Source organism: Cryptomeria japonica, chromosome 6, assembly GCF_030272615.1.
Source record: "Cryptomeria japonica chromosome 6, Sugi_1.0, whole genome shotgun sequence".
Lineage (NCBI taxonomy): Eukaryota > Viridiplantae > Streptophyta > Pinopsida > Cupressales > Cupressaceae > Cryptomeria > Cryptomeria japonica.
In genome coordinates, this window is record NC_081410.1 from 337,877,466 (window position 1) to 337,949,554 (window position 72,089).

A 72,089-nucleotide genomic window follows, 5' to 3' on the forward strand; every position below is an offset into this window, starting at 1 on the left:
AATTGAGTGTCCCCTGCAGGTACCTAAAAATTCTGCTGACTGCATTCATATGTGACTGCTTAGGTGCTTCTTGAAATCTAGCCACCATGTATATTGTTTGCACTATATCCGATCTAGAGGCAGTTAGATACAATAAACTGCCAATCATGGATCTATACAAGGTATAATCCATTATCAGTGACTCATCATTCTTTCTCAGTTTGCTTCCAGTCACCATGGGGGTACTCACCGGTTTGCAGTCCTCCATCTGAAACTTCTTTAGCATGTCCTTTGCATACTTGGTTTGTGAGATAAAGATTCCCTTATCTAGCTGTGAAAGAATATTGATTCCTCAAGTGACAACATGCCACAATATTTGTGATAATTGGACAATCATGGTGTGCTCAAACTTATATGCCTTGAATGCAATTAAACCTCAGCAAAGAAAAGTCTACACATAGTCAGTATGAGGACAATGTACAAACTCAGTGCCAACACCAATTGAAAATTGTCCATAGGAGCATAGCATTGATGAGGTGATAGCCCATGGAAAATCTTGTGTGAGGTATAGGGATTTTGTCATAGCCAAGACTGTCATTGTATAAATAAAACTTATTACATCATAAAAATACAGTCATTGATATTCTTTGATACAACAAGCAGTCATCAAACAAAAGAACAATTCATGCATGAAATGAATGAGTAAATACTTTTAGAGAAGCATATCAATACAAAAAGGGGCCATTCATAGTTTAAGGACTTATATCAGAACTCAGGGTCAATGATGTAGAGGTATGGTTCCAACAACTTGAAAATGCTCCAAGTTGCTCACTTGCTCAATTGGCAACTCAATCCCTTTCAAAAGAGATTGTCCCAACCATACCTCACACCTTAACAAGAAATAAATAAATGTCTCATTTTAATTTTTTTCATCCCCATAACCCCCCACTAAGACATCTTACAAAGGCTATCAACTTTGGTTTGTCAACCCCACAAGCAAAGTGCTCAAAAGTTGCTCAAATGGTTCACACCCCTCCAAAATGGTTATACAAGTCCAAAAAGACTCAAATAAAGTTTATTAGGATCTAATAATCTCCAATGATGGTAAAAAAACCCTCAGATTGGGTTTATCAAGTCTCAAAGGGGTCAAAGTGCAAAATGGCTATTCTAGCCAACTAGCCCTCAAAAGTGGATTTTTGGTTTCTCTCCCAAAAACTACAAAGGAAAAAGCTATTTTATTTTATATTAACCATTAAAAAACTATCACAACACTCTTTCCAAAATGGTTTGATCTGGAACCTCCTACAAATACCATTTCTAGTAAACCCTCAACTAGGCTAAATGGGGCTAAATGAGCACTTTAACAAAGGAACTACCCTTCCAATTGCAAGTTTCTCAAGGGAAGAAATTGGAACACCTTGGGGAACTCAAAAAATCACCAAATCCAAATTTAAAAGTCTTGGTTTGCATCTGATCAAAAATTATGGGGAAAGGTCAAAGTCTTCTTCACCACTGTATGCCAGTCACATGGGGATGCCTAGCTTCAAACTTGAAGAAAATATTCTCCAACCACATTATCCTGGTCTGAAACCTCTTGAATATCATATTAAACTCCCAAATCTTCCATCCAAACAAGTTTTAGACTTTTTCCATGATTAAATTGGAAGAAAAGGGAAAGAAAAGGTGAAACCCTTGGTTTATGCCCTTTCACAGGTTGTTTTGGACTGTTACACAATAACTCACTCAAAAATCCACCTCATAAGCTCTGATTAGACTCAAAAGAAATTTATTTCACCCCTATAACTACCCACAAAATAATTTTTCAGTTTGGAGGTCGTGAAATTCCGTACCAACTGAAAGAACAACAAATTTGCAGGAAAATGCAGTATTTTTTTATTGCTTCAAAATGTCAAATTACAAATGCCCACACACAACAACCTCAAAAGAGTTTTTTGAGGAATTATATAGCCATCTCAACATTTTCCAACTGAAAAAAAGTGGTTGTGAACATTGGGAACTGATTTTAACAACTTTTCAAAAAGTTGTTCACCAAGTTGGCAACATTTTGGCAATTTTTGACAATTTTGCAATTTGCCAACAAATTAACTTCAAACATAGACCTAGGAGCCTAAAAATATTATCTTGGACCTAAATAGACCAAAATACACATAACTCGCTAAATCTGCCCATCCCAAGTCCCTTTGACCATAGTTGACCATAGGGTTTATAATGCACCCTAGGCCACTAGGTCTTACAAAATGGACTATTAGGACTTTATTTTCAAAATAAAACATGAACATAGGATTATAATATCCTTTAAAACACCTTGAAACCAAAACATGAAATAATGAAAGAGGAAATGGTGAATTCTTAGGCTTGTGCCCCTGCACCATACTCCCGGGGTGGGCTGATCTCATTTCCACATGAGATATGTTGGTCCAATGAAGTACCATGCTTCAGAATTTCTGCCTCATCCATCCATACTGCCTCTTCTATAGGGTGTCCTACCCATTTCACAAGATATTGTTTGTATTCTTTATTTTTGGTCTTCTTGATGACCCTTTCATCAATGATCTTTTCAGGCTTCTTTGGTGCATGAGGAGGTATATCGGCAATGTCCTCTTGAATCTCCTCCACATGAAAGTCTGTACCTACAGCAACATGCCCTTTAGAGGGTGTTAGATCACATACATTAAAGATAGGAGAAATACCAAGGTTAGAGGGAAGAGATATCTCATAGGCATTCAACCCATGTTTCTTCAAAACCTTGCAAGGACCCACTTTCTTCATGAGTAACTTTGTATGCTTCCCCTTTGGTAATCTTTCTTTCCTCAGGTTCACCCACACCATATCACCAATCTGAAATTTTACATCCATCCTCTTCTTATCAGAAATTTCCTTGTACTTTTGTGAACTCTTTTGGAGGGCTATCCTTACTTGATCATGCACTTCCTTCATGCTATCAGCAAATTGTTCACCATGAGCACTTGTTTTCCCATCATGTGGAAGGTATCTCAACTCCAAGATGCCTCTTGGATTCTACCCATGCACAATTTGAAATGGAATCCTTCCTGTACTCCTATTCACAGAATCATTGAATGCAAATTCAGCTTGTGGAAGTACAACATCCCACTTCTCTCCATATTGCTTTGTCAAGCATCTCAATAGGTTTCCCAAGGACCTATTCACAACTTCAGTTTGCCCATCTGTTTGTGGATGGTAAGCTGAACTAAAGTTCAATTTTGTTCCCAACCTCTTCCATAAGGTTCTCCAAAAATGGCCAATGAATTTCACATCCCTATCAGACACAATTGTTAGAGGAAGCCCATGTATCCTTACAATCTCTTTGAAAACCAAATTTGCTACATAGGTTGCATCACTTGTACTCTTACATGGAAATGTGCCATCTTGTTGAACCTATCTACAACAAAAAAGATGCTATCAAAGCCTTTTTGAGTCCTAGGCAATCCCATTACAAAATCCATACTACAACTTTCCCAAGGCCTTGTAGGTATGGGTAATGGTTGATACAAACCCGCATTAGTGGAAGTGCCTTTGGCTTTCTAACAAATAGTGCATGTTTCAACAATTTTCCTCACATCACTTTGCATCTTGGGCCAAAAATAATGTCTTCTTACCTGCTCAAGGGTTTTATCCAACCCAAAATGTCCACTCATGCTTCCACAATGCTTTTCTTTCACAATATTCTCCCTCATTGAACACCTAGGAATGCATAGTTGATGTCCTTTGAACAATAAACCATCTTGGATCAAGTAATCAGCATATTCAACATGGTATGCTTCAGAAAAATCAAAACAAACTTTATAAATTTCATGAAAGTCTTCATCACCTTCATACATACCTTTCAAGGAGTCAATCCCCACACCTTGCAACTTCACCTATTGCATTGTCAAGGATCTTCTAATCAAGGCATCTGCCACTTTGTTCGCAACTCCCTTTTTGTGTTTAATTGTAAAGGTATATGCTTGGATAGATTCTACCCATTTCATATGCTTGTGACTCAACTTCTCCTGGCTATTCAAGAAGCTAAGTGCCTGATTGTCAGTAAAAACAAAAAATTATTTTGGAAGGGGATAATGCCTCCACTTTTTCAAAGCTTGAACTAAGGCATACATTTCCAAATCATATGAGGAATACTTCCTCTTTTCCTCAATGAGTTTCTCACTAAAAAATGCAATGGGCCTACCCTCTTGGCTCAAAACAACCCCTATAGCAACATTGGATGCATCACACTCAATTGTAAAAACCTTTTGGAAATCTAGAAAAGAAAGTACAGGTTGCTTTGCTGCCTTTTGTTTGAGACTTTGAAAAGCCTCCTCAGCCTCCTTGGTCCATACAAACTTGTACTTCTGCCCCCCTATGATTGTTTCTAGGATAGGTGCACAAACTTGGCTAAAACCTCTTATAAACTTCCTGTAAAAGGAATCCAAGCCATGAAAGCTTCTAACTTCATTCATTGACCTTGGAGAAGGCCAATTCAAGATGCTTTCCACCTTCTCATGATCCATCTTGATGCTTCCACTTGAAAGTATGAAACCAAGATACACTAATTCTTCCTGCATAAAAAGACACTTGTCCACATTGATTAGGAGCTTTTCTTCCTGCAATCTTTTAAGGACCAAATTCAAATGTTGCATATGTTCATCTCTATTCTTACTGAAAATAAGAATATCATCCAATTAAACAATAACAAATTTACCAAGGAAAGGTTTTAGAACTTCATTCATGAGTCTCATGAATGTACTAGGTGCATTGGACAAGCCAAATGGCATCACTCTCCACTCATAAAGGCCTTCATTAGTCTTAAAGGTTGTCTTCCATTCATCTCCAGCCTTTATTCTGATTTGATGGTACCCACTCTTCAAATCCACCTTTGAATACCACCTTGCACTCCCTAGATGATCCAACAAGTCCTCAATCCTAGGCATAGGGAACCTATACCTAATAGTGATCCTGTTGATGACCCTTGAGTTTGTACATAACCTCCATGTACCTTCTTTCTTAGGTGCTAGCATGGCTGGAACAACACATGGACTCAAACTTTTAGAAATCAAACCCTTATCTAAGAGTTCCTGGATTTGTCTTGCCATTTCCTCATTTTGTTGAGGTGTTAACTTATAGGCAACCTTATTTGGGAGTGTAGCCCCTAGGATTAGATCAATATTATGGCTAGGCTCTTTGATTAGAGGTAGGGTATCAGGCAATTCTTTGGTTACAATGTCCTTATAGGTCTCAAGAAAATCTGCCACCTCTTTTGGTCCTACCCTCCTAGGTTCTTCCTTTTTCTTGTGCACCTTTCTCTCTTCCTGTTTTGGCAATACCACCAAAGCATAACAAGGAGTATCCTCCTTCAAACACTCTAAAACTCTTTCTCTCCAACAAACAAAAACTTAGAGTCTTTTGCTTCTTCACCATTATCAGGGAGGGGTAGTAGTGTTACCTTCTCACCTTTATACCAAATGGTGTATGTGTTCTTCTCACCATCATGTTTTGACTTCATGTCATATTTCCATGGCTTCCAAGCAGAAAATGACATGCATCCATGGGTACAATATCACAAAGTACCTTGTCCTTGTACTTGCCAATAGAAAACTCCACCCATGCTTGTTCTTCAATGATGGTTTGTTGCCCCTTTGTAAGCCATGATACCTTGTAGGGTCTTGGATGCTTAATCCTCTTCAATTTCAATTTCTCTACTACCTCAATGGACAACAAATTATCAGTAGAACCTAAATTAATCACCACACTACATACTTTGTCACCACTTCTACAAGTAGTTCTAAAAAGTGCCTTCCTTTGGGGTGGCTCTGGTGGAGTAGGTGCTTTGATCAATGTCCTTCTCATCATCATGATCTCTCCTTGTTCAGGCAGCACAAAGGATCCATGAGAGTGAACACTATGTGTATCCTCATCTCTCACCAAATTTTCTCTCCTTTCACCTTGTTTTTTTGCCTTCTTTGGACATTTGGATGCAACATGGCCCATTTGATGACACCTATAGCATTTTATGCCTTCTAGGCCTCTTCCACCACCTCTTCCTCTAAAGTTTCCTCTCTTTCCTCTGAAAGATCCTCTAGAACTGCCTTCTTATTCATTCCCTTGACTTGATTCACCAAGGTCTTCGGAACCTTGTCCTCTTCCTTGAGATATATTTCTGCCCCTATTTCCAAAGTCTTTTTGCCCTCTCCCTCTTCCACCTTAATCACTCTTCCTCTTGAGTTTTTCTTCAACCTTCAAAGCAAGTTGAAAACATTTTTGGACTATGGGAGGGATGCTTAGACTAAGTTCATCTTGAATGGTAACTCTCAACCCTTGCAAGTATCTTGCAAGCTTCACACATTCAAGCTCCACTACATTGGACTTCATCACCAATTTATGGAACTCTTGAGTATAATCTGAGACACTCGTCTCCTTTTGTCTCAAAATCATTCTCCTCTTATGAATTTGGACTTCATAATCATCAGGAACATATGCATCCCTGATCAATGCAACCATCTTCTTCCAAGTGGTTACTGGATTCTTCTTCTCCTTCACCCTATCATCTTGAGTGAAATTCCACCATGTAAGGGTTGATCCCTTCAACTTGGACTTAGAAATCTTAACTCTTTGACTTTTAGGTGTGTCTTCACATTAAAAGAAGCTTGTGAGGGCATCAATCCAATCCACAACAACATCTGGATTCAAGTTTCCATCAGAGGAAGGTAGGTCCAACCTAACATCCATGGTCCTTCTCTCCATGGCCTTCAGGGTCTTCACAAGTAGTCTTTGATCAGCAGGAACTTCTTCTTCATCACTCTACCCAAGGGGTTCCTCATCAATCCCCTCTTCAACAACATTAGAGTTTCCACCACTTTTCCTATGAAGTTCCTCATTAAGTATATCAACCTCTTTCTACAATGAATCAATCTTGTGAACCAAGTTTTGATCCTTCAAAAAATTCACTATCTATGCATTAGTCATCCTTGAGGAAAAATCACCCTCTTCTTCCCCTAAAATGGTTAAACTAAAACACTCCTTCTCCTAAGGATCACACTTGCTCTGATACCAATTGATGTAGAGGTATGGTTCCAACAACTTGAAAATGCTCCAAGTTGCTCACTTGCTCAACTGGCAACTCAATCCCTTTCAAAAGAGATTTTCCCAACCAGACCTCACACCTTAATAAGAAACAAATCAATGTCTCATTTCAATTTTTTTCATCCCCATAACCCCCCACTGAGACATTTTATAAAGGCTATCAACTTTGGTTTGTCAACCCCACAAGCAAAGTGCTCAAAAGTTGCTCAAATGGCTCACACCCCTCGAAAATGGTTCTACAAGTCCACAAAGACTCAAATAAAGTTTATTAGGATCCAAAAACCTCCAATTATGGTAAACAACCCTCAAATTGGGTTGATCAAGTCTCAAAGGGGTCAAAGTGCAAAATGGCTATTCTAGCCAACTAGCCCTCAAAAGTGGATTTTTGGTTTCTCTCCCAAAAAATACAAAGGACCAAGTTATTTTATTTTATATTCACCATTAAAAAACTATGAAATCACTTTTTCTAAAAGGGTTTGATTTGGAACCTCCTACAAATACCATTTCTAGTAAACCCTCAACTAGGCTAAATGGGGCTAAATGAGCACTTTAACAAAGGAACTACCCTTCCAATTGGAAATTTCTCAAGGGAAGAAATTTTAACACCTTAGGGAACTCAAAATATCACCAAATCCAAAGTTACAAGTCTTGGTTTGCATCTGATTAAAAATTATGGGGAAAGGTCAAAGTCTTCTTCACCACCGTATGCCAGTCACATGGGGATGTCTGGCTTCAAACTTGAAGAAAATATTATCCAACCACATTCTCCTAGTATGAAACCTCTTGAATATAATATTAAACTCCAAAATATTCCATCAAACCAAGTTTTAGACTTTTGCCATGATTAAATTGGAAGAAAAGGGAAAGAAAAGGTGAAACCCTTAGTTTATGCCCTTTCACGGGCTGTTTTGGACTGTTACACAATAACTCACTCAAAACTCCACCTCAAAAGCTCTGGTTGGACTCAAAATAAATTTATTTCACCCCTCTAACTCCCCATGAAATAATTTTTCAGTTTGGAGGTGGTTAAATTCCGTACCAACCGAAAGAACAGCAAATTTGTAGGAAAATGCAGTATTTTTTTATTGCTTCAAAATGTCAAATTACAAATGCCCACACACAACAACCTCAAAAGAGTTTTTTGAGGAATTATATAGCCATCTCAACATTTTCCAACCAAAAAAAATTGGTTGTGAACATTGGGAACTGATTTTAACAACTTTTCAAAAAGTTGTTCACCAAGTTGGCAACATTTTGGCAATTTTTGGCAATTTTGCAATTTGCCAACAAATTAACTTCAAACATAGACCTAGGAGCCTAAACATATTATATTGGACATAAATAGACCAAAATACACATAACTCACTAAATCTACCCATCCCAAGTCCCTTTGACCATAGTTGACCATATAGGGTTTATAATGCACCCTAGGCCACTAGGTCTTACAAAATGGACTATTAGGACTTTATTTTCAAAACAAAACATGAACATAGGATTCTAAGATCCTTTACAACACCTTGAAACCAAAACATGAAATAATGAAAGAGGAAATTATGAATTCTTAGGCTTGTGCCCCTGTACCAGTCAATAAGGCACAACTATAAATAAATCATTCATAAAAACAATGATAAAAGGTAAGACACAGTGATCCCATCACTGCCAACAGTAAAGACAACTTTTGATAGTAAAAGGAGGAAATGAGTATAATTTTTCCAAAAATGGTGATCAAATACAAGGTTAAGAAGTAATCAACATAGTCATTATAGAGCTACAATTACATGGAATATGAAGAGAAACTATCAAGCATAGTGAGCATGAAGATCAAACCAAGTCAAGAGAGTTGTTGTTATTGTGCAACACAGAAGGTAAAGAACAATCATCTCATGAATATCATTCAAAGTTTGTAGTCCTTAACAATCTATAAGCATGTCACATTCAGTACTACATGTAGCAGTCAATAAGGCAATCCATTGACGAAGGTTTGAATTCATATCATACTTGTTGACTCATATCTAGTCAAGGAATATCAAGAAAAGATCGACAGTCTTGAAGCCAAATCAAAGTTAGAGAGACAGTGACTATCAAAATCTCAAAAGAATCTTAATAACTTAACCAACATGCATACAAAGGGGCAATATTCATCAATGTAAGAGCAGTAGCAACACTTCTTCATGGATGTACTATAAAGCAGTCATACTCAGTGAAATAACAGTCAAATCTGCCAAAGGAATATAGTCATTTAAAACAGTATTGCAAACCTGTGGATATCAAAAGGGCATAGTCTAAGGAAAAGGTATAATATTTTATGATTTTCAGTCCTCAAGCCAAAAAATCCAGTAAAAAACAATCACAATCTTAGAGGGCAGCAAGTTTGTTCTTATAAACAGTGCCTAAGAGAAAATATCATGACCATTAGAGCAGTCCATCTCAATCTTTTAGACTTGGAGCAACCATGAATATACAAAATACAAAATCTCATGAAACCTTTAGCAAACACATCCATACATTTTGAGTCATGAAAATGAATCAACACATTGAATGAACATGTGATTAGCATGAACAACCATTTAGAGTTTCCAGGAATCATGATTGGGCATTGTTATCAAAGGTATAGTCATAAATCATCAAGGCAGAGTTTTAGTACTTTGTAGAAAAGGAATCAATATGGTAGGCCTTTTGATAAAGATTACAAACCTAAAATGAAAATTTCCAACCAATACACAGTAAGATCAGATTTCAGGGGCAGTGAATGGGGTCATGAGTTCATCAAAAAGTCATTCGGCACTGTCACATAGCCAATTTGCAACATTGAGGAATCCTTCAGCAAGACTTTTAGGTGCAAGCAGACCTTGTCAAATTTTAGTACAGACATGAGTAATCACAGAGTATCCAATGTTCTTAAATAACAAAAAATCATACACAGTCCCTACTTGGCTTTGAAAGATAATGAAAATAACAGAAAATGCATTGCAATGAAGAATCAGTCATCCGAAAGGACATAGAACCCAAAAGATAGAGGTACAGTTCAGATAAATAAAAGACATATCATTGATAAAATATAATCAAAAGAAACATTATTATTAGTCTTGTACATAGGGGCAAGCCATCACAAATAGTGACAAAGAAAAAACAACTCAAAAAAAACAAAAAATAGTCAACAAATGTTATGTCCTTGTAAATATATGGCACAAATAAGGACCAAACATCAAAGAAGAAGCCATTATTTAGCAATGATTTCTATCACCTTCAAAAGAAAACTTAATCACAAAGGACGTAAAGAACAATCATGAATGATAGTTATCTACAAGATCCAAAGTGCAGAGAAGAGTTTCAAGATCAATCATAATAGCCCAAGGGTTAATGGTAGTGGTCATCAATGGTCAAGAATATAGTCACAATGGTCCATCAAAAGACTACAACAAGCTTTCAAAGCCATGACTAAAAGTTGATTCTAAAAGCACAGGGCAGTCATAGTACCTCATTCTGCAGTCAAACTGTCGTTCATATCATTATGAAATTCTTTACTACAACAAAAGATAATGGGGAACCCAAATACTATGGACTTCATCATTTTTTAGAGTAGAAGTGTAACACTATAAGAAAAGAATGCTTACCATGCACATTTCCCTGAAGAAGCCCTCTGCAGATCATCGATAACAACAACAAATGGAGGATTCCAAACTAGTTGAAACCCTAAGTTTTTTCCTCATGGCGGTAGCAGGGATGGATCAAAAAAGAAGAGTGAATTAAAGATGTAATGTTATCTTTCATCTTTTGTGTTTCTTTAGGGTTGAAACCCTAAAAATGCCAACAAGTAAAAGGCTTTTTGCCTTTATTTCAAATAGCTTTGTTTTGTTTATTAGGTCATTGCATCTTTTTTGTAAATCTTTATAAGTGTTTGATAAACACTTATTTAGGATTTGATCTAATAAACCTTTTACGGGTTTTGAAGAGTTACTCAACTTTGCATAAATAAAACTTGTTAATCTTTTATTTTGAAAGTGGTGTTAATAAACCACTTTAAGTGAAAGATATTTTTCAAAATGCAAAGAAAGAGTTTGAGTTGCTTTTGAGTTCTTGTTTGTATCATGGAGTTGATTTAAGTTGTGTCAGAACATGGGAGAAAAATTAGGAGTTTTGGCCACCTAATCAGCAATTTCACTTCAGTTAGAGTGTCCTCATGGATTGAGTTTGAGTCAAAGAGGCTTTTCAAGCTCTTAACTCATTATTTCACTCAGTTTCATCCCTGGTTTGAAGGGATTTTTAGTTACATTTGAGTCAAGGAGATGGATTTCATTTTGACTTATCTTTTGTAGTTTGAAGGGAGTTATCTTTTAGTTAGGTCCTTATTTTGAGGAGCAGCTTGGAGTTCATCCATTTTGTGAGCCAAAATTCAAATTTGAATTTGGCAAGCTTGTTGTATAAGTGACTGTTTGTCACTCTTTTTTCTCTAGTTTTGAAGTTTGTACCTGTTCAGTAGTAGAGATCTTTGCTCTTGCAACTCATTACTTATGTGAGTATTTTCAGATTTTCATGAGGATCATTTAGATTTTGTAATGAGAAATATTCCTTGTTTTCAATAAACAATTGGTTCCTTCTCTTAGTTTTTTGTGTTCTAAATTTTGTTGTGAATGTTTTTGGATGAATTAGTTGTGATTATTATGAAAAAATCCTTCATTTTTTATCTCTTTTCCTTCAATGTTTAATTCATGGTTAAGCATGTTGTAGTTCAGTTCAGTGATTGAGTTATATTATCTTGTAAATGGAGTTGTGAAAACTATCTTTGTTTTCCTTCATAAAAATATCAGAAAATTTGAACCTTTCACATGAGGTGTTTATGCAATGTATGAAGTCTTGAGTTGTGAGCATTTTAGTTTCATTATTGGATTCTTGTGAGTTCCTTGTCATAGAAAAAAGTCATTTTCAGTCATTGGTGGATCACCTTAGTAGTCAATTTTTCATTTTTTTGCATATCTTCATATCCCTTTTCCAGTCATATTTCATTTAAGTTTTAGGTGATCAAATAGGAAGCCAGCCTATAATCCGGAGGTCTTCCCTCATAATAGGATACCCACAGCCTCAAAGTAGTCTAATGTGTCATGAGATTGCAGGACATTAAACCTTGCCTCAGGTTCAAATCCACGTGACAACAAGAATGAGGGAAAGTGAGTGTGATGGAGGGATGTTGTTAGGACCAACATTGGCACATGTGGGGGATGGGGGATAAGTGGAGGAGAGATGGATGTAGAACATGGATGGGATGGAGGAATTACAATAGGAAGCTTTGGGACATAGTGACCCAAAAGAGATTTAAGAGATGGAGGAGGAGAATGTTTAGTTGATGTACTAGCAACTTTAGATGTTGTTGGAAATTTTTATTTTGGATGCACTGCTTCTTTTTTCTTTGGTATCCACATTGTTTTTGCTTTTTCTTTAGTGGGCCTTTGCAGTCTATGGGATTCATTGCATTTTTGTATTAGCTTTTGCACTATTGGAACATGTCTGTATGAGTGGACATGGTCATCTTCAAATTGTTGTGGATGTTTATCTTTATTAATTTTTTATTTGGCATCCAAATTGTTGAGAGTAGTAGTGGAAGGAGCATGCGAAGGTGTAGGAGATGGAGGGAATCTGGATGGAGTGATGGTGGCAGGATGTCAGATGGAATGTGGGGATATGTGTATTTGTTGATCCTGATTAGGAATGAAAGGAGTATGAGTAGGAGGTTTATGATGGGTGATGGAGATTTTGGATTTGTGTATGAAGGGATGAGTGGGATAAGATGGAGAATGGGATTTTGGGATATAAGGAGCCAATATGGATTTAGCATGTGGGAGATATTGTAGGTCCCGGGGACAACTGAGAGGGGGGGGTGAATCAGTTGTCTAATAAATTCAAACCAAAATCTTATTTACCAACTTAATGCTTAATACCGGTAAGATAGTTAAATGTGTCGGTAAACAGTGTTAACAGGAAATGTTGTACCAGTAAGAATTAATGCATGAAACATAAGCACAAAGTCAACCATAACACATGACACAAATATTTGTACATGGAAACCCTGTAAGGGGAAAAACCACGGTGGGAAACCTTACCCACAATCAGATGATACTACTGCAGATAGTAAGTGTACAAAGAGGGGTCTGCACATGCAGAAAGGCCAACAGCCTAGAGCTCACTGCTCAAACACAAATGGGAGTCACACTGACTACAGTTGGATGGTTAAATCCAATGAGAATGTACTGCACAAAATAACATCTTCATATGCTGGATTCAGTACCGGTGTAATGCTGATATGCTTCTACAAAAACCTAGCTTCACCTTCAAATGATGTCTTCGTGTATACCTCTGCTTAATATCACATATACCTTCTTACAATTCTTTTTTGCATTCCACACTTGATCTTACAAATAAGATCTTACATTTATACCATACCCTAAGACCAATTTTAGTAGGTCGGCTCTACAAGATATTACAATAAAACATTTTACAAATAATACAATATCCGATGCAATAAATGATTGAACATGTCGGCTTAATGCTTTTATAAAAATAATAAATCATCTCCATAGCGTGCCATGCTGATCTGGAAAAGATAAACCTGTCGGTGTAACCCTAGATAACCTGGACCTATTTGCCGGTAAAAGCAAATATGCAAATAAGAATATACCAATGATATTACTTCAAGGAAAAGTGTCCATATGATTTCTTCGACATTACCAAGTGTCTTCCATGTCATTGCAGGTACCGGTGAACATTATATCCTGCCGGTTAACCATATACCGGTGATTGTTTGAACAGTTTACTAATTGTCGATGAATGTTGTTGGATCTCCAAAGTAGGTGTATTTAGCAGGTGTTGACATCAATGACAAAACCATACCAAAATACCAACAATCTCCCCCTTTGGCATTGATGGCAACACAAGATGGAAAAACCATCAAAGTTCCAAAATAGAAATGCCAAGTACAAAAACCAATTCTCCCCCTAGGAGTAATATGTGTTTATACAAAGATTTATTTACAATACCAATCTCTCCTAAAAAAGATAATGCATTTTTCCATATTTTTCCTTAATGTTTTTCCATATATCTCTCCCCCTCTGACATCAAATGCCAAAGTCACAAAAAGGTCAAGTTCATACAAAATACCAACCAATTCAATATACCAACTACTCCCCCTGAGAAGTAGCTCCCTCATCAAATACCGGAATAAAAGATTTGTCCATTTAATTCTGTCGGTTGATGACAATCATCAACTGTCTAAGTATCTACCGATGGAGGTAAGACTCCGAGCTAATCTCTGAGATACTCAAAAGTTTCCTTAGGCAAAGGTTTTGTAAAAATATCTGCAAGTTGTTCTTTAGTATTCACATAAACCAGTTTTATTTCCTTTTCTTAAACTTTTTCCCTTAGAAATTTCAGTTTGATAGAAACATGTTTTGTTTTAGAATGTAATACTAGATTCTTAGATATATCAATTGTTGCAGTGTTATCACAATATATAGTAATAGGTTCCTTGCATTTTACCTTTATGTCTTTCAACATTTGCTTAAGCCAAAGTACCTGTGTATAGTTTGTTGCTGCTGCAACATATTCTGATTCTGCTGTTGATAAAGATGTACAACTCTGTTTCTTACTTAACCAAGAAACTAATCTCTTTCCAAGAAAGAATGCTCCTCCAGTGGTGCTCTTTCTATCATCCACATCTCCTGCCCAATTTGCATCTGTGTATGCATATAGATCAAAATTTTCATCTTTAGGATACCATAATCCAAGATTTGTTGTGCCTTGTAAGTACCGGAAAATCCTTTTTACTGCTGATTCATGATTTTCCTTGGGATTACTCTAAAATCTAGAAACTATACATACTGCATTCATAATATCAGGTCTGGTTTGTGTCAAATACAGTAAACCTCCTATCATAGATTTGTATCTAGTTGGATTAACAGGTGTAGATTCATCCCTTTGAGATAATTTGTCATTTGTAATCATAGGTGTGCTTACCGGTTTAGAGTTCTCCATCCCAAATTTGTCATTTGTAATCATAGGTGTGCTTACCGGTTTAGAATTTTATTTCTCCAATCATAGACATTTCAAATTCATGCTGCATTTTAAGAGAAAATTCTTTGCATAATTCATCTTCTCCTCCAAAGATTATATCATCAACAAATACTTCCATAATCAAAATGTCATCATTAGTTACTTTGTAATATAAATTGCTATCTACATTTCCTTTAGTAAAACCAATTTTTAAAAGATACTTATCCAATCTTGCATACCAGGCTCTTGGAGCTTGTTTTAGTCCATACAGAGCTTTTCTTAATCTGCAAACCATATCATTGTTATCTGTCAAAGAAAATCCATCAGGTTGTTCAATATAGACTTCCTCTTCAAGATCTCCATTCAAAATTGCACATTTAATGTCCATTTGATAAACTTTGTAATCCTTGTGAGCTGCAAAGGCCAAGAATAATCTAACTGCCTCAATTCTGGCTATTAGTGCAAAGGTTTCATTGTAATCAACTCCTTCTTTCTGAGAATATCCCTTACACACTAGTCTTGCTTTATTCCTGACAACCTTACCATCTTCATTGAGTTTGTTTCTAAATACCCATTTGATTCCAATTACATTTTTATTTTCAGGCCGGGGAACTAATGTCCAAGTATTATTTTTCTCAATTTGTCCTAATTCTTCTTCCATAGCTTTAATCCAAAATTTATCTTCACATGCCTCATTGATAGATAGTGGTTAAATTTGAGAAATAAGACATACCTCTTCATTTGCCAATCTTCCTCTTGTCATGACTCCTTTAAATTTGCTTCCAATTATCTTATCTTCAGAATGATTCAGTCTTACATATTGGGGTGTCTTAGTCTGTTGTTGTTCTTCAATTACTATGGCATCCTCTGATGATACCGGAGTAACTGGATCATCATTCTGTACCGGTGGATTTACTGTTGGTTCATTTGTCATAATTTCTGTTACCAGTTCAGAGTCTATATACCTTGAAGTTCCTCTGAATTGTTCATCAATCTTTACAGTTGTACTCTCAACAATTTTCTGTAATCTTTTATTAAAGCATCTATAAGCTTTACTCTTAGATGAATAACCAAGAAATATTCCTTCATCACTTCTAGGATCAAACTTGCCAATATACTCATCTCTTCTAATATAACATTTACTTCCAAAAATTCTGAAATACTTAAGAGTAGGAGTATTACCAAACCATAGTTCATGAGGGGTCTTACCGGTTTCACCTTTGATGTGAACTTTGTTGAATGTATAGACAGCAGTGCTTACTGCCTCTCTCCAATACACATGTGGTAGATTTTCTTCTGATAACATACTTCTTGCTGCATCCAAAATAGTTCTATTTTTCCTTTCAACAACTCCATTCTATTGTGGTGTCCGAGGTGCTGATAACTGTCTTTTGATTCCATTTACTTCACATAATGTATTAAAATCTCTAGATGTGAATTCTCCTCCTTGATCTGATCTTAAACATTTAATTTTCTTACCGGTTTCATTTTCAACCATTGCTTTGAATAGTTTGAACTTCCCAAGTGCTTTTGATTTTTCCCTGAGAAAAGTAACCCAACACATTCTAGAATAATCATCAATAATTAGCATGAAATATCTATCACCTTGTAAGCTTTTAGTTCTAGCCGGACCACATAAATCAATGTGAATTAAATCAAGAGCATTATTGGATTTTTCTGGAATACTTTTGAAACTAGTTCTAACTTGTTTTCCAAATTGACATTCCTTGCAAATTGTATTATGAGGTTTCATAATTTTAGGTAGATCTCTAACTGCCTTAGAAGTACTGATTTTTACCATGCAATCAAAATTTACATGACATAGTCTTTTATGCCATAGCCAAATTTCATCTATATGTACAATTAAGAATGCCTTTTCACTGTTATTCAAATGAAAGATATTACCTCTAGTCTGATTACCGGTTGCAATTTCCAAACCAGTTCTATTCATGATTTTGCATTTTCCATTTTTAAATTGTAACTGAAAACCTTTCTCAACTAATTGACCAACACTTAAAAGATTATGTTTTAATCCTTCAACATAGTAAACATTGTCAGTGTTATGTTTACCATCAAGAGATATTGAACCCTTACCTTTGATTGAATAGGCTTTGTCATCTCTGAATCTTACTAAACCTCCATTGTATTCTTGAAAGTTAAACAATTTGTCTTTGTCTCCAGTCATGGGATGTGAGCATCTTGAGTCAATAATCCATTCATCCTTTGATTCAACTTTAGCTGCTAGGGCTTGTTCTACCGGTTGGGCAATAGGTACCGGTTGATCTTCTGTTATAGCAACAAAGACCCATCCGTTGTCTGCTGGATCCTCATCAGAATCATCAGTCACACCTTCATCAACAATGTATGTCTGATATTCAAGATTAGGTTTGTATGTCCTTCTAGCTTCTTCTCTTAGTCTAGCATGTCTATCAGGGCATCTTGAAGCCATATGACCAATCTTATTGCAGTTGAAACATTTAAAGGGTGCTTTACCTTCATACTTACTTCCAATTGGACCTTTTGGCATTTTTCTTGCAAATAGTGCTTCAAGTTCTTCAAGCTCTTCATTCTCCTTCCTGGTGTCTTCAAGTTCTCTTGCATAAAAGGATCTCCAGTCTGATTTGTCAAAAGATGGAGCAGATGATGTTGATGCTTTGAAGGCCAAATCAGTTTTTATAGTAGCAACAGGACCAAATTCCTCAATTTCAAAAGCTGAAAGTTTTCCAATCAATGTATCCCTAGTTACTGATGCATTAGGCATTGTTCTCAACTCATTAATAGCAGTAACCTTCATTTTATATGTCGATGGCAAACCTCTTAAGATTTTTGCAACAATCTCATCTTCACTCAAGGTTCCTCCACAACATTTGATACCTAAGACAATTTCATTTACTCTTTCCATAAAAGCAGAAATTCTTTCATCTTCTTCCATTTTCAGATGTTCATACCTGACTCGGAAGCTTTCAAGTTTTGCAATTTTGATTGTGGAATCCCCTTCATTCAGTGTTTCCAAATGATTCCAAATAGCTTTTGCAGTAGATCTATCTGATAATCCCATGATTTGTTGATCTGATAATGCGCTCAAAAGTGCTTCTCTTGCTTTGCAATCATTTTCTTCATCTTTACCTAAAGTAATAGGAGTAGGCTGACCAGCTGCAGCAGCAGTATAACCATTCTTAGTAACTTCCTAGATGTCTTTACCAATGCAATTCAGATGTGTCTCCATTCTGATTTTCCATATTCCATAGTTGGTTCCATCAAGTTTAGGACTATCCTTTCTGAAATAATTAGTAGACATTGGATCTCCTCAAGTTGTTAAACTTCTGCAAAAAAAAGAGGACTAGGCTCTGATACCAATTGTAGGTCTCGGGGACAACTGAGAGGGGGGGGGGGTGAATCAGTTGTCTAATAAATTCAAACCAAAATCTTATTTACCAACTTAATGCTTAATATCGGTAAGACAGTTAAATGTGTCGGTAAACAATGTTAATAGGAAATGATGTACTGGTAAGAATTAATGCATGAAACATAAGCACAAAGTCAACCATAACACATGACACAAATATTTGTACGTGGAAACCCTGTAAGGGGAAAAACCACAGTGGGAAACCTTACCCACAATCAGATGATACTACTGCAGATAGTAAGTGTACAAAGAGGGGTCTGCACATGTAGAAAGGCCAACAGCCTAGAGCTCACTGCTCAAACACAAATGGGAGTCACACTGACTACAGTTGGATGGTTAAATCCAATGAGAATGTACTGCATAAAATAGCATCTTTTCAAATGATGTCTTTGTGTATACCTCTACTTAATCTCACATATACCTTCTTACAATTCTTTTTCGCATTCCACACTTGATCTTACAAATAAGATCTTACATTTATACCATACCCTAAGACCAATTTTAGTAGGTCGGCTCTACAAGATATTACAAAAAAACATTTTACAAATAATACAATATCTGATGCAATAACCGATTGAGCATGTCGGCTTAATGCTTTTATAACAATAATAAATCATCTCCATAGCGTGCCATGCTGATCTAGAAAAGATAAACCTGCCGGTGTAACCCTAGATAACCTGGACCTATTTGTCGGTAAAAGCAAATATGCAAATAAGAATATACCAATGATATTACTTCAAGGAAAAGTGTCCATATGATGTCTTCGACATTACCAAGTGTCTTCCATGTCATTGTAGGTAACTATGAACATTATATCCTGTCAGTTAACCATATACCGGTGATTGTTTGAACAGTTTATTGATTGCCGGTGAATGTTGCTGGATCTCCAAAGTAGGTGTATTTAGCAGGTGTTGACATCAATGACAAAACCATACCAAAATACCAATAGATATGTGATGGTGGAATTTGGGATTTAGGGACCCAAAATGGATTTAAAGGATGAAGGGGGAAGATGGATGGTTGTTTTGGCTTTATATGATGGAGGAGGGGGGATGTCAATAAATGATTTGGAGGAATGATGGGGAGATGCAATGGTGTGTTTGAAAGAATACTTGGATTTCACATTAGTTGTACCAACTTTTTTGGATGAAGTGCCTTGTGATATGTAACCGAGACCATGAGATCATGGATGTTCTTTAACATGGATGGGATCAAAAGTACCTTGCTCATGTAGGCCTAAGCCTTTACCTTGATAGTTCATTTTTTTGAGCATTTTATCTAAAGTAGGATACTTGTTCTCTGGGTAATAAGATACAAGTCCTTTATCAGATGGAGGAGAATGGGTGGTGTATATGAGATGTTCTTTTGCTACAAGTGAATTGCCATGGATGAATGTAAGTGAACCAAGGGGATAGAGTGAAGGTGGTGGGATGATTTGGATAGGAGGTAATGGAGAATCAAGACATAGAGTAGATGGGATGGAAGGATCTTGACTTCGAAGAGGGGATGATAAGGGCTCTTGAGATGGAGAAGATGGGATGGTAGGATATTTATTTGGATGGAGGGATGATAAGGGATCTTGAGATGGAGGAGGCAGAATGGTAGGATCTTGATTTGGATCAATAAACTTTTCAACATGCTCCAGAACAATATCTTGGAATTATGGGATTAGTGTGGATGGTGTGATAAGGGGTGAGTGAGTAGACTCTTCAGATGGAATGATGGAAGGTTCAATGACTTGGGTGGATGGACTGGATGGAAGGATGAGAGGTTCTTCAATTGGGATAGATGGAGTAGATGGAATGACGAGAGGTTCTTTAGCTAAGATGGATAGAGTGGATGGAAGGATGCGAGGTTCATTAGATTGAGTAGATGAAGTGGATGGAAGGATGGAGGATTCATCGGATTGAGTTTGAATGATGGTAGGAGTAGGTGATGGGGATTGCAGTTGGATGATCTCAATGGAAGAGAGGTTTTCAATCGTGTTAGGATGTGGGAGAGGAATGATAGTTGTGGGAGTTGGAAGTGAAGTTGGTGGATTGAGATAAGATGGAGCGAACAAAGTTGGACTAAGGTAGGATGAAGTGGATGATGGAGGATTGCGGTAGGATGAAGTGGATGGTGGTGGATCAAGGTAGGATGAGGTGGATGAAGGTGGACTAAGGTAGGATGGAGTGGATGAAGGTGTTTTGGTGCACGATGGGGTGGAATATGGTGGATTGAGATAGGATGAAGGATTAGTATTAGATGGAGGAGTGAGATATGATGGATGATTAGGATTGGATGGAGGAATGAGGTAGGATGGACGATTAGGATTGGATGGAGGAGTGAAATAGGATGGAGGATTAGAATTGGATGGAGGTGTGAGATAAGATGGAAGATTAAGATTGGATGGAGGCTTGAGTTAGGATGGAGGATTTTGATTGGATGGAGGAGTGAGATAGGAGGAGGGATTAGGATTGAGGTAGGATGGGGGATTAAGATTGGATGGAGGAGTGAGATAGGATGGAGGATTAGGATTGGATGGGGGATTAGGATTGGATGGAGGAATTGGATAACGAATGTAAGTGTCAGGGTTTCTATGAAAAGATGGGAGTTTAGATAGGACCATGGGAGAAGATGGAGGTATGGATGTTGCATATGAGGGACACATGGAAGTGATATTGAGGGAGTTGTAGGTGGAAGACTTGATAGATTTTCCTTGTCAAAGATGTGATAAGGATTATGAGAGGATGTTCATGGAGAAATGGTAGGGTAGCTAGGATGAAAAGTTGGATTTTGGTATCTAACACTTGGTGAAAGCTTTCTAAGGATGAGGGCATCAAGATTTTTAATTCTATATTCCTCTCAATCAACCATACTCTCCTCATCATCAGAATGGGATGCAGTGAAAGAAAATGAAGGAAAACCAAAATCATCATAATAAAAATGTGACATTGATGATTAGTTGATGAGTTGGAGAGATGCAAGATGAAAGACGATGACAAACTAAAGCTCAGAATAGGACAAATGACAGGCTTAGACTAGGATGGGGACTAACTTTGAGGAAGTTGGAAAGAGGATGAAGTTTGATGTTCGATTTTGGATGTTTGATGTTCAATCTCTGACTCAGGAAGAAGGCAATGATGACATGAATTAGGGGAAGAGAGGTGATGATGGATGATAGTGACAATGCAAGATTGAAAGGATGACCAAGATCTGATTAGTGACTAGGAGGATCAAATGCAATGAGATAAACCAAACACTGCATAGACGATAATAATGACATCAGGTTTGAAATAATTACAACCGAGGTTATGACTAGCAAATGAGATGATAAAAGTGGCCATGCAAGTCAAGACCCTATTAGATGATAATGATGTTGAACACAATATATCACTAAGAGGGGGGGTGAATCAATGGTTTCCAAACTTTACCCTTTTAATCCTATGTTTGTATACCAGTTAGTAGATCTAACATAAACAAAGCATATCGGTGAGATAAGAGGAGATATCAAAATGCAACCACACAAAAGAACATCACATAACACCGGTATATATGAGGAAAAACCAAGATGGGAAAAACCTGGGTGAGAAATGCTACTAGAGTCTATTGCTCCAATCCAGCCTCACAAAAAAAATGTTGGTTACAACATTTAGGGCACCACTCCTATTGATTTAAAGCACCAACCCAAGAGACACCAAGCCCTACTGATTTATGGGGACCAACCCAAAGGAGCACCAACCCCTACATCGAGCTCCAACTCAGTGATTTCAATGAATTATATCAAATAATATAATAGTTATAATCTAGTCACACATGTGTTTTGTAACCTCAGCTAATGACTTCTCTCTCTATTGATTTCACTCCTCCTCAGTCTCACTGCTCCTTTCTACCACCGGTAATCTGCTTTTTCTTTCTGATTCCTCCTCCACTTTGCCTCTACCCAGTCTGACCTCTTCTTCATCTTTCTGCTCTCCTCTACATGATGCTATTGCCTTATTGGTTCATGCGCTACTAGTTTTCTAACCTGCCATACTCTACACTTCATCACCGGTTACTCAGCTCATGGGTTTAACCCTGCTCTATTCTTTGCCTGTCAGTTCTTCCCAAATATTCACTTTGCATCAGTTCACTCTATGCTGCCTTCCTCTCTCTTCCTTCTTGTCGAAACTCACACACAACTTATTCACACTACTATCATATACAGTGACAGTTCACCAATTAACTTGACCTCACCGGTTAAGCCTCTATAAAACCCTGTCACCGATTGTATCTTCACTCAATCAATCACTTCGATAACCTTTGATGACACTTAGGATGATTGACTCCAGATGCACACTCACACTTCAATCTTCTATATCCGACACCTCACCTTTTGGAAGCATCAATCAATCCTTGTCTTTGGTCCGCATACTTATAGCCAAACTTTCTCGTCAAATGGTAGATTCAAATTTGGCACGTTAGGGTTTCTTCACCGACCAACGAGGCATACCATATCCAATCAAATCTCATCAAATCATGTCTCAGATATGATTGCCTATACATCATCGCCAACATCATGCCTTCTAGTGCATGCCTTCCATCTTTAGTTATCTGCATTCAATCTGTCGGTTCATCTCTTGGTCAATCACCATAAATGGTTCGGCGGTTTGCTTCACCTACTTCAATTTGTACCTAGACATCCTGCATCGATTAGTGCATGCCATGGATCACCTCGGTTCGTCCTGCCTCGAGCTGCAACCCCTCTACAACTCGACCCCTAATAGTCACAGTCAACATTAAATGTTGGACCAACTGCCAACTACCTCACCGACACACTACACCGACCTGTGCATGCTCTCCACTTCAACTCCTCGTGGCATCTATATCAGTATCCATCTCAACTTAGACTGCTATGTCAGTTCGGACAGGATCACCGACCAAACACTCAATCGATAGAACTCACCCTACCGACCTGACCTAAACTTACCAGTACATCTCGCCTTACCAGTTAAACCTAACTGGTTAACCTTCATGCCTTCGCCTTCTCTGTCTTGACGGTGAATCACATTTGCCCAGTCATCAAGTATATTGGTCCTCAACAGTTATCTATGGTGACTCACCATGTGCTTCTTCATTTGATTGAGAGCACTTCACTTTTGTCTCTCAGTTCACTTAGCTACATGTCGGTATCCTTGTTTACCGGTTGGGACTCTTTATGACTTCATGCTATCAACCTCCAACTACTATGCACTCGAGTCAACACCTTTCTCCAACTGCATCCCAGTAGCTCCATGTGTGCAACTCTAGAGACTCATCTTCATCTAACCGGTTCTCCACTCAACAAGTTTGCCAAGATGGAAAACACATCGTCTCAACTCTTCCTTGTTTATCCCTGTAGCACATCATGCCTTCTCTACTGATCCAGTGCTAATATCTAATCTCAAACTCTAGAGGCTTCCTCATCATCCACATTAGTCATCTGGTCTATGCATCCAATCACCTGCCTTTGCTTACTCTGACTATCTTATCCCAAAGAGTCATGATGTATGCCATGTATGCTGTGGGATAAGCAAGGTATTACCACTTACCGGTGGGAAGAATAGACAATTGCACTTCAACTACCAAACATCGGTGGAGGAGGATCTATGTTACCTGTCGGTAATAATGTCATCTTTTCTCGCTGAAGCAACACACTCTCTGTCAACCTTCTCTTCGTCCGACGGGAGTCCTGCTAGTTGACAACATACTAGCGTACCGGTTGCACTTTTGACCCTTCATTAGTTCATACTGTAGCAAGCTCTACTGGTCACACGCTTGCTGATTCACATCACTCATCGATCTCTTCTCTACCATGCTTGTTCAACATCAACATGCATACTCACTAGCCAGTTCCTTCTTTCCCAACACTGACATGTAAACCGGTGACTCTAACTTGGTTACCGGTTGGCTTCACTATCCACACTATCGGTTGACATCCTCTTCTTACCGATGACAAGATATACCGATTGACATCAATGACAACCCAATGCCATCAAATGATGATGCAAGATTTGAGATGATGACAACCAAGGTGATGACTTGAAAATTGGGATGATAAAAGTGATAATACAAATCGAGACCTTGGGAATAAGGCAAGCCTGCTAGACTCTGAAACAAAATTGCTGGGCAAATTTTGGCAGCATAACTAGACAATAAGGATCAAACTCATTGAAGGAAGAGGCAAACCCGCCATAATAAGGATCAAAACTACTAGACCGAGGTGCAAACCTGCTATAGTATCAAAGAAAGAAATGACAAGTGAGAATGACGACGAACCCACTGGATCAGGGTGCAAACCCACTAGACCTAAGTGCAAACCTGCTATAATATCAAAGAGTGAGAGAATTGGCAAAAGTGGCAGCGAACCCGCCAGAGTAAAGAGCGAACCCACGAGTTTTCAAAGCAAACCCATGAGAGCTTGAATGACAATGATTATGATAAGTATGCCAATCTAGCTCAAAATAAAGGTAGTCCTGCTATACTAGGAAGCGAACCCATTGCAGGACAACAACGACTAGGATTGTGTGAAATGTGATGTGTTTAATGATTAATATTGATTTCAATAAAATATCATTATGACACAAACACAACAAACACATACGAATGATAGAGTGCAATAAACAATCATGTACTTCCTAGGATAGTCAAAGAACAATACTTGTTGAATCCCCTAGCCCATAATACCACATCCAACTAGATAGATAGAAGCTTGGCAGCACTGGCTCCACTCCATGGCACACACTTCTCGAGCATGCCAAGCTTCAAAATTCTAAAGATCCTAAGATCTCGCGAAATTTTCTATCTCAAATTAGGGAGTACATGAGGGGTATCTTTGGTATGTGTGTATCACAACACTCGAGTCAACAAGTAGATGGACTGGGGCCACTATAAAAATAGTTCATATAATTTTCTGATGGGTCGAGTTCAACAACGCTTTTGCGAAGCAAGCCACTCAAGGCTCTAATTGAGCTTATTGGTGCAAAGAAGGCCTCCACATATGACAAATTCACTCAACACTCTGGCCATTTGACCAAGTATTTGTATAGTGGCTTGAAAAACACCACTTGAGGTCGTGCTAGGAGAGATGATATCCCCAACATGCCCTTATTTTGAAACACTCCCTTGAGGTGATGAGGCCCCCAAGAGGTGATTCTCTACTCAAAAGAAAAGCGAGCATCGTCAATCACCTTTCTCTTCACCCAAGGTCCATAAAGGCGAGGGGAGAGGATACTTAGTGTAACAGTTGGTCCACCCTACATGTGCACAAGCGTGACAAACACATAAAACATGGTGTTCTTTTCCTTTAAGAAATTGAAGTGTGCCTAGATTAAGCAGAAGACACAAATGTAAAAATGAAAAGCAATAAAGGAAATATGTTTTTGTGAAACCCTTCTTTAGCGGTCCCACAACAAATTATTAGTGTTTTCAAAGCATGGGGTCTTCAATTGCACAATTAGTTGCACAAACGTTAGTGAAAAATAATCAAACAACTAAAATTAGTGAGTTAGCAATGATTTGATGAAATATAGATTCGAAAAAATGATGGTTAAAACACAAAGACCACAAACTCGTTGAAGCATAGTGCATTCCTGCAGTTTTTAGTGCATTCTCGTGGCTTTTGTGCATTCTCATGGTTTCTCAGTGCATTCCCTTGGCTTTTACAAAAATTTATTTATTTCTTTATTTATTTTTAATGCAAACCCGTTGGACTTAGCTTCAAACCTGTTGGACTTAGCTTCAAACCCATTGGAACTACCCACAAACCCGCCATAGCTTGTTACAGAATGCAAATTTTTAATTAACCAGTGCAGAAAAAATGCAAACAGAGTGCAAACCTGCTAGAGTTACCCATGAACCCGCTAGAGCTAACCTGCAAACCCACTGGAGCTTATTTTAAACACATAATAAAGAGCATAAAAACCTAAAATTGCTTTTACTGGTGCAAATTCGCGGGAGTTGACGACAAACCCATTAGAGTTGTCCACGAACTCGCTAACTAGTTAAAAAACCCAAAATTTTTTTACAGAAATCTCGAGAGAAGAATTTTAAAATTTCACCTTCAATATGACTGCGGGAATGAACCCACTATTTCAGGTGGCAAACCCATCGCTTTTGGAAGAAAACCTGCCATTTTACAAAATGCTAAAATCAATGAAATAGACCTCTGTTGAGGTAGAAATACGCATGTATTCTCACATTTTTGCTTGTAAGTACTCAAAATCTGTGAAAAAGACACTCAAACAACAATAAACATGAGAAATGACCCGTGAAGTGGGCCCCATCGGGTGTGCCAAAATGTGCACGATGAAAAATGTGTGTGAAATACAAAGGGATTAAAAGCTATCTAATTAACCAAAATACACAAAACATCATACACCTCAAGATTAGAATGATAAAATCAAAACGAAACTAAAATAACCATGCAACGCAAATCAGGATGCCCATTTCAATTTGATTATTCCTTGATTTTATGTGTGCTTGATGACGTCTTCGGATGCTCGATATTGCTCCATGATTATGGCTGCAAATGATAATGGATAGTGATGAAATAGGAGTGAGTAATGATTTTTGCAGAGTAACGGTGAAGTGGGATGAAGGTGGATGAAATGCAAAGGAAAAGAGGGGGGTTAAATAGGAGAGGAGAGGAGAGGAAGAGGATAGGAGAAGGCAACACTTGTCCTGGCACTCCAAAGGGAGCCATGTGGAAGAAGGTTCCACACTTATCCTCAAACTCAAGGGGAAGAGACAAGTGTACCAAGGGAGGGACACATGTCTTGGAAAGAGATGGCGTGTGTCCTTACACATGTCTTTTTGGGGAATAACCACCCAAATAGGACATTTTCCAATATTTACAAAATAAGGAGGAATGTGCACACATGGAGGTTAAGAGGGAGGGTTGGTTTGGAAGGATAAGGTTGGTTAGGAACCCAAGGGTAAGGATAGGGGGAAGGTTAGATAGGGGTTAGGCTAGTTTGGGTTAGGTGGTTAATAGTTAGGAGCCATGTGCCCTAAATAGGAATATTTGAATTTAAATTAATTTAAATAAGGGGATGGAAAAGGGTGGAATTAATTAATTAATTAAAGGGATTGGAAATGGGTTAATTAATTAATTGAATTAATTAATTAAATGGATTGGAAAGGGGAGAATAATTAATTAATAGATTGATTAAGTAATCAGCTAATGGGGCATGACTTAATTTAATTAATTTAGCCAAAAGGGATACTTGATCTTAATTGAATAACATGAATTATTCAACTAATACAAGGGACTTAAGAGATTTGATCTGATTAAATTAATCAGCCAAATTGTCTACAACATTAAATGAAGTATGCAATAGAAGTGAAATGCACAACATACACAAACATAAAAGAGACACCATATTTTTATACATGGAAAACACAAATGGGAAAAACCACAAAGAGGGTTAAATCTCAAGATAATATAACTAGTTATATGGGATTACAAAAGAGGCTCACTGCCTAGATTAGAATGGCTCACTACCAAAAAATAAAGAAATGAACTAAGAAAAAGTGCATCTACATATGCATGGGATCAGTTCCTGTTAAGCTCAAACAACACACCAATTATTTACAGTAGATCCAGTTAAGAAACTTTACAAATCACTTTGCTATCCGCTTGCTCCTAAATGCTATCGCACTAGATATCTCCTTCTCCTTTTCTCATTCAGTATCAACTTCCCCGCTTTATCATTTACTACCTCACTCTTCACTTACTTCATCCCAATTCATCTATCTCATCCATTACTTACACAATCTAATCTAAGACAATACATTAAAAGCTAAGATTCACAATCAAAATTTTAAAAATATATTAATAATAAACTTAAAATACAATAAAGTTATAAAATAAAAATAAGGGAGAGGATCCATCAACATGTTCCAATAGTTGTGGTAGTAGTAGGCATGAGTTTTTCATAATCCATGTAGTATGTGCAAGTGTTTCTCAATAAATATATATAGTTTTTGAATTGACATTTCAAATTGCACTCAACAACCTATCATAGAAAGAGGAAGAGTAACAAATGATTAGTTGTGGTAGTATTTGGTGATTTAATTTTCAATATTTTAAGTAGTATAACACTAGCATTTGTGACTTTAAAGTTGCTAATGTTGATTACAAGTACTCATAATTAATATAAATGTATTCCTTAAATTTAGAAAGCAACAAATAATTTGTTGTTACATGGATACACTAATAAAATATGACTTAATGCATAAGTGTTGGTCCATTTGTTTTATTGAAGTCTTTTTCCATGCCTCGACACAAAAACTTGTCGATGTGGCATCATATTGATGATGTCAATCTAAAATCTTTATTTTTAACAAGGGCTTTGTCAAATAAATGATTGTAAAAAAATTGAGAGTTACTTGAAACCGTCACATGGTTTTGGGAGGTTTAAGATAAGAATACTCAACTAGGGGAAGAGCACCAATACCCATGCACATTCCAATAACTATGCACTCCTTGTGACCCCAACCCCTCAGTTACTAACATTAAAGAAACCAAAAAATGATAACTAAAATTTGATAAATAAATGTCACATTACCAATAGCCACTCACTTTTTAACTTTTTTGCTCCATAATTGGCCCATTTAGGCACGACTACTAGGGCATTTATGCCTAAAACTATTGGGCCATTTGTGCATAAATATTGGCAATTTTTAGTGCACAGTTATTGGGCCATCTTTAAGTAGGTATCAACTAAAAGAGGGGTAAAAATTTATTCAATCACAAAAGAAATACAAATAGAGAGTCAAGAAGAGAGTACTAGAGAACCCTATCAGTATCCACTAACTGATTTAGCATAAGAGCCATATCAGGAGGCAGCTGCCCCCTATCCACTATATTCCAACCCAACATTTGATCTGAGGCCCATTTGGCCAAACAATCTGCAACACCATTCCACTCCCTAGGAATGTGTGTGAAAGTAATTGAATCCAAGGAGCTGCAAAATTGAAGAATCTGACTGATAACTGAAGCCAAGTGCCAACTAACATCCCCATGCTCCTGCTGGGTTAGAAAATTCACCACCACTTGAGAATCAGACTCACAAATAATTTTGCACCAACTAAGAGCAGAACAATGTTGAACAACATACAAAATGGCAAGAGCCTCTATTAAATTATTTTTATTAAAGCCCTTATAGATAGAAAAAATAAACTGAACATCACCAGAACTGTCCTGCCCAACTCCACCAATGCCAGCATGCCCAGGGTTCCCTCAAGATGAACCATTAGTGTTAATTTTTAACACGCTAAGGGGAGGGGGTGTCCACCGACCCTCCCGATTGATCCGCTGTAATGGACGTCTGCACCTACCTCTTCCACCCTGCCCACCAAACACCAGAGCACCCCCTTAAAGAGGAAAAGTGCGACAAGTGTAAATAGCAACATCACCGGGATCCATTATCGGACGACACTTTGAAATGTGTATTTTTTTTACCCTTGCATGCATAACACATCCCACAACGTGGGTAGTTACTACCCAGAAGCCAAAACAATAGCTATAAGCAGTTAAGTCACATACAAAGATATGGAATTTTTTTTGTTCAAATTAGATGTATTGTTTAAGATCTGTAGGTGGACAAAGTTAGCTATAACACTACTAATACGCTTCCCCACAAGATCTTCTCACCAACTACTAGGGGAAGCATACCAGTAGCTGTTATAACTAAATTTGCACACCCACATATTCTAAACAATACATCAGATTTTGACTATTTCTTTTGGTTGTCACCACATGCGACTTAACTACTTATAGCTATTGTTTTGGCTTTTGGGTAGTAATGATGCAAGTTGAGGGATCTGTTATGCGTGCAAGGATAAAAAATTATTCATTTCAAAGTGTTGCCCAAAACATGCTTAAAGAGGCCCTAATAACCATGCACTTAAAATCGCTAATACTTATGCACAAATGTCTGAGTAATTGTATGCTATGGGTACCAACAAAGGTGCACAAATGGACCACTTATGGTTAAAAAATGCTAAAAAATGAATGGTTATTGGTACATGTGTAATTTATTTATAGACTTTTAGTTATTTTTTAAAATTAGATTTACAAAAAGTAAACAGTTATTAGACCAGTACTCTTCCCCTGTAATTAAAAAGATATGAATATCTCATTTCCACCATTACAATACTGCAATTTGATTTAGAATGTGAAAATTCATTTCACAATTATAAGGAGCTCCATTACAATACTGCAATTTTGATTTAGAATGTGAGCAACTCATTTATCAATTCTAAGGAGCACAACAGCATGGTTCTATACCAGTTAAGAACATTAGGTTGTATATACGCTTCTCTAGATAGTAGGGTTGGTAGGTAGCTTTGGGTGTTGCTCGTGAAGACTTGGAAAAAACAAAGCTACAGAGTAATGATGACCGTGCCTGTGGTTTGTGTCAGATGTCGCCACTCCCACCATTTTTTAATGTCATGCTGCCTTCTTCCCTTCTCTGGACTCTTCGGTGATAGGTGTACTTCTTCTCTCCCTTTGTCGTTTCCAAGTGTGGCGTTGCCTAAAAAGAATATAAACAGTGTGTATATGTACATATTGGTCTTTGGGTTGAACTTTGTACACATGTGAAGAGCGTGGCTGTAACTGGACAGCATTGAATTGAATGGGAATAGCGTGAATGTATAAAAAAAAAAGAAACATCCATAGGCTATAGCCAAGGCCTAACCTTTTTGGCCCCTCAACTGAAAATAGGTTTACGTTTTATTCTTGGGGTAGAATGGACAAAGACTGAATGTATTAAAAAACAAAATACTGCACATAAAGTGAGTTGCAAACGGCTAGCACACACTAAAATTGACAGCAGAGAATAAGTGATGGACAACCGTTGTTAGATCTGCCTCAGCATCCCATGATCTTGATCACCCGATCTAAGTTTGACAGCGCCTTCAAATTCAGGTTTGTATTTATGTTATCATCGAGAATCTGGTACATGTGTAGAACAAGTTGAATCTAGTGTATTCATAGTGATTACAGAAAGTTGCTCTACTGTTAGAGATATAGTTAAGAAAGCTTAGGTAACGGAATGGCTTGCGGCCGTGAAAGACTCATTCTACTTGGAGATTGAGGAATGGCCTGTTTACTGACAGTGGGTAGGAAGCCTGTGATTTCCACTTTTAATAAGATTCTTCAGGCATGCATTGGCCCTGTATTCACCTTTGTTTCATGATGGAGGCGTTTGTAGTCTTCTGTTTGCCTGTTTTATGTATAGCTTATAATGATGTTGCGTTTTAGAAATCAAACCCCATTTTTTTACTCATGGTTCCAGCGTTTTTGTGGGTTGTGTTGTTTTGCAGGTGTTGTTCTAATATTGGGATAGAGAGAGTATACAGACAGTAAGGAATGGCGTGCGGATTCATAGGAAGATTGTTCGTGTGGGTTATTATCTTACACATGATATTTGAGAATGTGATGAGTATAAACAAGGACGGCGTTGCATTGATTGCATTCAAGACCGCCATAGTGGAAGACCCAGAAAATGCGTTAGGCAACTGGAATGCTTCTGATGAGAGCCCCTGTTCATGGTCTGGGGTGACTTGCAGCCAGATTGGGGGCAATAAGGAAGGTCGTGTTGTGGCGGTGAATATTCCCAAGAGGCATCTTGTGGGCATCATCCCATCTGTTCTGGGATCTCTTCTTTTCCTCCGCCGTCTCAATCTCAGGCACAATGGCTTCAATGGGAGCTTGCCGCTGGAGCTTTTTCAATTGGTAAGCTTGCAGACTTTGATTCTAAATGGGAATTTTCTCAGTGGTCCATTACCCCAACAAGTAGAGAAACTCGGGTATCTTGAAGTCCTTGACTTATCGCAAAATTCATTTGTGGGGGCTATCCCTTCCTCAATCAACAACTGCAACAGATTGAGGAAGCTGCTATTGAACAACAACAATTTCACTGGAACCATTCCTGGAGGATTTGGTAACAGTCTCACTTTTCTCCAACAGTTGGATTTATCTTACAATCTCCTGAACGGATCCGTTCCTCCCGATCTTGGTAACCTATCCCATCTTCAAGGCACTTTAAAGCTTTCCAACAACTTCCTCTCAGGCTCGGTTCCTTCAAGTCTTGGTAACCTCCCTGAAAAGGTAAGCATAGATCTCACTTACAATAGGTTGAGTGGAGCGATTCCTGAGAATGGAGCCCTTGCTAATCAGGGCCCAACAGCATTTGTTGGAAACCCTGGTCTGTGTGGGCTCCCACTGAGAAAAGCATGCCCATCATCACCTCCAACGTCTACTGGCATTCCTAATCTACCTAATTTAACCCCACCACACATAACTCCGTCAATGAGAACAGTCACCAAAAGCAAAACCCTGAGCAAAGGTGCAATTCTGGCCATTGTGATTGGGGATGTTTTAGGTTTAGCTTTGATAAGTTTAATTTTTCTCTTCTGCTACTGGAGAGCCACTTCATGCCAAGACAAGGAATCTGCAAAGGAAGAATCGTCCAGTGGAGGAAGAAGATTAGGTTGCCTTTGCCTTAGGAGAAGGGAGGGCTCTGAAGCCTACTCAGAGAATGTGGAACAACTAGACCTTGTCGCATTGGATGGCCAGGTTGGTTATGATCTGGATGAGCTTCTGAGGGCCTCTGCATTCGTGTTGGGCAAGAGTAGTGTGGGTATTTTATACAAGGTTGTATTGGAAGATGGGCTCACATTGGCTGTGAGGAGGCTCGGGGAAGGAGGTTCTCAGAGATTCAAAGATTTTCAAGTAGAAGTGGAAGCTATAGGACGGGTTCGCCACCCCAACATAGTTACTCTTAGAGCGTACTACTGGTCTGTAGAGGAAAAACTACTCATCTATGATTACATTCCAAATGGCACCCTAGCCAATGCATTGCACGGTAATGTACTATTTTCCTCATCCTAATTGCAAATGTGAAATAAAAATTTACTCATGTTTTCATTGAATTTGTACCGAACTGTATGCTACTGATAAATTTTGCACATCTTACACATTATTGTTTCTTCATTTCAACTAAATACATATGTTATTGACTGTCCTGTTTAATGTAGAGCAGTTCTTGTGTTTTATTGCATGGTAATATGTACATATGCTATCAATTCTAATATAAGGATGATACTATGCGTCGAAACAGGTAAAAGTGCTGTTACTTCACCTCTATTATGGGCTGCCCGTCTGAAAATTGCAAAAGGTGTTGCTAAAGGTTTGACTTATATCCATGAGTGTAGCCCTAAGAAATATCTCCATGGAGATGTGAAGCCCACCAATGTTCTTTTGGGCTTAAACATGGAACCATATGTGGCAGATTTTGGTTTGGGTCGCATTGCAAGTATTTCAGGAGCTCTGTCAACCAGACGCTATGTGATGGGCGGAGTAGGACACCCAGAGAGCAAGTGGGCACTGGAGATGCAATCTGGCAGTGTTCCACTAGTTGGCTTGGCGGCCCAAGGCATATTAATGAGCCCTGGCTCTTCATATCAGGCACCGGAAGCTCCTAAAATCTTAAAACCCACACAAAAATGGGATGTGTATTCCTTTGGAGTCATTCTTTTAGAACTGCTTTCTGGTAAGTCTCCTACCGTTCAGGTTGCTTCTTCTGAGATGGATTTGGTAAGGTGGGTGCAAGTTTGCATTGAGGAGAAGAAACCTCTTCCAGATGTTCTGGACCCTAGCTTAGTAGAAGAATTGCACAGGGAAGATGAAATTTTAGGCGTGTTGAAAATTGCTTTGAGTTGTGTTCAGGGATCTCCTGAGAGGAGGCCATCAATGAAGCATGTATCAGAGTTGCTGGACAAAGTTGGAGGTCCTACTTAACAGATCAATGCCATGCAATGTAATCTCCATCTATTTGAGTTGTATACCTTGACCGGAAAACGCGTCAGAAAGCATGCATTCAAAGGCAGTTAGGAATTGTTTTTTAATGAAGATGTTCCCTGGTCACTTTGATATGGATCGGTACGACTTTGAGTGGTGACAAATTTGTAAAGGGACCAGTCCAGAATCGTGATACTCATATGGACCAGTTCAGAATCGTGATACTCATATAAGGTCTCTACGGAAGCATAAAGTTGTATTTCTGAGCTCATTTGTTGTATGTAGTATAATGCGTCCAATGCTGACCTGTTTCATAATTTCTCCTTGAGGGATCTCCGATCCATCTTTGCAACCCAAGAAAAACTGTATACATTTTGATTGATAAAAGGCCTAAATTCGATTTTACATATTCTCTGTGAGATAAGAATGTGGTCTCTTTTATACAAGTTATTCCAGATCTGCCACGCTATTATTTAGTTTTAAAATCTAAAATAGTTCTCCAGAATGTTAAACTCACGGCTAGACATTGCATCAATTTCTGAAATTTAATTAATTTGCATTAAACCAGCTGATGAGCTTTGTTCTGAGGTTTCTGGATTAGACTGAGTTTTTGTATCAATGTTTACTTAGTGAGAGAGGCTCTCTTCATTTTAATGATGGATCACAGAGTTTTCTTTTGGTTTTATTATTATCTTAATGATGGATCACATAGTTCTTCTTTAACTTTCTATCATCCTAGCAATCGAGTTAAAGGAGAACTTGAGAACACTGTAATCCATCATTAAGATCCTAATGATGGATCAGAGAGTTGTCCTTTAGCTCTGTTATTATCTTAATGATGGATCACATAGTTCTCCTTTAACTCTATCATCCTAATAATAAGGTTAAAAGGAGAACCCGAGAATTCTGTGATCCATCATTAGGATAATAAAGAGGCACCCGAGAACTCTGTGATCCATCATTAGGATAATAAAGAGCCTCTTTATTATCCTAATGATGGATCACAGAGTTCTCTGGTTCTCCTTTTAACCTAATGATGGATCACAGAATGATCTGAAACTTAGATACAGAAACTTTCAGTCTAATCCAAAAACAACAGAATCATAATAAATTATAGATTGTAGAAATCTGATATCATTAATTTGGTCCAATATATCACAAAGTTAACATGCCATTTTGTCTGGTTACTGCATGCCAAAGTGATGTATGCATTTACCCTTATATATTTTTTGCTATCAAAGCATTTCAACATGTGTTTTTTTTTTAATTCTTTCATTGAACTTCACTCCGCAAGGGCAACTTGTATACAAAGATCCAAAGCTAAACTTCATACTTTAAGTCTCTCGACATACCTCAGCATATTTCAATATTCAAAGTCAGCATCATTTAGAGTCTGTTTATCCAATATTATTGCTTTTTTGTTGTAGGTATGCATTATATGTTTTATAGACCAAAGCAGCTTATTTAACTGGTTTGTTTAATTAGGTTGAGTTGCGATTGTGTTCCTGACATTTACATTTGCACTTTTTGAAAGATGACTTGTTTAGTTAGGTTGAGTTATCCTTGTCCTCATTGGAATGTGGTTGTGTCACTGGCATTTATATCGAGTTGCAGCTTTTCAAAGCTGAGTTGTCACCCTTTTCTTGTATTTTTATAAATGCAACTTGGTTAGGGTGCAAGTATCTGTGCCTCGAAGGAGTGAAACAAACTTCATCTCCTCTACCTATTTACACTTAAGTTTTTGAGAGGACTGGCCCAACATCCTATTATCTCTATAGGTAGAGTTTGAATCTTTTTGTTCTTCGGTTGGTTGTTTTGGTTCCTTGCTCTTTGATTGGAAAGTCAGTTCCATTGTCAAGTTGTTGTGTAGGTAAACTTAGTTCTTTCTTTTGGATCGAAGGAGAGAAAGGGGGAGATTACTTCACTCAGAGGGGCTAAATGGAATTGGTAATAGCTTTTACTAATTAGGGGAAAGGATCCAGTAGTTGAGCATGTTCCAATTGTTGTGATAGCAGTTGTTGATTTAATATCGCATACTTATTGATTTAATGTCCAATTTTTTTGACAACATTGTACCAATAGTTGTGACATTAATACTCATAATTGAATGAAATGTACCCTTAGTTGTAAAAAGCAATCAATCATGTGATACGACATCAACTGCACAAGTATGGGACCCCCTTATGCATGACTATTGCTCTCACCTTTTTTTGGCCTGTTTTTGACACCTTGGCAAAAAGCATTAAGATGTGACATCACATTTGACGATGTGACCCTAAAACGCTAGTTATAAGCAGGGGACTTGCCAAATAAGCTACTGTAAAAAATTGGGAGTGATTTGAAATTTCCATGTAGGATTTTGAAAAGCGCTAAGTTAGGGTGCTCAATTACTGGGTCCTCTCCCCTAGTTTTTAGTGCAATTATTGCAATGCCGATAGGGGCCATTAGGTAATTCTCAAGCCATATATTGGTTAGTATTCTTGTCTCTCATTAGATGATGAGAAGTACTCTTTAAGTTAAAGGAGTTGCCTTCCCAAGGCTAGCCAATGTTCTAATCTATTGTATTATGGCTAGTCATTTGAGTAAGCTCGCCTAATTGGATTTAGTGGGTTAGGGGTCAAAGGCAAACCAATAGAGCAATGAGTGGTTGCCCTTTTTTTGATACAATCTTTTGTCCCTCCACTTGGGTTAAGCCAATCGTTCCTTGATGAGGAATATAACACTTCTATCTCATTAAGTTTCAAGAGTGGTGGTTGGCCCTTGAGTTGAGTCCAACTATACTATAGTTAGGTCAATAACTAACCTAAACATTAGGGGTGGTCTAAACTAAAGTATAGTTAACTTGTGTTGTAGCATTCCACCTAAAAGTATAACATCGTAGCAAAATAAACCTAATAAAAAAGCCCATTCAAACTTCTTGTAGAAGACCCCATTGTGATGTTATTATACATAAATCTCAATCAATTCCAACCATTGATGCCATCACAATTTATTATCATCTATTCACTAATGCTAAAGCCCCATATAATAGTACCAAGGACTAGAATTTTGGCCATACATTGTGTCTATACATCATGAACCTATAAGTACCTAGAGGTGCATTGGCTAACAATCACACGTTGATCTGACAATTTAGCACATGACCCATGAAACTATGAATTAAATCTTTTGTTAGTAGTTTCAAGCTTGATGGCATGATATCTAAACTATTTAGCTCCTTGACCATCTTGTTCAACCATAAACTGATTTCCAAGATTTCACACGCATTCAAAATCCTTTTATAGATCCTCAAGCAAAGGACCACTTGGGTAACCTGTTATTAAGTTGTAGGGTCACTTGGGCAACTTACTTGGGCAAAATTGGTGACACTATTCTCCAAAAGGGGCAACCCTATTATCTTTTGGCAAAAATGATTTCTTTCAATTCTAGCTAGTTTGTTTTTATTTTTGTTTTTGACTGAGAGTTCTTTCCACTCCTAACTAATTTCACTCTCTCCTTGACTCACAATTAGTCTTTTGTGGTCTCTAAATCAACTTTTCAACCTTCTTCTCAATCATTTCAACCATCGGTGTTGCTTCTTCAACTATAAATACCCCTCATTCAATTTTAGAGAGGTTGTTTTATCTTCTTACATTTTTCTCATCCTTGCAAAGAGTTCTCATTCCTAAACACAAAATAAAGCTTGTTCTCATAGACAATGGGTCAAGCCTAAACATTTGTATACATTGGTTGTTGAGTGTCCTTCTCGTTTGTAGCTTGGAGATGCGTAGACCTTGGTATTATTTTGAATATGTATCTAGGGATGCATAGGCATTGGTTGTGATTACTGATTTTGGGTGATTGCCAATGTTTTTTTCGCTTCATTATGTTCATGGTTGCTCATGTTCTTGCTTTTCTTGGTGTGTTTGGATCCCCCATGTGTTCAAGATGAGGATTCCTCAAACATGAATTGGTTATTGGAATTATCTGCATTGAGATGCATGAAGGCATTGTGTCAGGCTCCTTGTGAGGGCTTGATGCATATTGTTGTAGTGACATTCTTGATGTGTATGAGATGCTGACACAACGAATTTACTATTATGTTTTAGTTAATGAGTATGTGCATTAATAATTATGCATTAATTTAATGCTATCATGTTTAATATGATGTTTTGATGCATTGAGCTACATGTTTTTTTTGAGGTTTAATTTCAGTGACTATAGTTATGAATGTATGGATGTTTATGTGGTGATGTACTCTATTGGGTATTTATTACATACTATGTGTATGGTGTGGAAATGGAGTTCACTAGCTTAAACATTCAAACTAGGAATCAAATCCATTCTCAACACATAGCATTAAGGTGAATAAGATCCAATAGGCTCAACTTCAAACCTATTGGAAGGATCTAGGAACAAATGGATCTCACTCACCTTTTAGAAGAATTGATTTAATTTGAAAATGAGAAAACTAGGGCTAATGATGAAACACCGACAATAATCAACATAAACAAAGAGTTTTAGAATAGATATGTAGACACAAGGCACGAATCTAGAAATGGGAATTAGAGAGGAACCCGTGTTTGAAATTTGAGCTTGGAAAGGCCAGACTATGGGGCTACATGACCTAGTCCTAAAGGTGTAAAATTTAGATATTGGAAATAGTTTCAAGATTAGGATGTCACTCAAAATCTCCTCCTGAAATTTTGTAGGAAAAGTATTAGACACTATTCGTCGATTGCCACTGTCCAGGATTTTCTAGTTCTTCAAAATTCGGTTCAATTTATCTCTGTACTTTCATGATTTGTATACTTTCCCTTTTTTAATTAACACTATGATGAATAGAATATAAAATAAAGCTTACCCTTGTGGGGTTGAGGCAAGATCTACAAATGAATGTTGAATTGAAATGTTATACCTTATTTATGATTCTCCATTGCCTTGAATCCTTCATAAAAAGGATGTTGTCATGTAGAAATTCATGGATGTTTTCATATGAACTTGATCATGGATTCCATCTTGAATGCTTGAAATCTTAATACTAGACCTCTCCTTCATTGCTCTAATGATACTTGATTTCTTGCTCACTTGAATTTAAATTGTGGAGTGAATTTATTTGATGAGAGATGATTGAGAGATGTTTCAAATGAGGGGATATAATTTATTTTATACCTATCCTCATGAAATGTGTTGAAAATTACAAAAAAGGTTGACATTGGAAATAATTTCTTGCTCTACCTTTTGTGACTATTAGAGGGTTAAAAAATGAGCCCTTTTGGTCTAGACCATGGCGCCTAGCACCCTAGTCCAATCCATCAAGGTTGAATCATGGTCCATAAGTCCAAGTAGAGAATGGAGATCACAAATTTGACATTGGTGTGAGAAAAATTAGGCATAATCAAGGCATAGAGGGTAGAAACACCAAAGTCAGGCCCAAGTATGAAATTATATAAGGATACAATTTACGCCGCTACATTTAGCCCCCACTTTAGCGGGAATATGAACTTACACTTATACTCTCGATAAAGTACAAAGTAGCATCAAAAGTCTTTCATCAAGATATTAAAGAGATAAGAAACACGAAGCCTCTAGGGACCTAGGATCTCATCAATCTAATATCAAGGTAAAAGAAGAAACACATGGAGAAAGAGAAGAAAGAGATAAAAGACACGACTTCTTGGTCTAGTAAGGATCTTCTTACTATGAGTCATGTTGGCTCAAAGAAAGATTAAAAAGCAAAAACATGGCTTGCTAAATAATCTGAACAAATATCAACTGCAAATCGAGTGTTGTAGTGTGCACCAAACATGTTATTATGAGTGATCAAAGTGTACAAACCAAACCTTGGTGGTGTGTGCCCAAAGTGTAACAAAGAGTAGAGTGTATGCCCCTATGTTAAAGCAATTATGTACGTACACCTTATCGTGAGAAATTACCTTAAGGTAGCATACATGCATCTAAAAGACAACCACGTCACAATACTGAAATGCCCCCAAAAATAGGCAAATCAAAGACAATGGTTCACAAAACACAAAGAGAGAGCACATAAGCAATCCACTAACTAGGGTCAGTATGCGCATCAACTAAATCATGTATATCAAGTATGATTGAAATGAATTGACTTTATCCCCCAAAGGTAGTGGAACTATGAGCACATTGGAAGAAGAGCATGTAAGATGAACAACAAAAGTCTTTTTGGGTCAACATGGAAGAGACCAAAATGAGAGATCTCAATGCCTTGCATCATCCCCAAATAGACAACACTAAAACACATTCTACAACAAAAGAACATTTAAGATATAACATGAATATGCCATAGAAGAATTGAGATACAAATAGATGAATGTCACAACAAGTTTGGTTCCTTTGTTTCCTTGTGCCAATGGAACAACAAATCCAAAGAGATCTTAACATATCACAAAGACACATCAAGCATCACATTATGAGGGACCACATCATGTGCACGAAAACACACAAAAGAATCCACAACTCACAAGTGAAGCTAATCAAGCAAAACATCCACCTCCCATTCTTTCTTAACATCATTTATAGATGGTGGACAAGTTGTAAGAGGAGCCACAACAAGCATAATAGATTGAGCTATCACAAGTTTCAAACAAGGACCATGCTCTAATGATGAATCACTATGTTTATCACCAGTAATAGGATTAAAGCTTTTGCAAATCTCGAAGATAACTCATAATTAATCTTAATAACCTCATACATCAAAATCATTAATATCCAAATTATTATCATCAACATCATCATCCAAATTAATCACAACATGAAATCTAATGTGCAAAGGAGATGAAGAAGAACACTCATTTTGCATGGATAATTTTAATTTTTGATGTAGTTGATTAAGATTAATCTCCTCCCTAGGATTAGGTGAAGGTTGGGAAAATGAGACCAAGTTAACATTCAATGGCTTAGGAAAGGAAACACTTTGGGAAGCAAGCTCTCGAGCCTTGGCACAACATATTCGTCGATGTTCTTTGGCACTACAATTTCTCTTGTTATGACTTGAAGCTTGGGAAGGTTGGGGATAAACAACATAGCCTTCTTTTCTTCCTTTGTAGGACGAAAAAAAGAAACCTCATTAGGCTAAGAAATATGGGATGTTGGGTGCTTTCTTTGATCTTTATAAGATGTAAGAGGAGGAATTGCAACATATATAGGAGGCGTGGTAGGAAGAAGTCCAGGTCTGGGATGCCGAGGAGGAATATGTTAGATAGTTCAGATAACCAAAAGACAACTGAGAGGAGGGGGGAGGGGGGGGGGGTGAATCAATTGTCATAGATTACAAAAACATTCAACAATTAGACTTTAATACCGGAACCCAAGACAATAATACCGAAATAGCAGTTAAACCAATTAAGTATAAACAATAATCACAGAATAAAAGCCATCCACACAACGCCAAAATTTGTACCTGGAAAACTCAGTAAAGGGAAAAACCACGGTGGGAAGCCTACCCACAGTCAGATAATACTTCTACAGTAAGTATGTGAATTACAATGAAGGGGCCTGCACTTGCAGGAAGGCCAACAACCTAGAGCACACTGCTCATCACAAAAGGAGTCTCACTGACTGCATATAAATCCAGACAACAATCCGGAGAAGCGTTGAACTACAAAAGATAGCATCTCCTATACCTGAGTACACTTCCGGTTAAGCTCAATACTGGAGGACTAAATCCTCTTATATAAACCCAATTCAATCTCCAATGATCGAGCAACTCCTCTGCCTGAATGATATTACATTATTTGCACATTACATTCCTTGACCATGACCTCTTACATTAACCATGATGATCTACAATGAGATCTTGCATCTATATATACAAACCCTCGACCATAAACAATCAGGTCAGCCACCAGACAATAAACTAATTACATAATTACAAACCATGTTGGCCTTAGACCAAACAAGTAATATCAACACATAAGACATCCCAAAAATGCATCAATAGGTCCTATCCACACGTTACATTAAAGCTGGTCCATAACCTAGATAAATCGGGACCAAGTATAGGTCCACACACTTCAACAATGATCTTCAACCACCAAGTCTTGAACATGATCACCAACAACATCCTGAAACTCCATCAAAAGCTACACCAACACCACTTATGCAATTCATCAAAGATCTCCACCAAAAATTCTATCGATGAAACCCTTGTAGGAACCAGAAACCAAGCTTCTAAGCAAGCAAGATAGAATCCAATCACCAAACCAAAACCAACTGACCAAATATGAGTATTAGTGTCATGAACAAGCCAATTCCATCACCAGACTATACCGGAGCCTATCAGATCATACCAGATCCAAGTTAACCAGAAACCACTCAACCTACTGGGACCAGAAGGGTGCCGGTAAAGCATCCAAATGGCTAGTGTTGACATCAATGACAACATCAATGCGACACATAATCAATTCCACCAAATGGCCAACAATCTCCCCGTTTGGAATTGATGGCAACACTAGATGTGAAAAACATCTAAGTACCAAGAAATGCCAAACAAGTCTCCCCTTGTGGAAGACAGCCAACAATTACCTACATGTAGCTCCGAATATCAATATCTAAATTTTTTTTTCTTATCAATATCACTCCCCCTTTCTATTCTTTTTCACTTTCTTTATCTTTTTCACATCACTATCTCTCCCTCTTTGACATCAATCCCAGAAATCTAACAGAAATATCAAAGCCTCTAAATCTCAAAGCTAACTATTCCCCCTGAGCAGTAGCATCCCACATCAGTGCCTGAATGAATAGTATCTCTAGATAATGCATGCCAAACTAATGCCAAACCGCATCAATCAAGTCTCCGTCGGAGGGGCAAAAACTCCCAATTTGTCTCTTGGGTACTCAAATGCTTCCTTGGATAAAGGTTTAGTGAAAATATCTGCAATTTGTTCTTTAGTGTTCACATAAACCAGTCTAACTTCATTTGCTTCCACCTTTTCCTTCAAAAAGTTATACTTGATAGATATGTGCTTTGTCTTAGAATGAAATACCAGATTCTTTGATATATCAATAGCAACAGAGTTATCACAATGAATAACTACCGGTGCATTACAATCCACCTTTATATCCTTCAACTTTTGCTTCATCCATAAAACTTGTGTACAGTTGGTAGCAGCAGCAACATGCTCAACTTCAACACTAGATAGAGAAGTACATGATTGTTTCTTGCTGATCCATGAAACCAACTTCTTTCCAAGAAAGAAAGCTCCATCGAAAGTACTTTTCCGGTCATCAACATCTTCAGCCCAATCAACATCTGTATATGCACATAAAGTAAAGTTATCATCCTTAGGGTACCATAAGCCATATTCTGATGTACCTTGCAAGTATCTAAAAATCTTTTTCACCACCATCTCATGATTTTCTCTAGGATCACTCTGAAATATTGAAACAATACAAACAACATTCATAATGTCAGGCCTAGTCTGTGTCAAATAAAATAGACCCCCAATCATAGATTTGTATCTTGTACGATTTACCGATGCAAAAACATATTTTCTTGTCAATTTCTCACTTGTAACCATAGGAGTATTTACCGGTTTAGAATCTCCCATACCAAATTTCTTCAACTATTCCTTAGCATATTTAGTTTGACAGATAAAAATGCCTTTGTCAGTCTGAGTAATCTGCAAACCTAAGAAAAATTTCATCTCACCAATCATAGACATCTCAAATTCTTTCTCCATATTTTTAGAAAATTCTATGCATAACTTATCTTCACCTCCAAAAATAATGTCATCAACAAATACTTCAACAATCAGTATATCATCATCAGTGATTTTATAATATAAATTACTGTCAGCACTACCCTTAGTAAAACCAAGCTTCAAAAGATATTTGTCCAACCTTGCATACCAAGCTTTAGGTGCTTGTTTCAATCCATATAAAGCTTTCCTTAAACTGCAAACCATATCAGTATCATCTGATAGTGAAAAAGCATCAGGTTGCTCAATATAAACTTCCTCATCAAGATCCCCATTCAAAAATGCACATTTAACATTCATCTGATAAACCTTGTAGTTTTTATAAGCAACATAGGCAAGAAATAATCTTACAGCTTCAATCCTAGCTACCAGTGCAAAAGTCTCTCCATAATCAATTCCTTCCTTTTGAGAATATCCTTTACAAATCAATCTATCCTTATTCCTTATAACTTGACCATCCTCATTCAATTTATTCCTAAAAACCCATTTAGTTCCAATAATATTTTTATTTTTAGGCTGGGGAACCAAAGTCCATGTGTTATTTTTCTCAATCTGATCTAATTCTTCTTCCATAGCTTTCAACCAAAATTCATCTTTACATGCCTCAAATACTGATACCGGTTCAACTTGTGAAATTAAACATACCTCATTAGTTGCCAGTCTTCTTCTTGTCATCACTTTATTGGTTTTATCCCTAATGATTTGATCTTTAGAATGATTCAATCTCACATACCTAGGAGTCTTCTGACTCTCTGTTCCTCTTCCCTGTTCTTCAGTTACTGTAGAATTCTCTGATGTTGGCGGAGTAACTGGTTCAACTCTCTATTCTGGCAAAGGTGCTACTGGTTCAGATATAATCATTTCCACTACCGGTTCCTTCTCATAAATTCTGATTTGACTTTTTCTCAACTCATCTACTTTGACATTAGCACTCTCCACAATTCTCTGCAATCTCTTGTTATAACATCTATATGCTTTGCTTTCATTAGAATAACCAAGAAATATGCCTTCATCAAATCTAGGATCAAATTTCCTAATAGTATCATCTCTCCTGCTATAACATTTGCTACCAAAAATTCTAAAATACTTAACTATAGGTGTATTTCCAACCTTAATTCATAAGGTGTCTTACCGGTTTCTCCTTTGATATGTACTCTATTGAATGTGTAAACCACCGTACTAACTGCTTCTCTCTAGTAGATATGAGGTAGATTAGCTTCCATCATCATTGTTCTAGCAACATCCAAGATAGTTCTATTTTTCCTTTCCACAACTCCATTCTTCTGAGGTGTTCGGGGAGCAGAAAATTGTCTTCTAATACCATACTTATCACAAAAGTTATTAAACTCATCGGATGTGAATTCTCCACTATGATCTGATCTCAAACATTTAATCTTCAATCCTGTCTCAGTTTCCACTTTAGCCTTAAAGATCTTAAACTTTTCAAGTGCTTCAAATTTTTCTCTCAAAAAAGTAGCCCACATCATTCTAGAATAATCATCAATGATTAGCATGAAATATCTATCACCATGAAAACTTTTAACTCTAGCAAGGCCACACAAATCAGTATGAAGAAGATCAAGAACATCATTTGATTTATCTTGTATTCTCCTAAAAGAGGTTCTGACATGTTTACCCATTTGACATTCTTTACATACCGGATTATAGGGCTTCATAATCTTAGGTATATCTCTAACAACCTTAGTTGAATTGATCTTCATAATGAAATCAAAATTCACATGACACATCCTTTTATGCCATAGACAACTCTCATCAATCTGTGTAATAAAACATGTCTTCTCACCAGAGTTCAAATGAAATATATTACCTTTTGTCTGTGTACCGATTGCAATCTCCAAGCCAAATCTGTTAATGATTTTGCATTTTCCATCCTTGAACTATAGTTGAAATCCCTTATCTACCAATTGTCCTACACTCAAAAGATTATTCTTCAAACCTTCAACATAATTAACATTGTCAATATTGTTCTTACCATCCGATGATATAGTTCCTTTTCCTTTGATCATACATGCCTTGTCATCTCCGAGTCTAACTAGTCCACCATCAAATTCTTGCAAAGATGGAAACTTCACTTTATCTCCAGTCATATGATGTGAACAACCATTGTCAATTACCCATTCATCCTTGTCCTCAATTTTAGGAGCAAGTGCCTTCTCCTCAGGTACATTTTCTTCCAGTGCCAAATCATCTTCCTTGATAGCCAAGAATACCCATTCCTTCCCATTGCTAGATCCACTAGCAGAATCTTCTGTGGGTTCATCATTTGAATCAGTAATGCCTTCCTCATATGTTATGTAGCATGATTTGTCTCTATTTTTCTTGAATCTATACTTGTTCTGATATCCAGGGTTAGGCTTAAATGATCTTTTAACTCTTTCTTCAAATCTTGAATTCCTTTTAGGACATCTAGATGCAAAATGACCAATCTTATTACATGCAAAACATTTAAAAGGTGCTTTTCCTTTATACATACTTCCTACCAGTCCTTTCGGTACTCTTCTAGCAAATAGTGCTCCAAGTTGTTCAAAATAATCATCTTCTCTCTTCATATCTTCTAGTTCTTTTTCATATAAAGCTTTCTAGTCTTGCTTACTGGTTGTAGATGTAGATGCATGAAAAGCAGGTTCAATCTTCACAACTCTAGAAGGTCCAAATTCCTCAAGATCAAAAGCAGATAGTTTCCCAACCAAAGTATCTCTATTGACAAATGTATTAGCCATTGTTCTCAACTCATTAATAGCAGTATCCTTCATTTTGTAAGTCGTTGGTAGGGCTCTCAGGACTTTAGAAACAATTTCATCTTCACTCAGAGTTCCACCACAACATTGAATTCCCATAACAATCTCATTTACCCTTTCCATGAATGCAGTAATCTTTTCATCTTCTTCCATCTTCAGGTTCCCATATCTCACCTAGTAACCATCAAGTTTAACAATCTTCACTGTAGGGTCACCTTCATTAAGAGTCTACAACTTAGCTCATATAGCCTTTCCAGATGATTTGTCTGTTAATCCCATGATTTGCTGATCAAAAAGTGCACACAAGATGGCTTCTCTTGCTCTACAATCATTCTCAAGCTCCTTGTCTAGGTTAGCCGAAGGAGGATTACTAGATCTTGGATTAAAGGGCGCGACACCATTCTATGTGATCTCACAAATCTCCTTGCCAAGACATCTCAGATGAGTCTCCATCCGAATCTTCCATACTATGTGATTTGTTCCTTCAAGCCTCGATATATCCCTTCGAAAGATAGCTCCATAAGAACTGGATGAACTTGAACTGTTAGTCGCCATAGGATATTTCTCAAGTGGTTAAGCTTTTTGCAGAGAGGACCAAAGCTCTGATACCAATTGTAAGACAGTTCAAATAACTGGGAGACAACTGAGAGGAGGGGGGGTGTGAATCAGTTGTCACAGATTACCAGAAGCATTAACAATTTAAAACTTTAATACCGAAACCCAAAACAATAATACTAGAATAATAGTTAATTCAATTAAGCATAAACAATAATCACATAATAAAAGCCATGCACACAACACCAAGATTTGTATGTGGAAAACTCGGTAAAGGGAAAAACCACGATGGGAAGCCTACCCACAGTCAGATAATACTTCTACAGTAAGTATGTGAATTAAAATGAAGGGGCCTGCACTTGCAGGAAGGCCAATAGCCTAGAGCACACTTCTCATCACAAAAGGAGCCTCACTGATTACATATAAATCCAGACTACAATCCAAAGAAGTGTTGAACTGCGAAAGATAACATCTCCTATGCTTGAGTACAGTTCCGGTTAAGCTCAATACCGGAGGACTAAATCCTATTACACAAACCCAATTCGATCTCCAATGATCGACCAACTCCTCTGCCTGAATGATATTACTTTATTTGCACATTATATTCCTTGACCATGACCTCTTACAATAACCATGATGATCTACAATGAGATCTTACATCTTATTTATACAAACCCTCGACCATAAAAAATCAGGTCGACCACCAGACAATAAACAAATTACATAATTACAAACCATGTCGGCCTTAGACCAAAAAAATAATATCCAACACATAAGACATCTTGAAAATACAACAATAGATCCTATCCACACGTTACATTAATGTTGGTCCATAACCTAGATCAACCGAGACCAAGTATAGGTCCACACACTTCAACAATGATCTCCAAATGCCAAGTCTCGAACATGATCATCAACAACATCTTGAAACTCCATCAAAAGATGCAGCAAAACCAATTATGCAATGCATCAAAGATCTCCACCAAAAAGCTCTGCTGGTGAAACCCTCGCCAGAACCAGAAACCAATCTTCTTAGCAAGCAAGATAGCATCCAATCACCTGACTGAAACCAACTGACCATATATGAGTATAAGTATCATGAATAGGTCAATCCCATCATCAGATTATACTGAAGTTAACCGGATCATACCAGATCCAAGTTAATCAAAAACTACTCAACCTACAGGGACCAAAGGGGTTCGGTAAAGCATCCAAACAGGTAGTGCTGACATCAATGAAAAAACATCAATGCAACACATAATCAATTCTACCAAATGGCCAACAATATTGCCTTTGTCTCTCATCCAAGCCTTGAACGAAATATCTATCATAGAGGAAGGATCCACAAGTCAAGAAACTTTTAGGATAACCAATGAACAACTGAAGGGGGGGGGGGTGAATCAGTTGTTAATAGATTATAACTTTTAATCCACAATACAACCTTAAACAAATCAAGTACCGGTAAAGAATCGGTATGGAAAGATACCGGTAAACAATACAACTTAACAATTAACCAGATAATCAATGCAAAGAAACCATACCACATAACACCATGATTTGTACATGGAAAACCTGGAAAGGGAAAAACCACGGTGGGAAGCCTACTCACAGTCAGATGATACTTCTATAGAAAGTATGTGTTACAAGAGGGGTCTACTCTTGTAGGAAGGCACACTACCTAAAGCATATTGCTCATTACAAAAGAGTCTCACTGACTACAAAGAGGCTACAACCTTCTCAAGATAAATGGACAACAATCCAATAGAGTGAATTGCTGGAAATAACATCTACCATGCTTGATTACAGTCTTGGTTAAGCTCAATGCCAGAGGACTAAATCCTCTTTTGAATCCAATTTGATCACCAATGATCGATCAACTCCTCTGCCTGAATGATATTACAATATTCACATATTACATTCCTTGACCATGACCTTTCCAATAACCATGATTCTTTACAAAGAGTTTCTACCTCTTATTTATACAAACCCTAAGGTCTAAACCAATTAGGTCACTCACCTAAATATATTACAATAAGATCATTACATAATTCTTTATTACAATGATATGCCATGTCGGCTTAAGACCAAAACAATAATAACAAATCCATAAAACATCTCGAATCATCTAGGTAATGTGTAGAGTACATGCTAGCATGATACCGGTCCATAACCTAGATAGGTACCGGACCTATTCTGGGTCCACCACACCAAAGCAATGTCTTCAAGCAATTGAAGCATGATCAAAGAACATCTTCAACATCTTGAAATCCATGAAGAAGCTGCACCAACACCAATTATGCATCTTGTCACAATTCCTCAATGAAAGCTCTGCCGATAAAGCCTTAAACCAGTGTCGGTAAGGGCTTACCAGAGTGTATGATAACATCCAATTACCAAGAAAATACCAACTGACCAAAACATACTCATGGAGTATATACCACATGAAATCCAATATACTTCACTGATCCAAACATGCCGAAAGTGTCAACAGATAATCTCTTCTGCCAGTAACACTAGATCTTCTACCAGTAACCAAAACTTGTCTGCCAGTAACCATCCATATCAGTTGGTGTCGACATTAATCACAAAACATCAATGCAACACATAATCAATTCATCCATAATTCCAACAATCTCCCCCTTTGGCATTGATGGCAACACTAGATGTGAAAAAAATCTAAGTGCCAAGAGATGCCAAACAAGTCTCCCCCTATGGAAGACAACCAATCAATCAATAGCTCTCCCCCTGTGAATGATATCTCTGTAAGGTTCTGACTGATTTTTTCACATTACTATCACTCCCCCTTTGACATTAATGCCAAAATCTGACAAAAATATCAAAGAAATGATATAAACCTCTAAATCTCAAAGCTGACTACTCCCCTTGAGTAGTAGCACTACTCATCAATGCCAAAATGAATAGTGTCTCTGATAATACATGCCAGACTGATGACAAACTGCATCAATCAAGTTTCTACCGGAGGGGTAGAAACCCCTAACCTGTCTCTCAAATATTCAGATAATTCCTTAGACAACAGTTTAGTGAATATGTCTGTAATCTATTCTTTAGTGTTCACATAAACCAATTTGACTTCCTTTGCTTCAACCTTGTCCTTCAGAAAGTTATACTTTATTGAAATATGTTTAGTCTTAGAGTGAAATACCAGATTCTTAGACATGTCAATAGCTGCAGAGTTATCATAGTGGATAACTACTGGTTCACTACAATTTACCCTAATATCCTTCAACATTTGTTTCATCCACAAGACTTGACTGCAATTAGTTGCTACTACAACATACTTAGCTTCTGCAGTAGATAAAGAAATGCATGACTATTTTTTTCTTATCCATGAAACCGGTTTCTTTCCAAGAAAGAAATCTTCACCATAAGTGCTCTTCCTGTCATCAATATCACCTACCCAATCTAAGTCAGTATATGCACATAGAATGAAATCATCATTTTTGGAATACCATAAACCATATTCTGTTATTCCTTGCAAATATCGGAATATCCTCTCTATTGCACATTCATGATTTTATTTTGTTGTTCTCAAAATCTGATTCACTTTAAAATCCTTATAGTGATATGATAACTCTGTATGCAGAAGAGAGATTAAAGAGAAGGAAACTTTCAGGACAACATATGACAAGGTTTGATTAACCTTCTACACTTCGAACTTATCCAAAGTTCAGGCGGGTATACCTTTGTGAACTGAATTCACACTTTTAAAAGATAAATCCACAGCAAACCAATCCGAAAAGCAGTGGATCTTATCACCTTAAAACTAACTGAAACAAAGGAATAAAACTTATACTCATGTTCAGTATTGATCTACAAGATGTATAGAAGATAACCTTAATAGATATCAGTGCCTTATCCAAGGTTACAGAGTCATCTAAGTTCAAACAATACTTCCACAATCAAATATCTCTACATATTCCATCAGTTTGGCTTTTGTAGATCCCTATATATGCCTGACACACATAAGAATTTATTCATACTAGACTAAACTGTGTTCATCAAAATTCAAAGTATCCCACAAAGAATTTACTGGTAAAAAATGATTCTTGCGTATTTAATTCCCCTCCTGAAGAGAAAAGCTAAGAAACATTTTTACTGAAAATTGCCTTGCAACCCATATTCAAAAGGAATAACCCTAGATTACTCAGAATGAAACAGTAAACATTTGCAAACATACTTGAAGACAACACAAATTTTAAACTCAAAACCAATGGTTTGTGTATTAATATTTCTTCTGAAAGTATTACAAAAACATTCGAATATTCTCCATCAAAACTTGAAAAAAGCTCAGATAAATTTCTGCAGCGTTTTCTTACAATTCCTTGCGATCCTTCTTTCTACTAGTCCTGGTATCCATTTATAACAATATGGATGCACACATAGCTTTGGACTTTCCTAGGAGAGTTTGTTACAATCATTACTTCTTAAAAAGAATTTACAAAACCTTTTACAAATGCGGTTACAAGTCTCTTTCAACATCCGTGACTTCTTCCTCTTATTGTTCTATTGCAACATTTTCTAACTCTCCACATCAAGCACTGCATACTTTCTTGTCCATTCCTGATACACCTCATCAGCAGGCCATGAGAAGTTAATTACTTTTCCTTTTGTCTTGGCTAATCTTTTCCAAGAATTCCTCATTTTATTCACCTCTGAATTCAGGAAACCATAATGAGATTTGATTTTCTCAATCTCTTCAATTGTTTTGACAAATATGGAGGCATCCTCTGATTTAACAATTCCTTTTATTCTTAGTGACAATTTGGCTTCCAATTCCTTAAGCCATATTTGTTTGTCCTTTAATTGGGTTGGGCTGACAAAACCTCTTAGGAGTAATTCAAAAACTTGATCAGTGTACTCTTTCTTGTACAAGTTGATCTTTCTATTTGCGTTATCTACTCCTTCTGCCAACTTTACTAAATCCTTTGTCATATCATTTGTAGATTTAATAATAGGGTCAGCCCCTGCCTCATCATAGGATACACAAATCAGTTCAATATCCTGCTCTCCGGGTCTCCATTTATAAAAAATAGGCATTAATATAGCCTTGTCCCCATTTAACTCATTCCACATTTTCAAAATCTTACTCATGTTGTTATACATTAGTGAAGACCCTATAGTGTCAACAAAACTTAAAATTGTAGCCTTTACCCTCTCTTCATATTTCTTTGCATATAAGGCTTGAGCCTATTTTAAATTCTCTAATTCATGGGGAGTGATCTCAATCAACTGAGAACTAGAAGGTGCTGGAGATGGTGGGAACTCAATAATGGGGCTGGTAGGTGGAGGTCTTGCAGGAGAAGAGGAGATCATCAATGTTGAGGACTCACCTTGATGGTATTGTCCTGCCAACTGGCTTTGTAGCTTCGCGATGATGCTATCTTTACCCCTTACCTCTTCCTTGGCACTGTTGTAAGCTTTCAAAATTGTCTCCAACTTAACTTGGAGATCTGCCTTTTCCTTAGCCTCTCTTTTTCCTACTGCAACACTAAACTTTGCAGTCTCTAGCATAGTGCTAGCAGCTTCCACTACCCTAGTGCTCTGCACTCTTTTCACTATCATTCCTCCAAGGTAACTTGACCCTGGGGTGTCCTTATTCCTCTTATTTTCATCTCTTTTAAGAGACCACATGACCAGCGCAACATTATCTTTGTTGAAAGTGACTCCCTCCATAGGTTTGGTCTCTTTTCTTACTGCCTCTAAAACCAAGGCATCTGCTATGTCCCATTCAGGGAGAATGAGTACCCCAGCCTATGCTACCATGTCTCTTCCCTGTTCGGGAGTGATTTTCTTAAACTCATCAACCATTTCTTGCTTTATCTCTTCCTCCACCACAACTGGATCTTTGTGGGGCTGCTCACCTTTCCTCTTTTCACACCTAGCATTAAATTTATCAATATTCTGCTTCCACACAAATTGCATGAAAGCTCCCGATGTGACAAAATTATTGTCAGCCAAGAAATCATCACTGGCTTGCTTGATCTCAGGATCCCACTCCTGGCCTTTGAACTCATTAGTAGTAATGTTTATCTTAGCAGTAAGGTGCTCTTCTGGCATTCCCTCTTCCACTTCATCATATGTGTATGCTATCTCTCCAAGACTGCCTAACTATAATAGTTGCTCAGCTGCGGCCTGTTCATCTCCTATATGAATAGGGGATTGAGATGGGGAATGCAAAGGTTCATCAGATTGTATTTCCTTTCCCACTCTTCGCTTATTTGGGCTATCTTGAATGTCAATGACATCCTGTATCTTCCTCTTCCCTTTTGAGGTAGAGGGCTCCCCTGTTGTAGGCATCAACACACTATAGTTGGACTTCTTATGCAACATGTAATCACCAAGAGGGATTGCTCTGGTAGATGCAGACCTATTTAGAACCATTCTTGCTTTCTTAGGGTTGTTCTTAATTACAACCTCCCTCTTTTCTTTCAATGTTTGCATCACATCCTCAAAACAAAGAATTAAGAACTTTATCTTCTCTTCAAAGGGGTGAAAGCTAGACAAAGGGTCATAGCTAGTGTCAAATTGGTGCACAAAGTCTAAAGCCTTTTTGTAGGCCACCCACTTTTCCTTCCTCAACTCTTGCTCATCTAAATCAAACTCATTCCTAATGAGGTTTTTAGGAAACTAGAATTGGTGGGGTCTACCTCTGCATATTGCCCTTTTTCTGAACATGCCTTTGAAGAAATCTTCAGGGTCAGCACACTAGGATACTGCAGTTGACAAATGATATGATTGAAGGAAATCTTCAAAACACTTCCAGCCTCCTTTAATTATCACAAATTGATGTGCTATGGTAACTGTAGGGAAAATGGTCCCTTTACCTCTGCTTGTTAACTCTGCCTCTTGCACACTACCAATTTGTCTGAGGATCTCTGCAATTCCCACTTTAAGAGGGACTTGATAGGGCAACAAAAATGGAGTGCCTTTGAAACCATATACTCTGAAAACTGTGGAGACATGGTATAAGTAGATATCACCCCAATTGTGGACAATTTTAACATTCTCAACAAACTCTTTTGGCCTAATGAATTCCAAAAGAACCTTAGGGACTCTTGGATTCTCTAAATAGATAAGAGTCCTAATCTTAGATGCAAAATATTTATCAAATTTCAAGAAGCTTGCATCTTCTCTGTCCCATGACAACACTGTACTCCATAACTGCACTGACATCTTCTCTCCATCTTTCTCTTTCACAATATCCATTCCACTTACAAAATAGTCACCACCCTTGAACAAAAATAAATGCATAAGGAGGGAGCACCATCCAAAAGGCCTATCCACTTTCCCATTCTTTATTCCTATCAATCCTTCATGGATGGCATTAGTGATATAGGAAGCATAGTCAAAAGTCACTGCCAAAGAAAGGTTCAAAATTTGAGCAATCATTAACATATAATGAGTTGGCATATTTGCCTCAGCATCTTCTCCTACACTTTGGCAGAGTGACTAGTACAATCCTTTGGCCCTAAGGGTAAACAAATTTAAAGAAAAAGGCTCCTTAGTGTTAGGTCCTACAACTGTTAACCTGCATATCTTCACAAAGAATTCTTTAAGAGGCCCATTTCTAAGGTGATTACTCTACACACTGTAAACCTGAGCTAGTGATTTAAAGTTAATAGGCTCTAAAAAATTGGTAAACTCACTAAGCCCAAAAGCATTTATGAACTCCTCATTATTTATTTCAATGAGGGTTTTCCCACTTATATCCTTAACACTTCTTGTGATTGGGTCATAGTTGTGTGCAATCTGAGTTAGGAGATCCACATCCATGAATACTCCAGGGACCACAAATTTGCCTACGTCCAACTCCCAGATACTGTTCATTGGGGCTAGGGAGTTTCTCATACCAAATCCAACTTTAAATAATCCCAACCCAGACAACCCAATTTGAGGGTCTCTTAGCCAGTTGCCTTTATCATACAATCCTTCTCCTATTTTTAGGCGAGGAGCTCTTGGCACTAATTCCTTTACCTTTGCTGCTACATTAGTTGACATTGTCAACTATTCTAGGAAATCATCATAGATAGCCCTCTCCTGGTAATTAACCTTTCCTGAGAATTCTCTTTTAGGTGCCATCTTAAAAAACTATGCAAGCAATTTAATTACTAGCCCCAACTGTTCTGTAATAAATCAAAACCTCAACTAAAACACATTGTCAAGTAATTGCCAAATAGGAGTACAAGAGAACCTATTTTTTGCTTGAAGAAATCCGCTCTGCAACTAAAGAAATTTGCTCTGCAAGTGAAGAAATTTTCTCTGCAACAACTTTTCAAAGTGATGCCTTCATTCAATTGATCCGAAATCATATATGGTAGTCGGGCTCTTAACTGCGACATTGATACCGCATGCTTTGGCTGTCCTTTCAGAATTGAATTCATAGAAGAATTCAAAAATTTCGCTCCAATGGGTCACAACATGCCTGTATATTTTCTTTTCTCTCTTTCGCCATTTCACAGAGCATAGCATCCTAGCAATTTCGCCAAATGAAATCACGCCAACCGTCCGATTAGATGAGACTTGATCAGTCTTTACACTGTTTTAACCTCTTTGCCTTTGCATTGGGCCCTACCTCCTTTTCGCCATTTCACAAGCTTTATCTCGTGAGAACTTTCCTTTCATGAAGCTACGCCAAGTGTTAGATGGAATTCTAACCGCCCGACCTTTAACTCCTACCGGGACCGTCAACTTTTTCACTAACCGCACCTCATCCTGATGGCTAACGGTTTTTCGCTATTTCACAGAGGTTAATCCACTTGCATCTTCGGGCCACGAAACAACGAGAAGCGTTGGATCAATCTTGAGATGACCATCTTTTAGGTGAGACCTTTATCTAGACATTGTTTACCCTACTTGTTCACCGGTTAACAAGTGCCACGTGGCACTCGGCCATTAGCCCTGGAAAAATCTTCGGGTTTAGCTCAGAGTCAACCACGTGTCTTACTTCCTACATATCAGTTACACCTTGGTGAGCCCTTAATCACCTTTTGAAACTACGTGTCAATCGACACATCACCATCAAGCTTTACAAGAAGTAATAGCTGTCATTCCACGTCATGCCAAGAAGAGCCTCTTTTTCTCTTTCGCCATTTCGCGGGCCTTAATCCTCGATTGATTTGCAGCCACGAAGCAACGAGAACCCTTGGATCAAAATAGAGTTGATCCCCTTTTATCTTTATGCTTTATCTATTCTTTGGGCCCACTAGCTCTTTCGCCATTTCATAGGCCTTAAAACACTAGCACCTTACCTTCACGAATTCACGTGAGCTGTTAGATCATATCAAACTTGCCTGATGCTTAACAACCTACTTGAATCTAGCCTACGTGGGTCGTCTGAATCAACTTTATCCACCTGGTGTCTAGTCATTCCCGAACTGACATGTCAACTTTTTATTTGCTGAGAAAAAACATCGGGATCCACTATATCCTTGCCACCTATATTTTCCAGGTCGCTTCTTATCCCGCAGCATGACTCATCTTCTTAGACCCACCCATTAGTCCTTAAATCCAATTCACTGACCACTTTGATTTTCGGCCACGTGTCATTATCTTACTCGCTATCTCAACTAGCTGGACTGCTTGCTTGGAATGCCATGTCATTTCGCTGTTTCACGAAAGCTATCTTTTGAGCATCTTTCTCCAGTGAAACTGCACTAGCCATTAGATCTTTGAGAACCTGCGCATTTGTTATGCTTCTTATAAACCTCTTTTGCCCAGGCCAAAAAACCTTTCGCTGTTTCGCAGAGCATAACATGTGAGCATCTATCAGCCATGAAACAACGTGAGCCGTCGATTTCTTTTGAACTTGATCACCTTTTAGCCGTGGAAAAGTCTTCACCACTGGGTCCTGCCAAACCCTTTCGCCATTTCGTGAAAGGTAATTTACTCGCTCTTTTTGGCTGCGAATCAACGCCAGCCGTTAGATCTTGAGCGAGATGGAGTCTCGTTAAACCAGATCCAATGCACACAGCCGAACATGCTTTTTCCTTTCACTATTTCGCATAGCTTAACACACTCACAACTTCACCTAATGAAATAGTGAAAGTTGTAGATTCATCTGGATGTTGCGCGACACTTATTGTACCCGACAACATTAGAAGGAAAAAGGCATAAGGCATAATTTTTTTTTCAATTATTTAACGGTAGCCTAGGTAAATAACAAAGGGGGGACACTTCACACGACCCCAAGACCCATTACTTAAGTGAATAAAGTAACGCAAGAATAGAAACCAAAGGGTTTTGATCAGACATTTGAGCAATTAAAACTAAAAACCCTTAACCCTTAAAGACCTAACACAAATTTTAAGCAGTTAATAGCATACTTGACTCAAAATTTCAAAAACCTAGCCAATCATGGGAAAAGAAAACCCATTTCTTAAACACTGATAACATATTTAGGATTACTTTGATATCTTGAAACAATACTTACTGCATTCATAATATCAGGTCTAGTCTGAGTTAGATATAACAGACCACCAATCATAGATTTATACCTTGTCGGATTTACCGGTGTAGAAGTATCCTTGATAGATAATTTCTCACTTGTAGCCATAGGAGTACTTACTGGTTTGGAATTCTCCATACCAAACTTTTTCTACAATTCTCTCAGATACTTAGTTTGACGGATAAAAATGCCTTTATTAGTTTGAGTAATCTGGAAACTTTAGAAAAATTTCATCTCACCAATCATGGACATTTCAAATTCATTTTTCATGTTGTTAGAAAATTCCATGCATAATTTATCTTCTCCTCCAAAAATAATATCATCAACAAAAACTTCAATAGTCAGAATATCATTATTAGTGAGCTTATAGTATAGATTACTATCATCACTGTCTTTAGTAAAACCAAGCTTCAAAAGATATTTATCCAACCTTGCATACTAAGCTCTAGGACCCTGTTTCAATCCATATAAAGCTTTCTTTAATCTGCAAACCATGTCTTTATCATCTGTCAGTGAAAATCCATTAAGTTGCTCAATGTAAACTTCTTCCTCAAGCTCACCATTCAAAAATGCACATTTGACATCCATTTGATAAACCTTATAGTTCTTATAAGCCACATAGGCAAGAAATAGTCTAACAACTTCAATTCTAGCTACAGGTGCAAATATCTCACCATAATCAATTCCTTTCATTTGAGAATATCCTTTACAAACCAAGATAGCCTTGTTTCTTATAACTTGACCATCCTCATTCAGTTTATTCTTAAAGACCCATTTAGTTCCAATAACATTCTTATTTTTAGGTCGAGAAACTAAAGACTGAGTTTCGTTCTTCTCTATTTGATCTAATTCATCTTCCATAGCCTTTAACCAATGTTTATCCTTACAAGCTTCAATAACACTTGTCGGTTCAACTTGAGAAATAAGACGTACCTCATCATTTGCCAATTTTCTTCTTGTCATAACTCCCTTGTTTCTATCTCCAATAATTTCATCTTCAGAATTATTTAATCTTACATACCTTGGTGTCTTTTGAACTTTAGGTTCACTGCTTTGATCATCAGTCATAGTTGAATGTTCTGATTGTGCCACTGTAACTGTTTCAACTTCCTATATCGGTTGAGGCATTTCGAGTTCAATTATGATCATTTCCACTACTGGTTCCCTGTCATATGATATAGAATGATTTCTGTACTGTTCATCCACTTTCACATGAGCACTCTCAACAATTTTCTGCAATCTTTTGTTATAACATCTATATGCTTTGTTGTGAATTGAATAACCAAGAAATATCCCTTCATCACATCTAGGATCAAACTTTCCAATTGAATAATCTCTTTTGATATATCATTTACTTCCAATTTTTTTGAAATATTTAACAATAGTTGTATGTCCAAAACATAATTCATAAGGGGTCTTACCAGTTTCACCTTTGATGTGAACTCTATTGAATGTATAGACTGTTGTACTCACTTCTTGTCTCCAGTAGATATGAGGCAATTTGACTTCTGTCATCATAGATCTAGCAGCATCCAAAATGGTTATGTTCTTCCTTTCAACTACTCCATTTTGCTGAGGAGTCCTAGGTGCAGATAACTGTCTCCTGATTCCATTTGTCTCACAATAACTGTTAAATTCATGAGAAGTGAACTCATCGCCATGATTTGATCTTAGACATTTGATTTTCAATCCAGTTTTTGTTTCAACCTTCCCTTTAAAGATCTTGAATATCTCAAAGGCTTCAAACTTCTCCCTTAGAAAAGTCACCCACATCATTCTAGAATAGTCATCAATAATCAACATGAAATACCTATCGCCTTGAAAGCTTCTAGTCCTTGCTGGACCACATAAGTCACTGTGAATCAAATCAAGTACATCATTAGATTTATCATGTATGATCTTAAAAAAACTTCTAATTTTTTTACCCAATTGACATTCCTTACATATTGGATTATGAGGCTTCATAATCTTAGGTATATCTCTAACTGCCTTAGTTGAACTAATCTTAACAATACAATCAAAATTAACATGACACAACCTCTTATGCCATAGGCAACTCTCATCAATATGAGCAATCAAACATGTCTTATTACCAGTGTTCAAGTGAAAGATGTTACTTCATGTCTGAATACCAGTTGCAATCTCCAAACCAGTTTTATTAATGATTTTGCATTTTCTATCTTTAAACTGAAGTTGAAAACCCTTATCAACTAATTGACCAACACTCAAAAGATTATGCCTTTAACCTTCTACATAATAAACATTATCAGTGTTATGCTTGCCATCCAAAGAAATAATACCTCTAACTTTGATTATACGTGCCTTGTCATCTCCAAATCTGACTTCAACACCATTGTATTCTTGCAGGGACAAAAATTTCCCTTTATCTCCAGTCATATGATGTGAGCATCCACTATCGATTACCCTTTCATCTTTATCTTCAACTTTTGCTGCCAGGGCCTTTTCTTCATTTTTGATAGCCGGTTCCGGTTCATCTTCCTTCAAAGCATAGAACACCCATTCTTTTCCATTTCTAGATCCACTAGCAGAGTCTTCTGCCGGTTCATCTCCAAAGTCATCAGTTACTCCTTACCCATCTGCTATGTAGCATTGTTTACTTTTCTTAAATGTGTATATGTTCGTGTTAGGCTTAAAATATTTCTTAACTCTTTCCTCAAACCTTGCATTCCTTTCAGGACATCTAGATGCAAAATGACCAATTTTATTACATGCAAAACATTTAAAAGGTGCTTTTCCTTCATACTTACTTCCAGTTGGTCCTTTAGGTACTCTTCTAGCAAATAAGGCTTCAAGTTGCTCAAGCTCTTCATCTTCTTTCCTCATGTCTTCTAGTTCTTTTGTATATAGGGCTCTCCAATCACTCTTGTCGATAGATGTTGATGATGATGCATGAAAAGCAGGTTCAAACTTTACAACTCCAGAAGATCCAAATTCTTCAAGCTCAAAAGCAGATAATTTCCCAATCAAAATATCTCTGTTGACTGAAGTGTTTGCCATTGTTCTTAACTCATTAATAGAAGTTGCCTTCATCTTGTAAGCCGGTGGAAGGGCTCTCAAGACTTTGGAAACTATTTCATCTTCACTTAGAAATCCTCCACAATATTGAATTCCCATAACAATCTCATTTACTCTTTCCATAAACACAACAATTATTTCATTATCTTCCATCTTCAAGTTTTCATATCTTACCCGGTAACCATCAAGTTCAGCAATTTTGATAGTAGGGTCACCTTCATTCATAGTTTGCAATTTGTCCCATATAACCTTAGCCAATGATTTGTCAGCCAATCCCATTATCTGTTGATCAATAAGTGCACACAAGAGGGCTAAAATACAAATTAACAATTAACCAGATAATCAATGCAAAGCAACCATACCACATAACACCATGATTTGTACGTGGAAAACCCAGAAAGGGAAAAACCACGGTGGGAAGCCTACCCATAGTTAGATGATATCTCTGTAGAAAGTATGTGTTACAAGAGGGGCCTGCACTTGTAGGAAGGCACACTGTCTAGAGTGTACTACTCATTACAAAAGAGTCGCACTGACTATAGAGAGGCTACAACCTTCTCAGGATAAATAAACAACAATCCAATAGAGTGAACTATTGGAAATAACATCTACCATGCCTGATTATAGTCCCGATTAAGCTCAATGTTGGAGGACTAAATCCTCTTTTGAATCCAATTCGATCACCAATGATCGATCAACTCCTCTGCCTGAATGATATTACAATATTCACACATTACATTCCTTGACCATGACCTTTCAAATAACCATGATTCTTTACAAAGAGTTTCTACCTCTTATTTATACAAACCCTAAGGTCTAAACCAATTAGGTTGGCCACCTACAGATATTACAATAAGATTATTACATAATTCTTTATTACAATGATATGCCATGTTGTCTTAAGACCAAAACAATCATAACAAATCTATAAAACATCTCAAATAATCCAGGTAACGTGTAGAGGACACGCTAGCATGATACCAGTCCATAACCTAGATAGATATGAGACCTATTCTGGGTCCACCATGCCAAAGCAATATCTTCAAGCAATTGAAGCATGATCAAAGAACATCTTAAGCATCCTGAAATCCATGAAGAAGCTGCACCAACACCAATTATGCATCCTGTCACAACTCCTCAATGAAAGCTCTGCTGGTAAAGCCTTAAACCAGTGTCGGTAAGGGTTTACCAGAGTGCATGATAACATCCAATTACCAAGACAATACCAACTGACCAAAACATGAAATCCAATATACTTCACTGATCCAAACATGCCGGAAGTGTCAACAAATAATCTCTTCTACCGGTAACCAAAACTTGTCTGCCAGTAACCATCCATATCAGCTGGCATTGACATCAATGACAAAACATCAATGCAACACATAATCAATTCATCCATAATGCCAATAGAAACTATCCCGTCATTCATCAATACTTCTGAAACTCCTCTCTCCCCTATTGAGGAAGTTGATGAATTCAATAAAGAAGGATCAGATAGGGGGACATATATTGAGAGTATAATTGATTCCCATGAATATGAATTTCAATCTCCCCACAACTATAGAAAATATTCTGTATTTAGAGCTTATTACAATCAATCATCTATAGATGATGACATTGATATGAAGACAAACAAGCTGATCAAAAGTCAGTCAAGTATGTCTATGATAACAAGGATCTGCATGATATCAACAATATCTCTACCTAATGAAGATAGAGACCTTCATCTTATGTATCCCCACCTAATAGACTCAGGGCAAGAAGAACGACCACATTTAGACTGGTTCCAAAATGACGAGGCCATAACTGAGTTCTTGGGTGCTAGGGATGGATTTCCCTATGATGATCATAAAGCCAATTTTGCCATAGTTTTGGACAAAACAACCTACTTTGGAGAAGAAAGCTCCTCTTCTAAACCAAAAAATGCGAATGAAATAGAAAATACAATTACAAATAGACTAGATACTCTTCCTATAGAGAAAGAACAATCAACATTACTAGTAGAAGAAGCTGAAGGAATCAACATCAAAGATGTTGAGAATGTACATAAGATACACCTAGCCAAGTCTTTAAACACCATGGAAAAAAAAAGGTTTATTCAATTCTTCACACAACGACCAATCAACTTTGCATGGTCATATGTTGATATGCCAGGATTAGACCCCAAATTGGTCTTGCATCATTTGCCATTGCTACCAGGAGTAAAGAATTACAAGAAAAAGCTTAGGAAGATGCATCCTCAAATATCCCTGTTAGTCAAAGTGGAGCTACAAAAATTGTTAGATGTGGGTTTCATTAGACCCATAGACTATGCAAAATGGATTTCAAACTTCGTACCAGTAACTAAACCCACTAGGGGCATAATAATCTATATTGAATTTAGGGACCTAAATAAAGCTTGTCCTGAGGATGATTTCCTACTTCCCAATATAGATATGATTGTAGATCTAACAACAAAAAATGAAATGTTCTCACTCATGGATGGTTTCTTTGGCTACAACCAAATCAAGATCACAACTAAAGATCAACCTAAAAAAACATTCACTCATCCTTGGGGGACATACTACTGGAATGCCATGTCATTTGGTCTAAAGAATGTAGGGGATACTTGTGAGGCCCTACCCTGACCCATCCTAGCATTTCAGTGATTTCATGTTGGAACTATTATGGATGCTTTATTTCTATGCATTATGGATATAGAACTTTATATGATCCCAGGATTGGATAACATTGTTATATTGATGCTTCATTTCTATGCATTATGGATATAGAATTTTATATGATTCTAGGATAGGATAACATTGAGATGGTGTATGTCATTTATTTGATTTGCAGGACTTTATTATGATGTTAGAAATATGATGCATGTCTTATGAATGGTTGGAAATTATGAGGATTATGATAATTTCTTATGTGGATTGCTTTGGATATATGGTAAATTGATTTGTATGATGTCAATTCTATGCAGAGTGATTGATTTGTATTCTTATTTATGTGTTTAATATTATATGAGGCTATTTGGGAATTACTAATGTGTAATTGAGATGCACAAGAAAATTATCCACGTGACCATGGAAACATTATGGAGAACGAAGCGTAGACCTATGTATGTTTGTAAAACCAAGGGTTGTCTATTTGGAGAGACAACACCCTATATGTATCGTATTTTATTCGTAAACGTAAATGTTTGCATGTGTGTTAAATTGTATTTATTAATTTGTTTAAATCCAACAAGAGACAATTTCCATGTGTAAATTAAGTGATGTATTTTATTGTGTCACTTGACACATGTGTTGAATAGTGTTTTGATTTTGACATGTCTGTTGGAGGGATTGTTTCAACCAAAGCCTTTTTCCAAATATTTGAGTGTGGTCCCAAATTTTCCTTGGGTAGAGAGTCTTTGGAGTGGTCAACTCAGGTTTGACCCGTAGGTTAGCTTCAGATGGGTTTCTAAGGGGTCAAATGGACTCCTAGGGTTAGTTTAGGGGCTTTTCCAAAGGTCCATAGGGTATACCTATGGGTTAGGGGCATTTCTAAGCATGTGACCACTCACATGTGACTGTTTAGTCACCTCAAAAATTGGTTTTCCCAAGATGAGCGAAAATCCAACTTGGAAGATTCCTCCTAGGTTAGATAACCTTCCTTTCTTATGTCAGTTTCTCTTCCCCACCTTCTCTTACCTTTTCAGTTTCCAACTTTAGTAACCTGTAAGAGGTTGGGAAGACCAACCAATGTGATCTCTCACTCTATCTAAGAGGTTGGAAAGAGTGAGATAAGCCTTCTTAGGCAAGGGTTAGAGACTTAGGATGGTAATCACCCACTCTCCATCTTTGGAGACTAAATCTTGAAGTTTTGAAAAGTATAGTATAGGAATTTTGGCTAAGTGTTGAAAGAAAAGAAGTGTGGATTTGGGCAGCTCTACTCCAAACTATCCCTTGTAAACCCTTGGTAGATTCAAGGTTGGTTTAATCTCTTTATTTGTATGTTGTAATTTTGCTTTGAAAGATTGCTTGAAATTTAGTTGTTTTCTTCCTTTGTGTTTTATTTGTGAAGAAGTATATGTGACCTTTCACTTGTTTTGGTTAAGCATTTTATTTGTGTTTTGGGAGTATTCAAGGCCAACTCACCCTTGGGAGGGTAGAGTGGCCTTGGGGTGGAGGGTTGCTTGATAGCCTTAGAGTGAGAGGCTCTCTTTGGAAGAGAGTGATCTCATGGGGTTTTTTATGACCCTTGCTACATAGTTATTGTTTATGCATTTGGAGGTCATAAGGGGAGATATTATGGCTTGTATGCCTTGGGGGTCATAAGGATGTTGGGACAAGTTTGGAACTTGTAATGTGCTCTTGGTTGTCTTGTGATGGCCTTGTGTGTTAGGTCCTGGAGACAACTAAGAAGGGGTGAGAGGAGGGGGGGGGGGGGGGCGAATCAGTTGTCCAATAAATTCAACCAAAATTAACTTAACCAAAACTTAATGCTTAATACTGGTAAACCAAACTTTATGTCGGTAGACAGTCTTAATAGTTAATTGCAATACTGGTAAAGATTAATGCATGAAACAGAAAGACAATAACATCCACAACACATAACACAATTATTTGTACATGGAAACCCTGCAAGGGGAAAAACCATGGTGGGAAGCCTTACCCACAATCAAATGATACTATTGCAGATAGTATGTGTTTACAATATGGATTCTGCACATGCAGAAATGCCAGCTGCCTAGAGCTCACTACTCAATCACAAAATGAGAGTCACACTGACTACAATTGGATGGTTAAATCCAATGATAATGTATTGCATAAAATAGCATCTTCATATGCTAGATTCAGTACCAGTTTAGTTCTGATTGCCTCCACAAGATCCTTCCTTCAACCTTCATATGATGTCTGCATGTATAGCTCTTCTTATTTTTGCATATACCTTATTGCAATCCTTTTCGCATTCCCATTCTCATCTTCTTCCGATCTTACAAATAAGATCTTACATATATACCATAACCTAAGACCAATTGAATAGGTCAGTTCACTAAAAGATATTACAATAAAATCAATTACAAGGAAATCAATATCCGATGCATGATGTCAGCTCAATGCATTTACAATAATAATAAATCATATTAATAACATGTCATGCTAATCTGGAATAGATATGTCTGCCGATGCTTATCCTGGACCTATTTACCGGTAACAACAAATATGCAAACCCAAATAAACAATTAACCAAATCACCAAAATGAAGTGATCGAATAATGTCTTTGACATAACCAATTAGTCTCCAAGTCATTCCAAGTGCTGATGAACCATATAATCTGCCGGTGAACCAAATACTATTGACTTTGCATAAGTCTTTGATTTGCCGATGAACATAACCAAAATCTCCAAGTGCTGATAAGTGTTGACAAGTGATGATAGGTGTTGACATCAATGACAAAACCATATCAATATATCAAAAATTCCAACAATCTCCCCCTTTGGCATTGATGGCAACACATGATGGAAAAACCATCAAAGTGCCAAAACAGAAATGCCAAAAACCAAAAACCAACAATCTCCCAAAGATATCATTTGACTTGAAATAAAAAATACATAATATCTCTCCCCTTAGGAATAATCTCTCCCCAAAAGAAAAAGATAATGTGTTTTTCTATATCAATCTCTCCCCCTTTGACATCAAATGCCAAAGCAATACAAAACCAAATACAAAATACCAACTACTCCCCCTAAGAAGTAGCTCTCCTCATCAAAGCCAAAATAATAGATTTCTCTGTTAATTCTGTCAGTTGATGACAAAACATCAACTACCTAAGTCTCTACCGGTGGGGGTAGGACTCCAAGTTTCTTTCTGAGATACTCAAATGTTTCCTTAGGCAAGGGCTTTGTAAAAATATCTACAATCTGCTCTTTAGTATTCACATAAACCAATTTCACCATTTTTGCTTCAACATTCTCCTTTAGAAAATTCAATTTGATAGAAACATGTTTAGTCTTAGAGTGTAGTACCAGGTTCTTAGATATATCAATTGCTATTGTATTATCACAGTAAATAGTTATAGGTTCCTTGCATTTTACCTTTATGTCCTTCAACATTTGCTTGATCCATAATACCTGTGTACAATTAGTTGCTGCTGCAACATATTATGATTTTTCTGTTGATAGACTTGTACAACTCTATTTCTTGCTCAACCATGAAATTAGACTGCTACCAAGAAAAAATGCTCTACCAGTGGTTCTTTTTATGTCATCTACATCTCCTGCCCAATTAGCATTTGTGTATGCATATAAGTCAAAATTTTCATCTCTAGGATACCATAAACCAAGATTTGTAGTGCTTTGTAGGTACCAGAAAATCCTTTTCACTGCCGATTCATGATTTTCTTTAGGATTACTTTGAAATGTTGAAACAATACATACTGCATTCATAATATCAGGTCTTGTTTGTGTCAAATATAGTAAACCTCGTATCATAGATTTGTATCTAGTCGGATTAACAGGTGTTGATTCATCCTTCAAAGATAATTTAGCATTTGTAGTCATAGGTGTGCTTACTGGTTTATAATTTTCCATCCCAAATTAATTTAGTAATTCCTTTAAGTACTTAGATTGACATAGGAATATACCTTTATCAGTTTATGAAATCAGCAATCCTAAAAATAATTTTATCTCTCCAATCATAGACATTTCAAATTCTTGCTGCATTTTGTTAGAAAAGTCTTTATACAAACCATCTTCTCCTCCAAAGATTATATCATCAAAAAAAAATTCAATAACCAAGATGCAATCATTAGTCACTTTGTAGTATAGATTACTGTCAGCATTACCTTTAGTGTAACCAAGCTTCAAAAGATATTTGTCCAATCTAACATACCAAGCTCTAGGAGCTTGTTTCAATCCATATAAAGCTTTCCTTAACCTGCAAACCATGTCTTTGTTATTTGTTAAAGAAAATTCATCAGGTTGTTCAATATAAACTTCTTCAAGATCTCCATTCAGAAATGCACATTTAACATCCATTTGATATACTTTATAGTTCTTGTGTGCTTCAAAAGCCAATAAAAGTATGACTGCCTCAATTCTAGCTACTAATACAAAGGTTTCATTATAATCAATTCCTTATTTCTAAGAACATCCCTTACACACTAATCTTGTTGGTATTTTGGTATGGTTTTGTCATTGATGTCAACACCTACTAAAAACTTATCAACTCTGGCACTTTGGAGAATAAACAACATTCACCGGCAAGCAAGTGACTCATGCATAGTCACCGGTATATGGTACACTGATAGGATATAATGATCACCGACACTTGGAATAATATGGAAAACACTTGGTTATGTCGAAAACATCGTGTGGACACTTTGTTTTGGAGTTTTTTTTATTGGTACATTAACATTTGCATAGTTGCTATTAATGGCAAATCGGTCCAAGGTATACATCGATAGGTTTATCTTTTCTAGATCAGCATGACACGCTTTGGAGATGATTAATTATTGTTGTGAATGCATTAAGCTGACATGTTCAATCGGTTATTGATTCAAATATTGTTTTGTTTGTAAAATATTTTTATTGTAATATCTTGCAGAGCCGACCTACTAAAATTGGTCTTAGGTTATGGTATAAATATAAGATCTTATTTGTAAGATCAAATGTGGAATCCAAAATAGGATTGTGTGAAGGTATATGCAAGAATAAGCAGAGCTATACACACATACATCATTTGAAGATTAAAGGAGGGTTTTTGTGAAGACAATCAGAACTACACCGGTACTGAATCTAGCATATGAAGATGCTATTTTGTGAAGTACATTCTTATTGGATTTAACCATCCAACTGTAGTCAGTGTGACTCCAATTTTGTGATTGAGAAGTGAGCTCTAGGCGCTTGGCCTTTCTACATGTGCAAACCCCATTTATGTACACTTACTATCTGCAGTAGGATCATCTGATTATGGGTAAGGTTTCCCACCGTGGTTTTTCCCCTTACAGGGTTTCCATGTACAAATATTGGTGTTATGTGTTATGGATGATTTTGTCTTTATGTTTCATACACCAATCCTTACCGGTATAGAAATTAACTATTAAATCTGTCTACTGACATATTAAACTAGTTTACTGGTATTAAGCATTAAGTTGGTTAAGTTGTTTTTGATTTGAATTTATTAGACAACTGATTAACCCCCCCCCCCCCCCCTCTAAGTTGTCTCTGGGACCTAACAATTGGTATTAGAGCCTAGTCCTCTTTTGCAGAAGTTTAATAGCTTGAGGAGATCCAATGTCTACTAACTATTTTAGAAAGGGCAGTCCTAAACTTGATGGAACCAACTATGGCATATGGAAGATCAGAATGGAGACACATCTAAATTGCATTGGAAAGGACATCTGGGATGTTACAAAGAATGGTTATACTGCTCCTACTCAGAGTCAGCCCACTCCACCCAACTTGACTAAAGATGAGGAAAATGATTGCAAAGCAAGAGAAGCACTCTTGAGCACATTATCAGATCAAGAAATCATGGGACTATCAGATAGGTCTACTGCTAAAGCTATTTGGGATCAGTTGGAAACACTGAATGAAGGAGATTCCATAGTCAAAATTGCAAAACTTGAAAGCTTCTGGGTCAGGTGTGAACATCTGAAAATGGAAGAAGATGAAAGGATTTCTGCTTGTATGAAAAGAGTAAATGAGATTGTTTTGGGTATTAAATGTTGTTGAGGAACCTTAAGTGAAGATGAAATTGTTTCAAATTTTTTAAGAGGATTGGCACCAGCATATAAAATGAAAGTCACTACTATAAAAGAGTTAAGAACAATGCCTAATACATCAGTAACTAGGGATACATTGATTGGGAAACTTTCAGCGTTTGAAATTGAAGAATTTGGTCCTGTTGCTACTATAAAGACAGATTTGGCATTTAAAGTATCAACATCATCTGCTCCATCATTTGATAAATCTGATTGGAAAGCCTTTTATGCAAGAGAACTTGAAGAAAGCAAGAAAGAGAATGAAGAACTTGAAGAACTTGAAGCACTATTTGCAAGGAAAATGCCTAAAGGTCTACTTGGAAGTAAGTATGAAGGTAAAACACCCTTTAAATGTTTTAACTGCAATAAGATTGGTCATATGGCTTCAAGATGCCCTGATAGACATGCTAGACTAAGAGAAGAAGCTAGAAGAACATACAAGCCTAACCCTAAATATCAGAGATACAGATTTAAGAAGAACAAAGACAAATCTTGTTACATTGCTGATGAAGGTGTGGCTGATGATTCAGATGAGGATCTGACAGACAATGGATGGGTTTTTGTTGCTATAACAAAAGATCAATCGACACCTATTGCTCAACCGGTAGTACATGCCTTGGTAGCTAAAGTTGAAGTAAAGGATGAATAGATCATTGATTCAGGATGCTCACATCATATGACATGAGACAAAGGTAAATTCTTGAACTTTCAAGAATACAATGGAGGCTTAGTGAGATTTGGAGATGACAAAGCTTGTTTAATCAAAGGTAAGGGTACAATATCTCTTGATGGTAAGCATAACACTGACAATGTTTACTATGTTGAGGGATTAAAGCATAAACTTTTGAGTGTTGGTCAATTAGTTGAGAAAGGATTTTAGTTACAATTCAAAAATAGAAAATGCAAAATCATGAATAGAACTGTTTTGTAAATTGTAACCGGTAACCAAACTAGAGGTAATATCTTTCATTTAAATAACAGTGAAAAGACATGCTTAATTGCACATATTGATGAAAGTTGGTTATGGCATAAGAGACTCTGTCTTGTAAACTTTGATTACATGGTGAAGATCAATACTATTAAGGCAGTTAGAGATTTACCTAAGATAGTCAAACCTCAAAATACAATATGTAAGGAATGTCAATTTGGAAAACAAGTTAGAGATAATTTCAAAAGTATTCCATAAAAATCCTATAATGCTCTTGATTTGATTTACACTGATTTATGTTGTCCAACTAGAACTAAAAGCCTACAAGGTGATAGATATTTCATGCTAATCATTGATGATTATTCTAGAATGTGTTGGGTTACTTTTCTCAGAGAAAAATCAGAAGCACTGGGAAAGTTCAAACTATTCAAAGCAATGGTAGAAAATGAAATGGTAAGAAAATCAAATGTCTAAGATCAGATCAAGGAGGAGAATTTACATCTAAGGAGTTTAATACATTCTATGAAGTAAATGGAATTAGAAGACAACTATCAGCACCTTGGACACCACAACAGAATGGAGTTGTTGAAAGGAAAAACATAACTATCTTGGATGTAGCAAGAAGTATGTTATCAGAAGAAAATCTACCACATGTATATTGGAGAGAGGTAGTCAGTACAACGGTCTATACATTCAACAAAGTTCACATCAAAGGTGAAACAGGTAAGACCCCTCATGAACTATGGTTTGGTATTACTCCTACTCTTTAATATTTTAGAATTTTTGGAAGTAAATGTTATATCAGAAGAGATGAGTATATTGGCAAATTTGATCCTAGAAGTGATGAAGGAATATTCTTGGTTATTCATCTAAGAGCAAGGCATATAGATGCTTTAACAAAAGATTGCAGAAAATTGTTGAAAGTACAAATGTAAAGATTGATGAACAATTTAGAGGAACTTCAAGGTATATAGACTCTGAACTGGCAACATAAATTCTAACAAATGAACCTACTCTGAATCCACCAATATAGAATGAAGATCAAGTTACCCCAGTATCATCTGAGGATTCCATAGTAACTGAGGAACAACAGCAAACAAAGACACCCCGGTATGTAAGATTGAATCATTCTGAAGATCAAATAATTGGAAACAAGTTTAAAGGAGTTATGACAAGAGGAAGATTGGTTAATGAAGAGGTATGTCTTATTTCTCAAATTGAACCATCATCAGTTAATGAGGCATGTGAAGATAAGTTTTGGATTAAAGCTATGGAAGAAGAATTAGAACAAATTGAGAAAAATAACACTTAGACATTAGTTCCCCGACCTAAAGATAAAAATGTGATTGGAACCAAATGGGTATTCATCAACAAACTTAATGAAGATGGTAAGGTTGTCAGAAATAAAGCAAGACTAGTGTGTAAGGGATATTCTCAGAAAGAAGGAATTGATTACAATGAAACCTTTGCACCAGTAGCTAGAATTGAGGCAGTCAGATTATTCTTGGCTTTTGCAGCACAAGAAATACAAAGTATATCAAAATGATATTAAATGTGCATTT

The 72,089-nt window shown here is 37.1% G+C and overlaps 1 protein-coding gene across 3 annotated transcripts; it reads left to right on the plus strand.

Annotated features, from left to right (window-relative positions):
* The first annotated feature begins 30,907 nt into the window (after positions 1-30,907).
* LOC131044278 (receptor protein kinase-like protein ZAR1) lies at positions 30,908-34,742 on the plus strand. Of its 3 annotated transcripts, none has more exons than XM_057977571.2 (3): positions 30,908-31,460; positions 31,859-33,402; positions 33,658-34,742. In XM_057977571.2, the coding sequence occupies exons 2-3, from the start codon at positions 31,905-31,907 to the stop codon at positions 34,335-34,337; spliced, it is 2,178 nt and encodes a 725-aa protein (XP_057833554.1). In that variant the 5' UTR covers positions 30,908-31,460; positions 31,859-31,904; the 3' UTR covers positions 34,338-34,742. The 3 variants fall into 3 exon arrangements, with proteins under 3 accessions (XP_057833554.1, XP_057833562.1, XP_057833570.1); XM_057977579.2 differs by lacking the exon at positions 30,908-31,460 and adding an exon at positions 31,474-31,695; XM_057977587.2 differs by lacking the exon at positions 30,908-31,460 and adding an exon at positions 31,474-31,654.
* The last annotated feature ends 37,347 nt before the right edge of the window (positions 34,743-72,089 follow it).

What these genes read in the sequence shown, in the direction of transcription:
- LOC131044278 (XM_057977571.2), top strand. Translation starts at nt 31,905, where the DNA reads ATGGCGTGCGGATTCATAGGAAGATTGTTCGTGTGGGTTATTATCTTA. An exon ending in CCTAGCCAATGCATTGCACG is followed by an intron (nt 33,403 to 33,657) that starts GTAATGTACTAT and finishes GCGTCGAAACAG; the next exon opens with GTAAAAGTGCTGTTACTTCA.